This window comes from Rhipicephalus microplus, chromosome 2, assembly GCF_043290135.1.
Source record: "Rhipicephalus microplus isolate Deutch F79 chromosome 2, USDA_Rmic, whole genome shotgun sequence".
NCBI lineage: Eukaryota > Metazoa > Arthropoda > Arachnida > Ixodida > Ixodidae > Rhipicephalus > Rhipicephalus microplus.
In genome coordinates, this window is record NC_134701.1 from 84,375,468 (window position 1) to 84,447,556 (window position 72,089).

General features: G+C 46.6%; 1 protein-coding gene across 1 annotated transcript; it reads right to left on the minus strand.

Moving 5' to 3' along the window:
• Positions 1-7,721: 7,721 nt before the first annotated feature.
• On the minus strand, positions 7,722-23,829 carry LOC119169453 (uncharacterized). Its single transcript, XM_037420517.2, has 2 exons — positions 23,516-23,829; positions 7,722-9,674 (listed from the first exon to the last, which is right to left on the minus strand). The coding sequence occupies exons 1-2, from the start codon at positions 23,595-23,597 to the stop codon at positions 7,858-7,860; spliced, it is 1,899 nt and encodes a 632-aa protein (XP_037276414.2). The 5' UTR covers positions 23,598-23,829; the 3' UTR covers positions 7,722-7,857.
• Positions 23,830-72,089: the final 48,260 nt, after the last annotated feature.

Genomic DNA, 72,089 nt, shown 5'->3' on the forward strand with positions numbered 1-72,089 from the left:
CTGTGATGGGCGAAACTGTCCGCATTGAAAGGGGTACACCCATGGGCGTGCTTACCGTTCAGGGGAGGGGGGAAGCAAATGTTTATTTCAAGGTGTCTACTTTATATTAAATCAGTGTATGAGGCAGATTTTACGCCACCCATCTAGATAGAACAGATTTAGCGCCGCCGTCCCAGGTGGCCAGCCCCCTTTGCCTCCGTCGTGTGGACGCCTATGGGGAGGACTTTCGGAGAAGCTCTTCGCATTTGTAGACGCCTTTGAAATCACTTTTTCAAAGTGCTTTAGCTACAACGAGCTTCACAGTGACAGCTTAGAAGAGCTTGTTTCCTGCTTGAAAAAAAAAATATGTCACACTGGGCTGCACACAACATTGTCCGAGCTTCACCAATCAAGTAAACAAGTTTTTTTCTGCTCACCCATTTGCGTTTTTACACTAAGGTACTCCACAAAAAGCGAGCATCTTCCCGTGAAAAGAGGAAGTGCCTGAAGCTCAGGCACACAACCTAGGCTTGCAGCCCAATGTTCTGTTGGGCGGGCGCTTGTGAACTAATAAACTTTTTCTTGGGGATAAAAAAGGACGTGCAACAAATTATTAAGAATGCATGATGAAGAACGTACAGCGCGAACACAAGACGGGAATACTAAAGAAGGGACACAGACAGCGCTTGTCTGTGTCCCTTCTTTAGTATTCCCGTCTTGTGTTCGCGCTGTACGTTCTTCATCATGCAATACCAACTAGCCCAAAGTTTCACTCTTCTAAGAATGCATGTTGTAAACAGTCACTACTCGGAAATGTGTTCTATCACCTGTGCGCAGAAATTAAAGGATTTCATTCAGACACCGCTCGTAAATCTCGCCTCATGATTATGACGCTTTGATTGATGGGGCTTTATTTACAGGTTTCAGATTTTGGCGCACGTTGAAAAAACCCAGTTGGTCGGAATTTCCGGAGCCCTCCACTACGGTGTCTCTCATAATTATATGGTGGTTTTGGGACGTTAAACCCCACATATCAAATCATCAATTAATTATTTACAGATTAGTGCTTGAGAAAATGGTGGTTCGCCGCGAAAAGTGTTGCAAGCAATGGCTCACAACTGAGCTCATCGTTCCACTCTTCTACCACTTCTCATCGATAAAATGTTTCAGTACCGTTACGCGCTTACTTTCGGCATCCTGTCGACCTGACGATATTTCAGATCAGTCGTGCACCCGCGTAGGCATCCTGTTTTTCAGAAGCTAATTAACATATTTTCTCGTCACCATTTGAGGCCATTCACGAGCAAAAAAAGTATATTTTAAATGTTTCATTGCCCCCGCGCGTGGTTGATTGCCGTCTCCGCGCAGCGCAGCGCCGCCTTGGGTGACGTGCAAACGTGTGCCAGTACCATCTGGCGGTTTCCTCCCAAGGCGTTACGCGCTAGCCGGCGCGTTCATCACACTTCCCTATTCTAGCCATTGTACCTCCACGTAACGTAAACTACCCACCGGGTAGGATTTACAGTTGTGGTGCTATTTGGCAAATTCACTTTTATTCGTAGAAGCTCGCAATATCCGCATTGCGGAGACTCGAGACATCGTGTCGAAATAAGCCGTAGTGCAAGCGCCAGTAGCGATCACATTATTTGAGCTGGATTACCAAATCTAGAATTGCCGGAACACCGAAGCCGCAAACAGGTGAGCCCCCGACAGACGGGATAGGTGGCGTCATTTAGAAGGGTAAAAATAAAGCAGACAATCACAAAAATGCTATTGTAGAAACATTGTACACCACGCGATTGCTATCAAAACCGCGCTGCGCCATTACTACGAATGAGTTACTTTTTAAAATCATTTTTACTGCTGGAGCACCGTCCTCGTCCATCGGCGGCTCAAAAGGCAGTCAAAGGTGTCTTGCGCTTTTTGAGCACTACAGGCCTATGTGAACGCCTTTCGCTTTCGTGTAGTGCCACCGCTGCATACGCGTCAGCCCATTGACTGACATTTTTTTTGTCTTTCTCTTCTTTTTCCTTTCTATCTCATCTTTATACTCCCCCTTCCCATTCCCCCAGTGTAGGGTAGCAAACCGGGCAAATGCCTGGTTAACTTCTCTGCCTTCTGTTTTGTTGTACTTGTCCTTCCTTCCCTCCTTTTTTCCCGGTGTTTTGAATAAATATGCGGTATTTTGTTTCTACTGCCTCTTCCTTTCGTAACGACTTCTGGCATTGAAGGTAATAACATATGTATAACGTTGAAAATAAAGAAAGAGTCGTTTTTTTAAAGGCGCACCGTCATTTTTGGTATGTGTGAAACTTCAAGTATTGAGCGTGTAATGATGAATGTAGTGGGTCATGCAAATTTCGGCAAACACATTGTCAGTGCTAAGTACGAGATGCTCGGCGCGGACGGTCGCTGATTTCGCTAGCTAGGCCTACGCTCCTACCTGGCCTCGAATAACAGTTTTGACTGTCTCAGTTCTTTAATATAATTGGTGGAGGTGCGGGGTCTCCTTGCAATGCTGGAGTTGTGAAGCCGGACTCTACCTGCTGTCATGACCACTGCATCTGCCACAAGCCCTCCTCCTATGGCTTCCCAGGCCATCGTGTGCTCCGGCGCGGTCCGTCAGCGGGATCCTCCCATATTCAGCGGCACTGACGATCACGACGTCGACGACTGGCTGGCTACTTACGAACTCGTGAGTGTCTTGAACAAATGGGACGAAGCCACGAGACTGGCCACTGTCGGCATTTACCTCAGTGGCATTGCCCACTTATGGCTTCGGAACCATGAGACTGACGTTCCCACCTAGACAGCATTCAAGGCAAAGTTCAGCGAAGTCTTCGGTCGTCCTTCTGTCCGCAAACTTCGTGCGGAGCAGCGCCTTCAGTCGAGATCTCAACTGCCTGGTGAGAACTTTACAAGTTACATAGAATACGTCATTGACTTGTGCAAACACGTCGATGTGAACATGACAGAGGTGGACCGCATCAAGCATATTTTTAAGGGTATTGACGAGGATGCCTTCCAGATGCTTACTTCAAAAAGCCCTGCTACTGTCGCCCAAGTTACCGAGCTCTGCCAAAGCTATGATGAGCTCCGCCGGCAACGTCTCGTCACCCGCCGTGCTGTCCCACATCAGGAATCAATTTCCGGTTTAACTCCCTCGCAAGACCCCGTCCTCCTCTCGCAGATCAAAGATTTCGTGCGCGAAGAAGTTGCCCGCCAACTCTCGCTCATCTATGGCCTACCGGAGCGCAGTGCGCCGCTTAGCCCTACTCTACGGACTATTATACGAGATCAAGTGTCTGAGGTCCTTCCTCCGCAGCTGGTGCCACCAGTCAATGCATTATTGACGTACGCCGAAGCAGCAGCACGATTACCACCACAGACGTTCAAAGCGCCGCCTCCACTGCCGGCTCCTGTTTTTGCTGCCCAGCCGCCACGACCTCCAGTTCGCCGAGTCCCTCTATGGCGCACTGCCGACAACCGACTGATCTGCTTTTCGTGTGGTCTACCTTGGCACGTCACACGTCTGTGCCGCCGCCACCCACTCCACTCACGTGAAAACCCACGTCGATGTGAGAACGATTACACGTACACTCAATACACTCCAGACCCCGAATTGTACGCTCCTCGACCAAGCCACCGACCAGCTCCTGATCGCCGATTTCCTTCTCCACGTTGACGCTCGCCCTCTCCGATGCGCCGACGCCCCCTAATATCGACGCGGAAAACTAAATGACGCAGTTCCCGAGGCAAGAACTGCGTCCTCGTCGCAAAGCACAAGACCTCTTCGTTCGCTGCCGAATGTAATTAATGCCGTTCTTGAAGGTGTACCCGTACTTGCCCTTATTGATACTGGTGCCGCAATTTCTGTCATCGCCGAAAAAGTTTGGAGTTCAATTTGAAAAGTGACAATGCCTTACTTGGGTTCATGTCTTTACACTGCCACTGCACAGCCTGTGCATCCTGTGGCCGCGTGTACTGCCAGACTTGTAATTCAAGGAGTGCCCTACACAGTGCAGTTCGTAGTACTCCCGCACTGTTCTCATGACATCATTTTAGGTCGGGATTTTCTCTCCCATCACCAAGCCGTCATTAATTGCGCCCGTGCCGAAGTCGCCTTTTGTCCCCTTGGTGATGCGCTACCAGTGCACGATCGCCCTTCCGACGCGAAGTTGGTCATTAGTGACGACACCCAAATCCCTCCACGCGCTACTGTCTTCGCACCTGTGTCGTGTTCCACCGTCGTCGACGCTACCACATTCTTCACGCCTTCCGCTGCTTTCGTTCATCGCCACTTATCACCGCTCCCAACCGCTCTCCTTACTCTTCAAGGTGGTGCGACCAACGTGCCTGTGGAGAATCCGTTCCCATTCACGAATACGCTGCTTCGAGGCGAATGTATTGGTTCGATAGAATCACTCGAAACCATCGCTACACTTGACGTTTCTGATGAATCATCGGAAGTCAGTGCCCTCTCGTGTAGTTCCGTGAATGACCCTTCCACTACTGACATTTTCAACCGTGTCATCGACGAAGGCCTAAACCCACAACAGAGGTGTGAGCTTTTGAGCCTCCTTGACAATTTTCGGCCATCTTTTGACAGTCACATCGCTACTTTAGGTCGAACATCTACCGTATGCCACCAGATCGACACAGGTAATCCCCCACCACTACGGCAGCGACCATACCGTGTTTCACCGACTGAACGCCGTGTCATCGATGAACAAGTAGGTGACATGCTAAAGCGAGGCGTCGTTCTACCATCAAACAGTCCTTGGGCGTCGCCAGTTGTTTTAGTTAAAAAGAAGGATGGCAAGATACGCTTTTGCGTAGATTATCGTCGCCGAAACAAAATAACATGAAAGGATGTTTATCCTTTGCCTCAAATCGATGACGCCCTCGACTCTTTACAAGGCGAAGAGTTCTTTTCCTCCCTTGATCAACGCTCTGGGTACTGGCAAGTGCCCATGAATCCGGATGATAGGCGAAAAACTGCCTTTGTTACACCAGACGGCTTATACGAATTTAATGTGATGCCATTCGGCCTATGTAATGCGCCGGCACTATTTGAGCGCATGATGGACACTATCCTATGAGACCTCAAATGAAACACGTGTTTGTGCTACTTAGTCGATGTAGTGGTATTCTCGCCCGATTTTCCCACGCACCTTCGTCGCTTGGAACAGGTTCTACGCTGCCTCTCTGCAGCAGGCCTCCAACTCAACTTGAAGAAGTGTCACTTTGGAGCGCGCAAGCTGACCATTTTCGGACACGTCGTGTCGAAGGATGGCGTTCTTCCTGACCCCGCTAAGCTACGCGCTGTTCACGAGTTCCCGAGGCCCGCGTCTCTCAATCAGCTGCGTAGTTTCAATGGGCTTTGCTCATACTTCCGCCGCTTCGTCCAGGATTTCACCTCGATCATGGCGCCTCTGACAGACCTACTTCAGGGAGACCACAATCTATCTGCGTGGTCTCAAGCCTGCGACAGTGCCTTTGCGAAGCTCCATGAACTGCTTACAAACATCACCCATACTGCGTCATTTCGATATAAGCGCTCCCACAGAAATCCACACAGGTGCTAGTGGTGTCGGTCTTGGCGCTGTACTCGCCCAACGAAAGCCTGGTTACCATGAATATGTTGTTGTGTACGCGAGCCGCACTCTTACAAGAACAGAAGCAAATTATTTGGTAACTCAGAAAGAAAGCCTAGCGATTATCTGGGCCATTACAAAATTTCGGCCTTATCTGTATGGCCGCCCTTTAGATGTTGTTACTGACCACCATGCGCTCTGCTGGTTATCCTCCCTCAAAGATCCCTCAGGACGCTTGGCACGATGGGCTTTACGGCTCCAAGAGTACGACATCCGTGTCATTTATCGCTCAGGCCAGAAGCACGCCAATGTCGACGCTCTTTCGCGTTCGTCTGTTTCTACTGATATCGCGAGTGTCTCCATCCAAGACAACTTCCTTCCACTATCAGGACCCATCAACGTGGCTGCGGAGCAGCGCAAAGATTCGTGGATTGCGTCTCTGATGGATTACCTATCTGAAACACTTGCCCACCCGCCATCTCGAGCGCTACACCGACAAGCCTCTCCCTTCGCCATCCGTGATTGAATACTTTATCGCCGCAACTACCACCCTGACGGTCGAAAATGGCTACTCGTCATACCCAGGCATCTCCGTGCGAGCATATGTGCTGCTTTCCATGCCGATCCGCAGTGTGCGCACGCCGGTTTGTTTGAAACCTACGACAGGCTACGTTTTCGGTTTTATTGGCACGACATGTACGCATTCGTTCAAAAGTACATTCAATCTTGCACAGAGTGCCAACGCCGCAAGCACAATCCTAGCCGTCCTACTGCACCAATGCAGCCGTTACCATGCCCAGTGCGACCATTCGACCGGGTTGGAATAGACCTTTATGGTCCTCTACCATATACATCAGCTGGGAATTGCTGGATTATTGTAGCGATCAACCATCTCACGAGATATGCAGAAACGGCCGCTCTACCAGCCACGACGGCACGTGACGTTGCGTCTTTCCTGCTGCAACGTTTTGCTCTGCGTCACGGCGCTCCACGTGAACTTTTGAGCGACCGAAGCCACGTCTTTCTCGCGGATGTTATTCAAGAACTTCTTGCAGAATGCCATGTGATTCACCACTGTACTACCGCATATCGCCCACAAACAAATGGCTTGACCGAGCGTTTCAACCGTACTCTTGGCGACATGCTTTCTATGTATGTCGCCTCCGACCACACCAACTGGGATCTTATCCTTCCCAACGTAACATACGCTTACAACACGGCACCTCAAGCGACGACTGGCTTTTCTCCCTTCTTTTTACTTTATGGTCGAGAACCATCATCTCCAATCGACACCATTCTCCCCTACCGACCCGACTCATCCGAAGGCACACCAGTTTCCGAAGCGGCGCGGTATGAGGAAGAATGTCGACAATTAGCTCGCACCCTTACAACACAAGAACAAGGGCTACAGAAATTTCGTCACGACGATGAACGGTCCAACTACCAATTTTAGCCCAACTCTCTTGTTTGGCTGTGGGTGCCCCCCAGTACTGCTCCTGGTACCTCTACAAAGTTTGTCAGCAGGTACCATGGACCTTATTGCGTCATAGAACAAACTTCCACTGTTAACTACCTCATCGAACCCCTCACGGCAACTGTGGACCTGCGTCGCCGAGGCCGCGAAATCGTACATGTGGATCGCCTCAAACCATATCACGAACCACTTGTCCTCACGACACCTTAGAACACTTACTTGGCACCATCTTCAGCGAGGGGGAAATATATAATGATGAATGTAGTGGGTCATGCAGATCTCGGCAAACACATTGTCAGTGCTAAGCATGAGACGCTCAGCCCGGACTGTCGCTGATTTCAATAGCTAGGCCTACGCTCCTACCTGGTCTCAAATAACAGTTTTGACTGTCTCAGTTCTTTATTATGAGCGGAATTCCTTTCGTTACACGTGTGATTGGAGGGCTATTGTGAAAGCCTGTGTGAATTTTCTACAATACGTGAATTGTTTACCTGCACCAGTCTTTGTAGTGGAGTACCACATGTCGGTGTAATAGTAAAATGACGAGAATAAGTATGTTAATGTAAATCTGCTAATTCAATGTCATGTGAGGGTGCCTGTCTCTCTTCAGGAGCATGATGCGTTAGTCGTATTGACTGCAGATGCAGTAAGAAAAAAAAATTTCGCTGCGCTGAAATTGAAAAAGCCCCTTTATTGAAATTATATATTGGTGAATAACTATGTTACGGTTGATGGCTTGCTATTCTAGAGTTGGTAAGTTAAAAATCACTCCATGCAATGTCACCTTGTCAGTACTTTATCCCCTACCTAGGACCGCCTTTGCTGCTGCACTAGCTGCTGCTGCTGCTGTTGCTGGAGGAGTCCTTTCACGGACTTCTGTTGTGAGTCTGAACTCACGGATCCGAGTGCGAAAGATCTCTTCATTGCAGCTTGGTTCGACTGCATCAATCGCTGAGATTTCCGATACGAATTCGTATCAGAGCTCGAGTCTTTACCCAGCCCAGATTCTAGAATTTGTTCATTCCCCAGACCCGCTCTCTTTTGATTGAAACTTGATGCCGACAAGCTTTTTTGGTCGACCGCTTGCTGTGTTGCTACATTACCCTTGCGTATTCCGCTGAGGAATGCACTTTGGCTAGACTGACCGACGCGCTGTTGCTGGTCTTTGGAAGAAGTGCTAAAGCCGGACAAACCGACGGACTGCCTTAGTACCATTTGTCCTTGGCCGCCAAGCTGGTTGCCTGTCAGCTCATTGCTTCCTCGTTGGAGTGACCCGATGCTCTTCACACTTTGACTCGTCTGCTTTTGAGATTGCTGCAGCAGATTGTTCTTGCCTTGTTGCTGGAACGCAGCTCCCTTGTTTGACCACTGCTGTTGCTGCTGACCACCGAATGGCAGTCCGGAATGACGTCGCTGGCTGTTGGATGAGTGCTTCGAAGCACTGAAGCCACCATGTCCGCTGACCCACCGATGCGAACTGAAACTCTGCTGTGACTGGCGCCTCAGTTGACCGGAAGGTTCCTGAAAATGCACGCTTCGTAGAATCCCGCTCGACCCGACAGAGCTGAAGCGCGAATGCTGCGCGTGGTGTCCGAAACGCTCGATACTAGACAGCTGAGTTTTCCGCGTTTCAGAAGATGCACTGCCGAAGCTAGATGTGTGCCGCTTGAACCCAACAGCTGCACCTTTCAGGGAACCTTTCGGTTGAGAAGACTGCTGAAAGTCGCCACCGTTCAGACCAAAGGCACCATCATTCAGCAACCGTCGTGACTTCTGGCTTGTTTGTTGTTCCAGCATTGAGCTGCTACTGCCGCCTTTGAAACCTTTCGTTCCGCCGGACAACCGTCCACCCTGGAAGCCACCGAAAGACTCCCGTTCAGGAAAACGCCCTTTGAGGCTTCCCTTCAGACCATCAGTACCTTTGATGCCACCAAAGCGACTTTGTTTCTGGCTCTGCGCGAAGTCGCCCTTAGAAAACCCTTTCATTCCAAACTGGCTTCCGAAAGTACCCGTTATGCCACCGCTTCCTTTCACACCTTTCACTTGTCTGGACTGCTGACTTTGCAGCACGCTGCTCAAGGAACCTCCTTTGGTTGAGCCTTTAGCGAAGAGAGCTTGACCTGTTTTGATGCTCCCTAAGCCAAATGACTGCTGACTCTGCTTGGAATCACCCATTAAAGCACCTTTGACAATTCCTTTGGCCGACTGGCCTCTTAAACCACCTTTGATGCCTTTTATCTGGCTGGACTCTTCACTTATCATCGAACCCTGCAGGGACCCACCTTTCAGCGCGCTACTTCCTTTTACACTTTTTATACCAGCAGACTCCTGTTTATTCTGGAGGCTGCTCGTACCAAAGCCACCCTTGGCGAAATTTGAAAAACTATTGCTGCTCAGAGACGATGATCCAAAGCCGCCTTTGGAGCCGAAGGAAGACATGCCACCATTTGTAATTACAGATCCTCCCTTTGTGCCACCGAGCGAGCCCTTCACTGAAGAGAACCCCTTGGTGCCACCACTCCCGGAGTATCCGGGACCAAGTCCATTCTTTAAAGACCGAAAGTTCCCGCTTTCAACTTCTTTGACGGATCCTTTGACGCCTCCTCCTTTGATGAACTGGGCCCCTGCGGTCAAAGAACGCAGTAACAGGAAGTGAGAAAATCAGTTATTTCAGCCAAGCTTGATGCTCATGGATGAGATACATCAAGGTATTTTTCATGACTCGCAAGCAACACACACGACCAAAGACCGTTCTTAAGTTCAACGCGGACAAATAAGACGGACCATAGACCACTTCGTACAGTTAGAAAATTGTTACAGCTACTACGATTTTGGGGACACATGAGGAAAAGGACTGTCACCCAGCTGCCATTATTATTTTTAAAGAGTTCGTTTCACAGAAACACCGGTGGGCGTCATTGGCTTTGAGCGAAAAATCAACATCTTATACGTGACCGAAAAATTAGGAATGATGTTAGGAAAATAAATGTTAAGACCCTGGCGCAGAGTAGGCAGCAAACCAAGGTTGTTTGGATCTCAGTGGGTATCGAACACGGACTGTTTGCGTGGTAAGCGGATGTTCTACCGCATGGCCACGCCGCTTCCAGGGCAAACAGGGTAATGAACTTCCTCTGATCAGAAATGAAGTGAAAGTAGCTTTCATGCTTCACAAACACACGCGTCCTGTATACATGCTTCACAATGCAACATTGCTTATTGCAGTGGTACAAGCCTCAGTTGCCAACAAGCGTCAGAATATGCGATTATCATAATGGCTTCGTCATTGAAAGAAGGTGCCCCACTACAAAAGGCACATACGCAAACGCGTTCATTCCTTTAAGGCCACGCATAGGGGGTGCATAGCGAATTCGGAAAGGTTTCATGCACTAGGTGTTTGAAGTACGCACTAAGAACAGGATGTCGCTATCGTGTTCAACTCCTAAAATAGAAGTTTTTATGTGTAACTTTATAAAGAAAATGGACGAGAAGTCGGTGTAAGATTTACTTTGTGGTCGGAGGTGCTGCTTTTGCTCAGCCAAAGACGAGCTCCTTTTCAAAGAAAGGCCTCATCTAATCACTGAAGCGATCGCATGCATTATACGCAAGTCGGCATTCTCGCTTATGAGTTTACTCACTCAAGCTCACACTGCACTAACATAACCGTGAGCTTGAGTCGGAGTAAGTCACACTCAGCATATGTATTGCGAATCTGTGTCCGAATGAGCCCTAGGCAGAAGGTATATTTTCTGAATGAATGTAAGTTTAACTTGCCCACTTTACAGTAAACCGTTGTAGTGTTGTGGCTCGGTGCCAATGAATACGACGCGCTGCGTTCAATGCACGAGTTCCACATAATCAACTGCTTGGACCCAATAAGCTTTTTTTTCATTCTTGCCAATATGGGTTCCGTAAAGGTTATTCTTGCGAAATGCAGGTGGCAGTTTTTCTGCGCGACTTATTGTAAACGTGGAGGCAACATTCGGAGTGAGCCTCTTTTCCTGGATTTTACAAAAACATTTCGGACAGTCGCTCACCAAGGCTTACTTCTGAAATTATATTTAATAAATGCAGATTCTAACGCACTTGAATAAATAACACCAATTCTGACTAATCGCTCCAAATTGATATTTGTTAACAATCCCTTTTCTAACCTACTATTTAGCGGTCCCGCAAGAGTTTTTCTTGGGACCTCTCTTTTTTAATTCATGTTAACAATTTACCTATAAAAGTAACTTGTAACTTTTCCATGTTCTGCAGATGACTGTAATATACCACTTCGCAACCCCCTTTAATGACCAAAAATATATGCAGTATAACCTTAACAATGCACAAAGTTGTGTAACCGTTAAGAAACAAACCTAAATTGCGATAACTGGAAGCTTTTTTTTTTCCTTTCCCGCCGTCGTAACCCTTTCATGTTTACCAACTCAATCATTCATGTTCCTCTGCAGTGAGTTCAATAATTCCGACACATCGGCATCACTCTGTCTCATGACCAATCCTGACGTCATCTCAATGATAACATCATTTTGACTACTAATTAGGATTCCTTAGATGACACTTACGCCATACACTAAAACAAGGTAAAATGATTTGTTTTATAAATAACTTTTCAGGCCAAAGCTTGAGTATGCATTTTCAATCTGGAGGCCTCACCAAACGTGTCATGAATGAACTCGAGTTACTTCAAAATCGGGCTATCAAGGTAAATATTTCTGCATATTCGCACGATATCAGCAACACGTCTTGAAAAACAGAATTGGATTTGGAAACACTTGCCTTCCGTTGACAGGTTGCAATCCTCTTTTTCATACGTTTTATTTGAGTTAACTGAGTGATACAGACTTCACGTACATTTCACACATGCCTAATCACTCTGGTCATTCCCTTCAAGTTACTCTACCACAAACGCAGTTCACTAGATTTCAAGTATAATTTTTTATATGAGTAGAAAAAAATTGGAACAGCTATTCTCAAGCCACTTCTGCCATCATTAATCCATCTGTTTCCTGAAGTTGTGTTCAAAACATTCGCGTGTAAATTTGTTAAACATTACTCCTTGTCTAATACCCTTAAAAGAAGACTTTAAAGAAATAAACTGCAGTGAAGACGCATATAGACCCTTTTGCTGTGTCCGCCGCGATGATGTAGCGATTACGGGGCTCGGATGCCGACCCGAAGGTCACATTTCAATGGAGGCGAAATTGTACAGGCCCGTGTACTGTGCGATGTGAGTGCACTATAAAAATACCCCAGATGACCGAAATTTCCGAAGCCCTCCACCACGGTGTCTCTCGTAATCGTATCGTGGTTCTGTGACGTAAAACCCTAGATATTACTATATCCTTTCGCTGTTTAGAAACCTATACAGTATGCGTCTTGAAAGGTTCCCTGTGTTATCCACGACGTAGAGCGGTTGGCTTGGCTCAGAAAACTGGCTTAAACCATTCGATGCTCGGTAAAAGCGCTATTTTTCAATCCTGTTTTAATAACTCCCTTGAAAAGTCTTGTAATTGGAAGGTTTAGTGTAGTTTACTGAACTGGACCAAGTGATTCGCATAGTCAGCTTACCCAGTATGTGCGCTGAGCTCGGTCGCAGAAAGCTTGAGCAGAAAGCTAAAACACCGATTTAAAGGCAATAGCGGTCGTACAGCAAAAAGCAATTGGCCGCCGTGCCTATACTTGCATGGTGCTTCGCACAACTTCAGAAGGATCGCGGGAAAGTCAGGGCTGAATTTGGTCTTTTCAGCTCCCAAACATCTACAATAGTTTTGTTGACGGGTCAATTTTCATTGTAACAGTGTAAACGCTTGCCTCGTTAGTCATAGAACACCTTTTGTAAACTGTACTCGCGACGTTGTTCATGCTATTCTGCTTTTCTGTGGAAGCACCTATGTTGGTAAGACCGGCCAAGGTATCAATGAGAGATTGAAAGAGCATTATTATATTGTCATGAAAGCAATATCAGGTCATCTGGGCATTTCTTGCCAAAATTGTAAAGAAAGCGGCAATCTTATTTAAGACACCTGGCAAGATGGCAAGGGAGAATATAAAGGCGTATGAAATTCCCACATTATAAGACATGTGCCTTAGCCAACTCTCAGTATCGTTTTCTCGAAAAGAGCTTTATTACCGTGATTCAACACAGTTACATGGCACTTTTCGCTAAGTCGTGACACTGCATTGTACACGTGCTCGGCTCAACAATGCATCACAGTAAAAATTTTTACACCCAGAAGGGTGTAAATGAGCTTGTCCCGTGGACGACACCATAAGGGTGTTAATTCAGCACCTTCCAAAAAGGGTGCTTTACCATGCACCCTTAGAATAGGGTGTACATGTAAAAAACTGTAGCGTGTTACAAAAACACCCTTAAGGAAGGGTGCCTTCGATGTCCATCACTTTTTTAGCAGCCTCTGAGGAGGGTGCGAGAAGGGTGCACAAGGGTGTTGAGTGCCCATGGCAGGGGTGGCAGTATTCTTTTAGACTGCACTAATAGATATCAGCATGCACTGATTACACACTACTTGAAGAAAGTGGTCCTGATTATCGATGGTGCGCCACCTGTCGAGCTCCGTTCATTGCGTGTGGGCAAAAATATAAACGCGTACAATCGTGTATGAACTTGTGCTGGATCTATATATACTTCACAGTATATGCATAATGTGCGTTACAGAAAATGAAGCCTTGCTGCCCTTGCATATTGTGTTTATTTAATAGGCAAATAAAACATAAACTTTTCTTCTGCCACACAACTTTTTCACCAGATATACGTTCACGTATACGTACACTACACATGCAACACCTCAATTGTTCAGTATATTTTTTCAGTTTCACTTTATTTACAATTCTTTGCAACATACAAATACACTGGTTTCAGTTTAGTATACTGCTTCAAGTACATAGAGACTACAAATGAAATACACGCTAATATATCCCTATAATTCTTTCAAGTATCTACAATCCCAGTGGTTTCCAGTTTAATACTCCTTCATGTACACAATCGGTTAATAGGAATGAAATACAGGCAAATATATACTTATGATTCTTTCAAATATATACAATCACCATAATTTCACTATATATGCCTTCATGTACACAATCGTTCCCAAGAAGTGATGCACACAAAAATATATTTGGATAGTGTTTTCAAATGTATACAATCACAGTGGTTTAAGCTTTGTATTCCTGGATGTATAACAATTGCTTATGAGAAATGATGTACATGCAAACATATACGGGTTTTCGCACATATAACTTTAGCGAATACTTAAGAAACCAATACAATGATCAGAAACACAATGAGCTCAAAACGAACACAAAACTGAGTCAGGACACACAAAAAACAAAAGAGCTAGGTAATGCATTATTATGGCTAATGACACAGTTGGGTCACTTTATGCCAAATGTCCCAGACATTTTGGCAACCATCTCAAATGTATTCGAAAAACTCGTGCTGCATTGAAAATAGTGAACTTCTGGAATATTTAGGAGAGGAAAAATGTTTGGTCACGTGGCTGCCTTCTGAACTTCCTGGAATGCCGTCTAGGTGTTGTATGTGAAAAATTTTATTTTAAAAGTACCGCTCCTTCTTTACATACGAAACTCGGTCTACGTGTTACGTAACAAGAGCTTAATTTGGGAGAGTTGGCTCATCGTGGTTGTGTGCTAGTCACAGCGCGACAACTTTAGGAAGAGACAGAAAGGACAGGAAAGAGCACAGACTGTCAACTGAATTTAATGAATGTGCTACAAGCGCTTTTATAAGGAGTACAAGAACCATGTTCATGCACGACGACACGTGTGAGCACTATAAAATAATCTTAACTGTGAAAAGAATACTCCCTCTTGGAAAGGATAAGTGAACGTGTAGTGATGCACTGATCATTGGTTTACCTGATAAAAAATACTTCTACAAACGTTAAATTGGCATTAAGTAAACCTATTCTCATGACGAATGGGGCAAGATTGACTATTCCTGTTGCTGTTTAGTACACACACTTTTGAAAGCTTGCAAGGGGTGGAAAACAACACGCTAATATCATATCTGCTGGCTAATTTTTTACTTGTGAGACACGTGATGTGGTATAACATGCAAAGGTTTTGGTCATTGTTTTTTGTTGGTCCTGTCTTCTTTAACTTTACTTTCTGCAGGAGGGTTTTGCAAAAAGGTGTGATGATTCTGTTGGGATACCCAGCATCTTTTAGTCTTTTAATCTGGTTTTTAAGCCTGACCTCACCCTTGTGCTAACATGACTTCTGAAGGGTGGCCTGAATACATGTGGTATCAATTCCTCTTTCTACTAATTTTGAATGCCCACTATCAAAAGGCAGAACATTCTTAGCATTCCTGGGCTGATAGCACCAGACACTACCCAAAAGCATCATCACACTTGTTTGCGAAACCCTCCTGCAGAAAGTAAAGTTAAAGGAAACAGGACCAAAAGAAAAAGAGAATGACCAATCACCTTTGCATGTCACACGGTACTACGTACATAAGGTGTCTCACAATTTTAGGAAAAGAGCCAGCAGATATGACATTTCTGTTTTCCACCCCTTGCAAGCTTTCAAAAGTGCATGTACTTACAGCAACAGGAATAGTCAATCTTGCACCATTCGTCACTAGAATAGGTTTACTGAATGCCAATCTAATGTGTATGAGATACTGCTAACACGTGGAAAAGTAAACATAGGAGAAACTGGGCAATGCTTCAATGATCAAGCAAGACAGCATGCTTTAATTGTTAAGAAGGGCTATAATAGTCTCATGGCCGGACACCGTAAAGAATGTAAGTGTAGTCCTAGGTTTCATAAAACACGGTTTTTGAAAAAAAAAATCAAGCAGAAAATGAGATTTTAGAACACTTTATCAGGAAGGCCAAGGATCAATGCATCAGTACACCTTCACTTGACTTTTCCGAAAAAGAGTATTCTTTTCTCGGTTAAAATTATTTTGTCATGGTCACACATGTGTTGTTGCAGATGAGCCCTGGTCTTGTGCTCCGTATAAAAACGCTCCTAGCACCTTCAATAAAATTCAGTTGACAGCGCTCTTTCCTGTCCTTTTTGCGATAAGATTTTTATTACAGAAAGAATTTTATTTTCTTACAGTTTAGGTATAATGATGAGTTTTAATTGTATCACAACATGGAGCAAATTGCATCTCAATACGGACAAAAATCACGACTTTGTGAAATTCGTGATATTTTCTCGTATATTTCAGCAGCTTTAGAGGTATAAAGATATTTTTTCCTCAAAATATACCTTCTGTGGAGTAAGTATTCACTGCTCAGATATTCATACAAAGTGCATTATTGCAATAACAAAGGCAAACATAACACATTTTGGCTTTATTCTTGGAAGCGAATGTGGCAAAAAAAATTGCACTATTATTTTTGAGCTTCAAATACCTTACAGAAGCACATTTACTTAACAGGTAGACCGAATTTGCTTAAGAAAAAATAAGCGGTAGTTTTAAAACAAAATTTTCCACAAACAGCACACAGACGGCATTATGCCAGGAAGTTATAAGCCAGCCACATAAACAAAACATTTTTCTCGCTGAAATATTCTAGCAGTTCACTGTTTTCAACGCAGTAAGTCAGCACATTTTTTTTTTCAAATACAATTCAGATGGTCGCCAAAGTGGCTGGGACGTTTGGCATGGAATGGTCCAGCTATATTTAAGCAAAATAACTTACACAAATAACAATATTTGTTCATCTACCATGACCACACTAGAAAAAGTTGTTCAGGCATTGTGACACTAAAATTTTCAGCGTCGTACTGCCTGAACAACTTTTTTGATAAACTCCAAACTCACGCTGAGAACAAGCCGCTCAATCACGGTGGTTGTTAACGGCCTTGCGGCCGTAGACAATGTTGAAAATAAAAAAAATCAACTCATCAGTGCTGTCACTCCTTCTTCGTCATTACTGACACGGAAGATTTTTCGGTTATCCATGCGGAGGTTCAGGAAGTAGGCTTGCTCTAGGCTGGGGCCGGGGTAGACTACGCAGGACGTCAGCGGCACCCTCTCATCCTGTAATAAGAGCAAATATGACTTCTCATAAAAGGATGTTCGTGCTGTTCTGGCAGCACCATATATAAAGAATGTGTAGTGTGTATCCTTCGAAATGGCATGTAATTGACATTACACTGAACTCGAAGCATACAACTCATACATTCCAATAATTTCGTATGATAAAGATAAGAGTTTTCCAGCATACAGCAAATTCCCGAAATGAGGTGAAGTGTAAGACTACAGCTCAAAAATGGCAGTTACGAAAGCCTGAACTCACAAGAATCAAATTCCTTCTAGGGTAGTGAGCCAGTGTGAAAAACAATTCTTAAAGTACAACGTTCAGAACATGTAGCAATAATCAAAACGCACAAGAAACTTACCTCTTCATGTACAAACAGTGAAGACATCTCTGCTTTCTCTTTTACATGAGAACAAATGATCTTGGGCGTGGCACTAGCGAAGAGGTCTGCAAAAAAGTAAAAGATTTACTGACTTTAATCACGCCTCTAACAATCTGAGGAATTGTTACAAGACACCAATCAGTGCAATTCGGACTGCCTCTATAAGGGCATCAAAAATGAACAATTTTCTCGTTCTTTCTACCCTCACAAGACGCTCCGTCAATGAAATCTAATCCAAATTTGACGCTGTGCTTCCTATTTGCCTGCTTTCTAGACGTAGGGCTGCGAACATGTGTTTTGTGCACCTAATCTAGCACAGAAATTCGTCATCTATAATTCAATCATCTTAATTCATTGTAATTTGATAAAAGATGTGATAACTCGTTCAGTTTTTAAAGAGTTGTGGGCCTGCAATTGGTACTGCCTAGCACGTATGAAAGTATTTCTTTTTTAAGAAAAATTCTTCAAAGCTTGCTTTCAGAAAAATCGTCTGGAATATTTCAACAACCAAGCCCATCCTCTGATGGCAATCAGGGGCACGCTATTAGCGATTATTGACCACGGGATCTACAAACGTAGCCCGTGCCTAAATACTCAGTTAAACACAATCAAGCAAGTAGGAGCGCTCGAACGACACCAACGCGCGCGGACGCCGTCTACGTTGCAGCAGCCATGGCTTATGCTAGAGCTACCGCACATAGCTCCCACAGTCACGTATACTCTCTCGATTCTGTTATAACGCCGAACGTTATCGCAGATGAAGGCAAAGCACGAAAACAGCAAACAGAAACGAGGGAAAACAACGCACGGCGATGGCCACAACAACGCGCCTTTGGAAGTCTGCTAGATCTTTCCCTGTTGCTGGTGACACTTTTCCTAAATAGCTTAAAAGACCGAGGCGCACGTCCTGGGAGCATCGCGGCATATCATCACCTCCAACTATACCGTCTTTAAGCAAAAAAAAAGCAATTTCGTACAGTGCGCCTCTGTACATAATTTTTTCTTTTTTTTCTTTTTTTTACGCTTACACCTACAGAAGCACGTTGCACATTTGAGTATTAATAGAAATGTTATTACGATGTAGCCCAAAGCACATCTTAAAACAATATCAATCACTTTGTGCAGTGTAGAGACAATGTGCGATCAGCAACTAATCCCGCCCTTGTTAAGTGATCACATCGCTCACTGTATGAGTGATGCAGGCACTTACACAACATCGCGCATAGCAGTGCGAACTCGTTAAGTCACACGTTTAATCGGGCATCTGCAACAGGCCCGCGAACGCATGCTGTTGTAAATGGCTGGCAGCCTACTTCGGCAGAGCTGCTGCAGGCGCCCAGCTAGCGCTGTATGATTACTACCTACAAAAACAGTACACTCACCGTTAACAGGCCCACGTTGTCCGTGTCCGCCACTCCATGAATATTCCTTAATCCGAGCGTCACTTCAAACACGGTGTCATGCATGACCACCATTGAATATGCGCCTGTTCGCTAGAACACACACAGCGACCAAGACCCCAGACCAACGCAACGCATTTGAAAGACGATGAGACAGAGAGAGCAACGTTGAGAGAGAGAAGAAGGAGGCACTGGTGGCAGCACCGCAGCTGTCGACGCAGGTGTTCGGTGACGCAACTATTCGCTTATCTACGCCGCCGTTGTGGGAGCAACGCTGGCCGGGGTGAGCGGGGGGGGGGGGAGGGGAGGAGCGGGAACCCGCTTAGACGGCGCCGAAAGGCAAACGCTATGGCGCATAGGGCGGACGGCCGTTCGACGCGGAATGACTCCTTGTAAACGGCAACACTCCTTCCAGCCAGTCGCACAGCGACGCAGGTTATTTACCAGCCTCGGGTTCTTTGAGTGTTTTGACGGAATGCGATTGCAGTGGGCTAAAGATAGTGAAGCAAAACTTGCGGAAAACAAAGTGCACCATGGAATGGCTAGAAACAATAATTATTTCGTCCTCGGTGGCATTAGCGGGAAAGCATCGCTACACTTTTTTACAGAGGAATTTCTTTTCGCATTGTCTGTGTCTGGCAATTCCGCGTATGGTGCCGCAAACACTGAATGCGTAGTCGAAGCAGGAACAAATTAATTCACAGTCGCGGATGTTTAGAAGGCTTGTCACGCACCACGAAACGTGCCGAGGTTGTTCTAACAAACTTTTTGCTGACCACATGATCAGCACATATTTTCATATGGTTGCCCAATGAGCTAGCTAAGCACCTGTAGCAAAGGCAGGGCACGTTGTTGTTAAACGTTGTTAATATAAACAATGCTTGTGCATAAGTGCAGTGACAGCTTTTCGTGTGAATTGGTCATAACCCACGTTTTCGAGCGTAGAAGCGCCTCAGCGGACCTAATCAGCTACCACAGCAAGTTCGTAAGCAATGATGAGGTACGAAAATGAGCAGCTGTTTTCCATGTACTGAATAGTCCGTGTACAGTACGTTGACCCCCGCCATTTCTTAAGCCACCTCCCATATAGACTCCCAGTCTGAACAGGTGTGAGACCTTAAACACTAAGTAGTGCCCCCCCCCCCCCGCACACACACAAGAAATTTGAGGGCGCACGGGCTGATACACACGCATACTTATTCACAGGCGCACACATATAAACGTATACACGCATACGGCAACACACACACGCGACCGTAAACGCAAGCATGCATGGGCGTACACATGTGCCCAGGCACGCTTAACACAAGCACGGACTCGCACATACACGCGGACGCACACATGCACGGGTGTACACACAATCGCGCTTACACGCGAACACATGCGCAGGCTCACGCACACACACCCATACTCGGGCAAACATTATGTTCCTGTATATAATCCACAGCAAACATGTAGCTTATAACCAACGCTAAGGTGAGCTTTCGTAACGTGGATTGCAGTTAATTGTCATTATAGATGAAACGCGATTTGCTTCTGCTGGCATTCTGCTGTATTCGGAGAGCACCTTGACACATTCTAAGTCTAGGCCGTCATTTACCGCAAGGTCCACATATTCGTGCAGTAGCTACGCTGCTCGGCCGCCAATCCGAAGGTCGCGGGTTCGATGCCGCCCGTGGCAGTTGAATTCAGATGGAGGCGGAAAGGTAGAAGCCTGTGCACTGTGCGATATCAGCGCCCATTAAAGAACACCAAATGGTCAAAATCTCTAGAGCTTTCCACTACGACGACCCTCATAATCATATCGAGGTTTTTGAGACGTAAAATCCCAAATATTATAATTATGTGTTCTTCTTATGCTGCATATTCCATCTGATGAATCGTCACCTACACCCTTCTCAGGCAAAAAATCACCCTTAGAGCCTATTTTAGAGTGTTATCGAGGCAAGCACCCAAACACATGGGTGCTTTTTTTTCAATCGGCCATTTATGGGTGTTAAAGGGTGTTGCAAAGGGTGCTTTCTCGTAAAAGCACCCTTTTTACACCCTTTTAGGTGTAAAATTTCTTACTGGGTGTGAATCCACGAAATGTGCATGTTATGTACTTATCGCTTGGTATGTATTTATCGATTCGCGCAAATATAAAAGATTAATTGAAAGTATAACGCTTTGTCCGTGTCAATACTCTTTTATGTTCTTCTCTGTTCGCGCTTACTTACATATCATAGATATCCAATGCATTTTCAAACAGATAAGCCGAGTGTATATCAAAATACCTGTGTCTGCTTTTTAACCTATCACTGCAGTTGCATACCGTACCAAAGGAGCAGAAAAAAGCCAAAATGATTCCGATACATGAGTCCGAAAATAAAAACGAACCTTGTAATTATCGGCCCATCTCATTAGCATGTACGGTTGGTAAACTGATGGAACACATTATTTTAAAGTACATAACGGAAAACCTTGACGAACACAAAATACTGTCTCCTGTTCAACAAGGCTTCCGCCAGGGCCTTGTTGAAAAGTTGTTTACTACTTCCGCCAGATAATGTCCCCAGTAACTTAACTTATTAAAGTGGTCCATGAAGTCTCGTTAGGCATCGATCATCAAATTCAAATAGAACTCATTCTACTCGATTTCTTGAAAACGTTCGATTGGGCGTAGCATAGCAAATTTATATTTTATGTGCTCTGTCCTATCTGTCTTTTTTCTGAAACTTTCCGTGCGCACTAAAAAAAGTATACTTATCTTCAAGCAACAACTTACTCTTGCAAAAGACAGATTTTTTACTGTGCAACAATCTTTCTTACAGATAGGTTGCAGTTCGTGAAAATAAACTATACCCGATCTTTAGTCATACCGTTGACTTCTGGCATACCGCAAGGTACCATAATGGCACCGGTATTATTCTTACTTTTTCTTAACAATCTGCCTTCTTCTGTCAATGTTGGATGCAGGTTATTTGCAGATGACTGCATACTGTACAAAAACTGAACTCTCACGGTGACCATAGCCCTTTAAATATGTCCTTAGAAGCAGTTCAGCTTGGTACAAGGCTTGGCAAATGCACATAAACAAAAAAAGTCCATGCTCTTGTCCATAACTAGGAAAAAGTGTTCATCCGATCTCAATTACGTCAATAATTCAGCCCCCCCCCTTACCCCCTCTATCCAATGTCACCAAATCTAAGTATTTAGGTGTACTTTTATCACATGATCTACGATGGACGCTTATATTTATTGCATCACATCATCTGCACTTAAAAGATTGTTATTTATAAAGAGGCGATTACAGCAAACACCACCAAACACAAAGTTACTGGCCTATAATAATTTTATCCACTCCATCCTCGAATACGCAAACATAGCCTGGTGCCTGGTTCCCCTACACACACACACACACGCACGCACGCAGACACACACACACACACACACACACACACACACACACACACACACACACACACACACGCCGACACACACACACACACACACACACACACACACACACACACACACACACACACACACACACAAACAAAAAACTTACCAGCAAGCTCGAAGGCGTTCAACGAAAAGCGCTTAGGGTAACTTTGAACAAATTTAACAGAACAGATTCACCTACAGAATTGCTAAAGAAGGCTGCAATATTAACCATGAAAAACCGAGCGATATGGGCACGTTTATAGCTCATGTATCAAATGCTACGCAGTCATCTAAGCATAGCCAAGTCTCGCTGCTTAAGGCTATCTGCAGCTAGAACTACCCACCATAATCCCTCTCATGCCCTTGATTCTTACAAATTTCACACAGATGCTTTCAAGTTCCTGTTCTTTCCACTTGCTATCAGAGAATGGAAAAACCTGTCCCCTTCCATTACGAGTATCACATCCTTAGCTACTTTCTGAAAACGAGTAGAAAGCGACTTGTTATCCTCGCAAACTTACTGTGTTTGTGGTTTGAAAAAATGTGCTCATGTGTTCTGGTTTTCTATTTGTTGTTGCATTTGTTGTATTTTCCCCCTTTTGACTGTACTAAACCACTGTCTTGGATTGTTCACTTGTTGCTATCACTCTGGGATTGACGGTAGGTATAAATAAAAGTAAATACATTATTACAAAGTTATACTGCATAGAAAATGCAAGATGCATCCTGCGTAGTCTTATTAAAGTAAGTTTCTGACATTTGGGATGAATACAGGGTTGTAAAAACACTAAGAGCTGTTGGCAGCTTCATGCGTACTCGTTTCTTCGATTCACAAAGCAATGTTCATTATGCATGTGTTTAGGCAAGTTTCTGTATGAAGCCTGCTTGCAGAGTGATGCAAAAGGCGCCTGAACAGCGCCGACACCTTCTCTCTCATGAAGGGCATACAGTCTAAAGAATGCCGCGTTGCGTAGAGTATCTGGAGCCCTCCTGTATAGCGTTTTTTAAAGCCTGAGTCGCTTTATAGGACATTAAACTCTACAACCAATCAATCTCGGCTAGGCGTCTGAAGATAAATGGAAAAGCTTATTCTGATGATTTGAAACCTTCACCTGCAAAAACAACCGAAAACTTGTAATTCAACTCCGTTCCCTATTATTTCCATGCGTACAGGACAACTGACGTACTCACACCCGTGTTTCGCGTATACTCACTGGCGCACAGCTGGTTGTTCCAACTGATGCACATCATCAGTGCAGCAAGCACCACCAAGGGACATGCCGACTTAGCTGCCATGTCGGGAAGACGTCCGGGAGAGATCACTCGAAAGAAAAGAGGAAGGTGTGGTCGACAGGAAGCGACCGCGACCCTGTAACCCAGATGGTTGCCTTTGGATAGTACGGAACGACTTCGCTCTGGACCTCTCTTCTCAGCGTCCGGCAGCTCCAAGACCTTTGCTCACTGTGTGTCCGGTCGACGAGGCATCGATTGCGATGTACAGAGCTCGCACAGTGCGGCCTTGCCTGCCAAGCTCAATCAGTGACCGCGCTAGGCCAGCGCGGCGTTCGTTCGCAACGGCTGTCCGGTCGGCACCGCCTTGTTTTTGAGGCGACGGCTCGATTTACGAGCCGGAACGTTAAGCAGCTTGGCGATCGTGGGCTGCTGGAGGGATGACGTGAGGGGTGACACGAAAAGCCCAGGTAAGCTGACAGCGAAAGCGTGGTGGCTGCGGTTCGAAAATACGCTGATGGGAGAGGGTACAGGTGATCTCTGAGGAGGGCAAAATGCCGGATGTATCTCTGCATAGTTCTGTACAGCAGGTGAAAGTGAAAGAAAGTTCTGCGTTTCTATACTACTCGTCCAAGTACACGTAAATTCGCATCGCTCATATCATAATGAGAAGGTTTTCTCCATAATGATCGTACGTATATACCTACATTAGAATGATACCTAATACGCCTTCACGTCACATACACGGGTACAAATAAACTGCCCCATTACGACTTTTATCTGCTGGTCACCCCATGATAAACATATAAGTCAAAAGTGATTGAGAGACCAACCGATTGATGATCATTGATGATTGACTGATCATTGGTAAATAGATCACATCACATACGCTCACTCAACTTTAAGTGGACTCCTTCTTTCGCGTCATGCACGGTTGATAGGCTCAGTACTGCTCTACATGGCATTACTGGAGCATTGCCCTAACACACCTTTTTCTTCATTTTTTAAAACCATGGAACAGCCGAACAAAGTCACTGATAGGACTGACACGCTACGTTTTAGTCAAGAGACGACTAAGACCCAGAAAGCATGACCTATCTTGGATTTGTCGACGTCTATGGTTTTACCCCGGAAAAGATTACTGAGAATACTGACTCTTACGTGCGCTTAACAGTTTTTGGCCTAACGATGACCAGGTAAGACAGAAAAGTGCTCAAATATCACTGAGTTTGTTTCCCTTGCTAAAATGTTCTCATCGCTTTTCGTTAGAGTATCTTGTATGGTCTTGACGCCACCTCACAAGCCATCTCGAGATAGTGATACGTAAGGCTGTTTGTTGACGAATATAAAAGACGTTGTTGAAGGTATTCGAGAACAGCCATTGTTTCCACGTAAAACAAAGCACGGGAAGCACTCTGATGAACAGGAACAAGAGCAGATATGTTTTTAATAACACCGTGATGAACCACAATTTTGTTTTTCCATGTTCCTTAAAAGTGAATTACTCGCACCAACGTACCAGTATTTATCACACTATAAACGTGGCAACATTCACACAGCTGCAAGCTTGATTTGTGATTGGTCGCGCGTACGAGCCAGCCAACCACAAATCAGTGTCAGGATCGATGCTTATTTCAGGCTTTCCAACTTAACACAGCATCGGCGGCGGTGGTGGCCAACTATAGTTGTCTTGCGTTGTAATTGTCACCTACAGTTGTCTCTCAATTTAATTTTTCATTTGTTTTTAGAGAACATGCTACCTGTCATAAAGGAAAGGAGCCTGAACTTAAGAGCTTGTTTTCTTTGTTAGACATAATAATAATGATACATGACAGACCATTATACTATGTAAAGTACAGGGTTTGTTATTCGAAGTAACTGTAAATTAAATGTAAAGAAAGCAGACTGGACGGAAAGATAACCTGCCGTGGGCAGCGACCGAACCTATGATCTTCAAATGATGCATCCGGTAATCTACCAGCTGATTTACCAAAGCGTCTATCCTTTTATCCACTTTGTAGAGTACGTATGTGCATTTAAACGTGGAAGCGTCAGTCAGCGCCTCCTGTCGCCATTGCAGCGAGTGTGGGACACTCATTTTTTCTTGTCTGTTGGCGTCACGTAGTGCGTGATTTATCACGAGCTGGCAGCTGACCAATAATCCCTCGCATACCACCTTGAAAGTAATAAGCCTGCCAGAATGAGAACCTCGCAATAGATGAAGGACAGAAGGAAACATCGCGTGATACGTGGTGCTAACAGGCATAAAAAAAGTGTCCCACACTCACTGCAATGGCAACAGGCGACGCTTACTGGTGCCATACATAATGTACATACATACCCTATAAAGTGGATAAAGGGATAGCAGCCGTGGTAAGTAAGTTGGTAGATCATCGGATTCTTTATTCGAAGGTCGTAGATTCAGTCCCTGCCCACGGGAAGTCATCTTTCCGTCCACTTTGGTTTCTTCACAATTACACAACAATTAATTCTAATCAAATCCTCCATACTATTCATGGCATAATTGTCTGCCAGCTCTCTTTATTATATTACCTGTAGAGTAATTCCAAGAGTGACTTCATTGTTGTCGCAACTCATACAAACGTAACTTCCCGCAATACTGTGTTTATATTGCTAGTGCTTCGCCATGTATGCAGAATCATACCTTATTAGTCCAAATAAACTCGACCCTGTCTCGCTGAGTGCTCGTGTAATGAAAGGCAGGAAGTGTTTCCCAGCTGGCTTTATTTTTTCGCAGACAATACACTTGTACGTTGCTCTTGCTCCAGCTCTGAAGGACTAGCGGGACCCTATCGTAGACAGTAACTTGAGGTGGTTACGAGAGTGATAAGTACTATGTTAAGGGCGAAGCTCCTTAAGGCATAGGTTTGTCCACCGTTGTTGTCTGTCGTGTACGCTAGGTGGCACTCGCATCGCTAGTACTCAAGTCAATCCCTAGGGGTGCGGACACGTGCGCTGCGTCTGAGATGTTTCGACAGACAGGCAGAGAGACAGACTGACAGTCGAACAGACAGACAGACGGATGGATGGACCAAACTCTTTCGTCATCATTCTCTTCGTGGATATGGCGTATCGGCTGGGCGAAATTCATGGCGGTTTCACGGTTTTACGATGTATCGCCGAAGCTTCGCCCACTCATCCTCATTAACTCCGTCCCCGCAGGGGCGTCTGTGAGAGCAGGCGTTTGGTGCCTAGCGCCTCCAAGGACCCGAGCTTACGGGGGAGTTTCGACTCCCTCCCACGCATAGCCGTGCGTGGCTGAGCAGTGTCCGGGAAAAAGGGATCCTGGGGGCTGAGCCGACGCCGAGTGTTTGAATCTTAAGCCCCCACCCCCCCTTCCCTGGCAGAGGCAACACACCCCTTTGGCCCTGTCTTCACGCAGACGGCGCACCAGGACTGACCCACCCAGGGGAAATCGGCAGTCGCCTTTTCCTCTCTCTCTCTCTACATTTTCGTCTTTGCCATCACTTTTTATCTTTCCCGTGTTCTTGTTTCTTCCTTTTACTTCCAATTTTCCTGGCTGTGAGGGTTAACCCTGTTCAAATATCCTACCTCTGTGTAGGTGAATTGGGTTATAGTGGCGTTGTACGGCTCACGTTGGCAAGTTTTTAGTATTTACAAACTTGTAGCGTCCCCTCGTTGGGCTCCATAGTGGGTGGTCGCCAACGCTGCTGAATAAAAATAAAGCCGGCATGCATAGAGCATTCACCTTGCTTACCGATCGTACCAGTTTGAAGCGGGTACGTGCCGATGACAAACTTTTTTAACCAGGCAACAGAAACATTTCCTCACTCTCACGTCATACATTCTGAAAAAAATGGAAAGCAAGCCAGGACCGTATCTTCTTTCGTAGTTGCCAGGTGTCTTACTGAAACTCTTGGCGCTGGAAACAAGGTAACCAAAATGGCTAGCGGAGTCCTCCTCATCGAAATTCGGGACAAAGAACAATTTGAAAAACTAGACTGTCTCTCAGTCTTCTGTGGCATACCGATGACCATAACACCACACAGATCAATGAACACGACTCGGGGAGTGGTATCTGGCATGGACTTACTTGACCTGACCGAGACTAAACTTTCGGACGGGTGGAAGAGCCAAATGGTGACCAATGTACAGAGAATTATCATCAGAAGAGTATGACCATGGCTCTAATAGCTGCCGTGGTCGCCAAACCTGGGGCACGTGTCTGAGAACTGCAACAAGCAGCCGCACTGTGTAAACTGTGACGGAAACAATGCTGCATATTGACGTTCCTGTCCATACTGGAAGAAAGAAAATGAGATAATAACGCTGGAGGTGAAAGAAAATATTTCTTTTAAGGAAGCAAGGAAAAGGGTCTCGCCATTCTATGGCTCAACATATGCTGATGCTGTGCGTCAGGGAGCATCGCCACACCATCCCTACCTTCGGCCCGCGCATACCGAGCCGGTAGATGTGGCACTTGTCCCTAAGGCGGCTGTAGTCCAGACTTCTTTGCCTACTTCAGAACAGAAACTGGAGACTCCAGGGTCCTCAGATCTCAAAGCCTCGCCTCCTCAGATAAGGCCCAGAATTGGAACTATACTAGCCCGCACGTGCGGGCATTCAGTGCCTCTGAAGACGGAGTGGATTCGTCGGTACCCTTGGTGCCGTAAGAGTGGCGTGGCTTCTTAGAGCGCGTCAAGAAAACAAAAAAAAGCAGATAGTGGGGCCTGGTGATGGCGCTGTTTATTGAATTCAAACATCCCACCTGAACAGCCACTCGCCCTTCGTACAAACAAAACTACTTTAATTTCACCTTGAACACCAAAATAATGCTATGGAACGTCAGTTGCCTCCTCAGGAACCTTGACGACGCCCAAGAACGTTTACACGAACACTCACCGAAATTGCTGTATGTACAAGAAACACACTTAAATCCAAAACACCTACTTTCTACTTAAACACGCTATTTTCCTAAAGGACCGCGATGAAGCCGTGACATCATCCGGAGGGGCTGCCATCATAATGAATCAAGAAATTACATGCACACATTTTTAACTCCAAACATCCTTTGAGGCAGTGGCCGTTCGAGCTGTGCTTTTCGACAAACTGATCACAATTTGCACTCTTTACGTACCTCCGAGCTATCACCTACAAAAACATTACTTCCAGACTTTAATCGATGAACTTCCGGAACCTTTTGCTCTCCTTGAAGACTTGAATGCGCATAGCAGCTTATGGTGTGACTCACGTTGTGACGCCCGAAGTTTAGTGATTGAACAGTTTCTTTTTCTGTTCCAGCGCGTGTCTCCTGGATCAAAAAAAAACCAACTTATTATAACCTCGCTAACAATACCTATTCCTCCATAGACCTAGGCATAGTATCTCCATTGCTTGTACCTATACTTCACTGGAAAGTCATCACTAATCCCTACTGAAGTGACCATTTTCCGTAGTTTTTTTTGGCGCGACATATGCACTTTGATTACTGATGCTGCTGTGAACTACTTCACAGCGCTTTTGATTTATGCAGCAACAAAATGCATCCCACAAACCAATGGACACCCCGGAAAACGACCTGTGCCATGGTAAAGCTCTGAGTTCTGATTGATTGATTGATTGGTTGATTGATATGTGGGGTTTAACATCCCAAAACCACCATATGATTATGAGAGACGCCGTAGTGGAGGGCTCCCGAAATTTCTACCACCTGGGGTTCTTTAACGTGCGACCAAATCTGAGCACACGGGCCTACAACATTTCCGCCTCCATCGGAAATGCAGCCGCCGCAGCCGGGATTTGATACCGCGACCTGCTGGTCAGCAGCCGAGTACCTTAGCCACTAGACCACCGCGGCGGGGCAAAAACTCTGAGTGCCGAAATGCGTGCAAGAATCAAAACAAAGCACGGAGGTTGCTTCGGAACTCACCAACAGCGAAAAATCTTGACAGCTTTAAGTAAATAAATTCTCAGGCAGGAGAACGCGTGGCCAGGCCAGAAGAGAAAGTTGGCAGAAGTTTTTATCAGGGATCCATTCATATGCACAAAAGGCTAAAGTCTGGAACATGGTTGGTAGAGTACACACACTCCCACTCGTCAACGCATGTACACAGAGTGACACCATGGAAGATCAGGCGAACTTCCTCGGCACACACTTCGAACAGGTGTCCATCTCGTCACACTATACTGATGCTTTCCAAAATACATAACAAAAATAGAATAGCAAAAACTCGAACACAAATGTAAGGGATACGAGGCGCACAATCAAGCTTTCAGCTTAGCTGAGCTCCAAACATCACTGAATTCCTGCAGTGGTTCCGCCCCAGGTTCTGACCATGTGTTGTATGAAACGTTAAAAAAATGTACCAATCAAAACGCAAAAAACCTTACTTTGTTTGTACAATGATATATCTGGTTCTCTGGCGCTATCCCTACTTCTTGGAAAGAGGCTATTATTCTCATTTTGAAACACGGCAAGTACCCTTCTTCAGTTCCGAGCTATACGCCTATCGCACTTACAAGCTACTTGTGCAAACTTTGCGAAACATTGATAAACTGCCGACTTGTACCTTTCCTTCAAACAAACAATTTGCTCGACCCATTTCAGTGCAGGTTTCCACCGACCACCTTGTTCATATCGAGGCACTGATCAGGCACGATTTCGTCCACAAACAACATTTTCTCTCTGTGTTTCTTGATATTGAAAAGGCTTACGATATAACATAGTGCTTGGAAATATTAAGAGACCTGTCTAACCTTGGCGTGCGTGGCAGAATGTTGACCATAATTGAAAGTTACTTGTCAAATCGGGCATTTAGGGTCCGAGTGGGCAGCGTTTTTTCCCAAACATTTGCCAAAAAAACAGGATATTGCGCAAGGTGGTGCGCTTAGCTGCACAATTTTTGTTAGCAAAATGAATTCTTCGCGCTTGTCCATCCCTTGCAATATGTTTTACTGTACATATGTCGACAACGTCGAGCTTGGTTTTAAGTCTTGTAATCTGGCCATGTGTGAGCGGCAGGTTCAGCTTGGTTTGAACAAAGTCTCTAATTGGGCAGAAGAAGATGGGTTCCGAGTGACTGCACAGAAAGGCAAGTGTGTTTTGTTTTTCAGAAAGAGAGGCATTCATTCGGAACAAGATATTCAACTGCATGGGCAACGTCTTTGTGCTAATACTAACCACAAATTCTGAAACCTAATCTTGAACGCCAAGCTAACTTTCATACCACACATCTAGTATGAAGCCGTGAATGTTAATCAAACCATGAATGTTCATCAAGCCATGAATGTTCTAACAGTGTTGTCACGCACTACGTGGGGAAGTGACAAAAAGTGTCTGATCAGTTTGTATACAAGCCTCATACATGCTCGCCTAGACTATGGGGCTATAGCATATCAGTCTGCGACACCTACTGCCCTTAAAATGCTTGACCCTGTTCATCGACTAGGCATCCGCCTCTCTACGGGTACTTTCGCACCAGCCCAGTGGCAAGACTATACGTGGAGTCGAACGAATGGTCGCTCCACCTACAGAGATGTTACATGTCTTTTAAATATTATCTTACAGTGAATGCAGACAAGGAGCATCCTTCACATTCTTCAAGTAATGACATGTCAAGCTTTGCTGTGTTTGAGAAACGGCCTTTTATGAGTCAGCGTACTCACTCCGCCTGAGGGGTCTACCGAAGGAAACAGGTATGCCACTTGAACACCGCTTGGTGGTTCCCGCAGTATGCCTGCCACCATGGCAGTGGCAGGAGATTTATTGCGAGGTGTCTTTTTTGGAGGTTACGAAGCACGCACCAATTACACATGTTCAGATATAGTTCCTAGAACTACAATAAAAATACACGTCCTCAGTTCTTTACAGATGTTTTAAAGTCCAACACTTCTGTCTCGTACGCAGCCATCACCCCATTCTTTTCGGAAACCGGCGTTCTGCACTCTGATACAAGCATTTTCACCGGCGAAGCTTATGCGATACCTGTGGCTGTTAAACACTATAAACAAATAAAACTACACAAGACATTAATATACACAGATTACCTAAGCGTAGTAAAAGCTCTGAAAACTCTTAAAAGGCACAAAGACCCTGTCCTTGTCTTGATTTATTCGCTTTTGAGCACAGTCTACTCATTCAAACAGCATGTTATAGCCTGTTGGGTGCCAGGACACCGCTAAATTCAAGCAACGCTCTGGGGAACCAGCAAGCTGGATCCACCAACAAAGCCGCTACGAATACATCGATATCGATTCCTGCACTCGACTTGAAACCTTTTATAAAACGAAAGCTCAGGGGTTATTGGCAGAGCACATGAGATACATACACAGGTCATAAATTGCATGTCATCAAGCCGCAACTTGGTCATTGGCCGCCAGTAGCAAAATCACGCCACACAGAAGTAATACTTACAACGTTAAGAACAGGACATACATACACGACACATTCATTGCTTTGGTCTGGTGGCGATCCACCTTTGTGTGATAGATGTGGAGAAGCACTCACCGTACTTCACATTCTCATTCAGTGTAAAGAATTAGACACGCTAAGAAGACAACACTTCCCATTACCGTATTCCTTCAACAGATACCACTTCATCCTGCAATGTTCGTCGATTGGGAACTACTTTTCACACATAAATTGTTGTTGGCTTTTTTGAGAGAACTCCGTGCCATTCACGTGATATACTCGGGCATTCTGTAGCACGACCGCTCCAGAGAGGTCTCCGCTGCGGTGGCTACATTTAACAAAGCACTTTCCTCACGGCCCTTGAACATAAGGGTGTGAACGATCGAGGTACCTGTGCTAATGCCTTACATGTCAACCATGGTTTTTATTATCACAACCTTTCATCATACATTGATTGATATGGGGGGTTTAACGTCCTAAAACCACCACATGATTATGAGAGACGCCGTAGCGAAGGGCTCCGGAAATTTCGAAGACCTGGGGTTCTTTAGCGTGCACCCAAATCTGAGCACACGGGCCTACAACATTTTTACCTCCATCGGAGACACAGCCACCGCAGCCGGGATTCGATCCAGAGACAGCAGCCGAGTACCTTAGCCACTAGACCACCGCGGCGGGGCTTTCGTACTACATTAACGCCACACAATTTTCACAACACGTCATAATTTTATTACTTCTATGTTTTTACTCGCCTTAGCGGAAGGAATTTTTGGCCCTTATACAGCCGCTAATCCAATTCATTGTCCACAACTTTTGTCCCATGAACTAGTGCTCCTTGGCCATCAAATAGCCCTTGCGCCACAAAGCACAAAAAATCATCACCATTTACTCCGTAGCTATACTGTGTTTTTTTTCTACTTTACTATAGTCTTCTTGGTTGTCATTGCGCTGTTCAATATTTTACAGCCACATATAGTTAAGAAATGCAGTTAATTTATCAGATGAATACGTGTACTGTCTGCGTTAACGCTCATGAACATACTTCATTTAGACTATTTTCTGTACTGTCCACGTCCCTTAATCATTTGTGCCTTTTTACTTGTTTATCAACTTTGGAGAGTACACACCTCATAAAGTAAAGTTTTTCTACCCCTACTACGCAACCATCCCTTCATCCGATCACCTGACCAACTTGGCTAACACTGCGTGGAAGTCGTGAAGCGAAGCTTCGCGAGAGCGGCCGAGGAGCCAAAAGCCTATGCTGATTGAAATACAACGAACACCGCCTCAGTGGTCCCGGCTGTGGGCTCTCTCGGCCGCGGCTCACGAATGCGTGCAGATAGAGGGTGCGGCCAGACGTGGCTGTCAATCCATAACGATCTCAACTGCCGCCACCGGCATCAGACCTTCAATGGCCGGCCTCGAGACCTTGGCCTCGTCACGGTTCAGTGTGAGAAGAGTGGCACTCACTCGGACAAGCCTATAAGCCAGGCAAAGCTAGTTGTTATTAGCATCGAAGCTAAGCGCGAGCATGACCGTTGGCCCTAAGGTGTCTTTAGCCGCCGGCGAAGCGTCAACATCGAGCTGGGAGTCGCTAGCGACGCAGCTGCGCACGCGCTGTCACTAGTTCAAGCAGTCGTCATTTACTATGGGGTCTTGTCTGAGCCACTTACACGACGCGGGTATTTGCAATGCGAGTACGGTGGTCCGGTGATCAACCGCTTTCCGGGAACCGGGGCAGCGTCGTGCAACAGCCGACGACGTGTCGTCATGGAGGCGCGAGTCTCGTGCAGCTGCCCCCTCTGCACTCCTTCCTTCCGCACTCGCCTTTGGCTGCCCCACTGCCTTCTCCTGTATTGCATTTTGAATGGATCGCTTGCTCGAGCTGTCGAATTAATGCTACGAAGTCAGAGCGGTGAATACCAATGGTGACTCGTTTACCAGCAACAAATCATCGAACTTCGGGGGATTTGTGGAATTAATGCACTCTATATAATGCATGCAGTGAACGGAACTTATTGGCTATGAAGACTCATTACACTCTAATCTTGCACCCCTGTAAAGGTAGTGCGAAATACTCAGCTTAGAAATAGTAGTAGGAACTGAAGTCACTTTAAAAGTGGTGTAATAAAATACTGTACATGCAAAGTCCACATTAGGCTTAAGTGCTGCACAGCTTTTAAGGGGACACTGAAGTGAAAGAATTTGTTGAGGTAAACTGATAAATTGTACTCTGAAGACACTAGCGTGGACACTTCTGTCATCATAACATTACTGATTCTTATTTTGCTGACATTGGCTCAACGAAATATCCTGCAACTTGGTACGCTAAATCTATGAGCTCCTCGGAGGACAATGTGCTTCATATTTACAGATTATAGAGCACTCAAGTCTTGGTAGATGCCGTCAAAATATATCGTCGTGTTGATTGGTGCGAGAACTTTAAGGTGGCATCGCCACACGCATTTAATTTTTGAGCGTTTTTTTTTGTGGCAAGTATGATCATTTTGTTACTGTGAAATAGTGATTCACAAATAACTAAAAGTCATGGTTTAACCACAATGGCGATGCAATGAATGCGATAGCGAGGAACTGGCATGTCAGTCGAAGAACCAAAAGCAGCTCAATTTCTCCCTTAGCACGCCCTAACCTATACAAATCTCTTACCAATAAAATGACGCTCTTTCCTTTCGCCCTTTCTTCCCCGTTGGTTTGCGCCGCTTAATTTTTAGATGCGAAGCAGCTTTTTGATTAGCCTGTGTAACGTTGTGTGTCCATGTCTCCATGGCAACGCGCCGCACCGCGTTCCCTCAACACCCCTTAGATTCCTGAGGCCTTTCCGATGGTTGCGTGATGTCACGCAACCGGCGCTACGTTTCGGTATTCCGCAGCATCGCGGTTGCTTCTACTGGTGTTGTAGTAGTCTGTGATGAATGCGAAATACTACGTCACGTATTCGAGAAGCTTTCTCGAGCACAAGTGAACCATTCTGAATGTAGTCTCACTCTCGTAAGAAGAAACCATACTGCACAAGTTAAGCTTTATTCCGTTAAAACACCACTTTTTCTTCTGTGTTGCTTATTTACGTTCTGCAGCCTTCTTCCACCCATTGTCTTGGATGCTGTTATTTTTCCGCCTGCAGACGTTGTTGAAGACAACATTGGTTGCTGTGCGAACTACCAAGCGCAAGATAGTTTGTGGGGTGTGGCCATTTTCATATGTATCAATGTCAGTCCGTAGTTCCTACAAAAAAAAAAAAAACTGCCTGCGAAGCGACGATACCATGTTGGTCCCTGCATGAGAGTATGTTTTTGGTGTATTTTCCCAACGACAGTTTCTGCACAACTAGTTTCATTGCCAAAACCATGTCACAGCGCTACCCCAAGCATATCACTTCGCACAGCGCTCCACAAGGAAGCGATTAGAATTGCACTCTGTTCAAAACAACAGGAAGGGGAAAGCTCAATGAACATTTAACGTAAGGAGAAGGGTTGTTTTCGATAACCAGAAACCTTACGCACTCGTTACTGATAGGTACTGTCAAAAAATAATTATTGCAGATCCCTGACAGCTTCGTGTTGAAGCCCGTATATGAAGACACCCTGTTTCATTTTTGCTCAAAATTCTCTAGACTAAAGTGGCCTGTTTATAGCTTTATGCAAAGCAACAGTCTCCCTTCTTGCGATCTTCTTCGCTGGTGATCACGACGCATTAGCTTTGAGCACAAGTATTTCGGACAGTTTGGAAATATTGACTGATATGTGGGATTTAACGTCCCAAAACCACCACATGATTATGAGAGACGCTGTAGTAGAGAGCTCCGGAAATTTTGACCGGCACCTGGGGTTCTTTAACGTGCATCCAAATCCGATTTGAATCAGATTTGAATTAAGGTACTCGGCTACTGACCCGCAGCCGGGATTTGAGCCCGGAAACTGCGGGTCAGTCGCCGAGTACCTTAGCCACTAGACCACCGCGGCGGGGCAGTTTGGAAAGATCGAAGGTACAACATTGTGCTTCAGCTTGCATTTCTCCTCTTCTACTTCCAATATCCTTGCTGTTCGTTCATCTTCATGTGACAGCGTTGTTTTAAAACCCTCTGCTTGGAAGTGCAGCTCACAAATCTGCGAGCGCAATAAAAAGGCAGCTGTTATAAACTCGCTAAACATGAAACACACTACGCGTAGATATAACCTGCAGATAGCTGTTTCTTTATAATTATTAGTGTGATATAAGCACGAAGTCATTTTTAAAAGAAAAAAAATGGCACAGTGATACGCGTAGCATTGCAATACAACAGATTTTTTTTACGCAACATTTTGAATTTTGCTATCCATGGACCAGGCTGGTACCACGCCTCTACAATTCTCCTTTTAAAAAAATAAAGGAACCAAGAAAAGGAAAAATAAAACCACGTTCGAAGGCGTGTTTCTACATCTGCAATCAAGTAAAATTACACTTTTTAGTACTTTTGTTTTCTTTCTTGCATCGGAGGATGGTTGCACACATCAACATTCAGAAAACAAAACACGGAGACCAAACAAGGTGTGTTGTATGGCAGTAAGAGGGAAATAGAAGTTATTTTAACTATACTGTGAGAAGCATGTCCTTCTTAGCGCTGCTCATTTATAAACGCACCCCACTGATCACTGAATATTCATGAGAAATGCATGCTTCTTCATCGTTGTGTTGAAATATTCTCATCATGCGCGAAAAGAGTAATTCCTTTCGATAATTACAAATGTCGCAGCTAAGAACAATGATTCACAAACCCGATAAAGCAATGGGAGAATTTTTACCTTCAAATGCACTGTTGGCGTCAAATCCTTCCTTGCAATAGCTCAAAGCTATGCTTATTTCTGCGCGTCATCACATGGGGTTGAATACAGGCGCACTTTTTTTTTATTTGAATATACTGCAGGCTCACTCAGCCCTTGCCGGAGTGGTTACATAAGGCAACAAAAAAATCAGTCATTCCCCTTCACGGGTGCGTTCGTAGAAACAAAAATCAATGGCTTGTACTTTAGAAACAAAGGATGTCACGGTGCTACTTTCCGTACTCATAGTGAAGCAATGACAGTGAAAGCACAGCGAAACCTGCACCACGAGAAAAGAAGGGATGAGCATCGTCCTCTGGTCGGTGTCGCCAAGTCCACTGACCCATTGCCATAGTTTACGTGGCACCCAGGAACACAACACCGGCCCATGTTGCCCGAATTTGCAGTCGTTGCGATACTTGTACTACGCGCCAAACATTAAATTGGTCATTACCACGTTTGCGCCGAAAAAGAGAACGCTCACGTGGACACGAAGAACACTGAATAGAGCGCAAACACACGCCACGAAAAACAGAAATTGCTCAGCAGTTTGACCCTGACTTGCCCGGCAAGCGCGCTGAGAACCGACGTGGAGCCAGTGTAACCAGACGCCTTTACAGTTCTTCCGTTGGCCACTCTGCGTGACGTCGCATGTGGCTAGAGGAAGATGTGAAGAGGTCTGAAGAATTTTTAGAGGGTGTTGGTTCCCCCCCCCCCGCAGCAGTTGTTGGAACGATGCCAAGTAGGTCAAGTCGCAGCTGCGCGTTGACCTCACTTTCTCCCTCACCCACAGCAGGTGATGGCTCTTCCCAACACACCTATAGGTGGTGTTGCTCCTCCGCCCACTCACGATACTCTTCTCTCTCGTTTTGCTCTCTCCACCCGCAACGCTTGACCACACCTGGAGTGAAAGCACTCTTTCGGCTCGTTTATTTGCGATGAAACTTGCACGAAACCCTACTCGCCTGCCATGTCTTTGCGTTTCAAAGAAACGTTTACTCGACTAAAGGCTACGCGGAGTTCTGCTTCAAAGCGTTCTTCCAGCACGCGCGTCGACGCCCGTTTCAGCCAGGTCAATTGCATGCGCACCACTGCTTCTTCGCATCCCATCATGGTTCTCTTCGTGAAAATGGTCATAATTTTTCTGGTAACATGCATTGACTAGCTCAACAACAAGTTTTACCACTCGAAACTTGCAGCGCGCCGCTAATGCGCAAATAAAGTCGGTCGAAAAGAACGCACAGGCATGCACAACACAAGCACCAACAACTGCAGCGTTCTGCAAGTGTCGAGTATGCAGAACCCTACGCTGTAAGATATTAACGTAATAACCTTAAGAAGCAGGAGTCGCAGCGTTGGCGTTGGTGTCAGCGTCATAGGTTGTGAGCGAAGGATGATCATCTTATGCGGGACTGAAAAATCAAGAACGATGCAAAATAAACGATAAAAAACTGCGGTCAGAGTGGGGACCGAATCAAAGTTGATTGGTTCCGAGTGGGGATCGAACCCGGGTCGTTTGCGTAGCGAGCGGATGTTCTACCACACGGCCTCGCGTCTGCTTGTTAATGCAGTGAAAAGAACTTCCTCTGCTTCGAAATACAATGAAAGTAGCTTTCATGCTTTACAAACACACGCGCCCTACACATGCTTCACAATACAACATGAAATATGACCTTTATGATTCGTGCTACAAGCTTACATTGCCACCGGGTGTCAGAACACGAGATTGAAATTGTGACTTTATAGTTTAAAGGTAGTCACCTACTGATGATGATGATATATGGTGTTTTTTGGCGCAAGGGCCATTTGATGGCCAAAGAGCGCCAGTTCAAGGGACAACGAATGTGGACAATGATTGTGATTAGCGGCTGTATAAGGGCCATAAAATTCCTTGCGGTAAGGCGGGTAAAAACATATAAGCAATAAAATCATGACCATGCCGTGAAATGTGTGTGTGGTGTGAATAGATGACAAAAGTTGGTGATAATGTAAAACGATAGTGGACATGTATGGCATTAGCACAAGTACCTCACTCGTTCATACCCTTGCGTCCAAGGGCCGTGAGGCAAGTGCTTTCCTGTGTAGCCACCGCAGCCAAAACCTCCCTGGAGAGGTAGTGCTACGGGATGCCCGGGTATATGATATGAAAATTATGAATTTCTTTTAAAAACGCTAACAATGATTTATGACTAAAAAGCGGTTTTCTACCAACGAACATTGCAGGGTGTAAAGGTGTATGTTGTCGGTAGGGTAATGGAAAATGCTGTTTTCTTCGAGTTTCTAATTGTTTACGTTGGATTAAAACGTGAAGGACTGTTGATGCCTCACCACATTTGTCACACAATGGTGGATCGCCACCGGACAAAAGATATGTGTGTGTCGTGTATGTGTGTCCTATTCTGAGTCTCGTTAGTATTACCTCTGTGTGACGTGATTTTGATACTGGCAGCCAAAGACCAAGGTGAGGCTTAATAATGTGTAGTTTGTTTTGTGTGTGTGTATCCCACTTGCTCTGCCAGTAGTCCCTGGGGTTTCGTTTGAGAGACGGCTTAAGATCAAGGGCCGGGATTAATATGGGTGCAGGGGCAGCGCTTTTGTGGACGGATGCAGCGAGCTCATCCGCCCTCACGTTGCCTTGGATCTCACGGTGCCCTGGCACCCAGCACACCACAACATGTTGTTTGACCGTGTAGAGTGTGCACAAAATGGAGTAAAGTGAGACAAGAACCGGGTTTGTTTGTTTTTTAAGACTGTGCAGAGCCGTTACCACACTGAGGGAGTCTGTATAAATTACTGTTTTTTGTATTTGTAATTGTTTGATGTGTTTAGCTGCCACAAGTATCGCGTAAGCTTCCGCTGTGAAGATACTTGTGCCTGGATGTAGAGGGCCAGCATCCGAAAAGGATGGGCCGACAGCAGCGTAGGACACAGAGGAGTTAGACTTGGAAGCATCTGTAAAAAATTCAGGACGTGTGTATTTGTGTTGAAGTTCCAGGAAGTATGTTCGGATATGGGCAATAGGTGCATGTTTTGTTACTTCTAGGAAAGACACATCGCAGTCTATAGTCTGCCATTGCCACGGTAGCGGGTATGCTACAGGAGCCATTAAACTGTGTTCAAGTGACACTCCAGTTTCTTCAACTAGACCCTTCAGGCGAACTGAGAGGGGCTGCCTCATCGAAGGCCTGTTTTGAAACAGAATGTAGCTCGACAGATCATTAATAGTAGAGTATGAGGGGTGCTTCTTGTCTGCTTTCACCTTAAGAAAATATACAAAGGACATCTAAGTTCTCTGTAGATGAAGCGACCATTCATTTGACTCAACGTAAAGGCTGTCTACAGGGCTGGTGCGAAAAGCACCCGTGGAAAGGCGGATGCCCAAATGATGCACAGGATCAAGCATCTTCAAAGCACTTTGAGTTGCAGACTGATAAACAACAGCCCCATAATCTAAGCGGGTGCGAATGAGGCTTCGATACAGATTCATGAGGCATTGCCTATCACTACCCCAAGTAGTACGTGACAATACTTTTAAAACATTCATGGCTTTTAACATTTTGTTTTTAAATACTTGATGTGCGGTACGAAGGTCAACTTGTTGTCCAAGATTAAGCCTAAGAATTTATGCTCGGCTTTGACAGACAGACGTGCCCATTCAGTCGAAGGTCAGGTTCCGAGTGCATGCCTATCTTTCGAGAGAACAAGACACACGTGCTTTTTTGTGGGTTAAGTTGAAATCCGTTTTTATCTGCCCATTTGGAGACCTTGTTTAAACCCAGCTGAACCTGCCGCTCACACATTGCCAAGTTGCATGACTTGAAGCCAAGCTGGACGTCGTCGACATATGTACAATAGAACATATTGCGGGGGATGGACAAGTGCAAGGAATTCATTTTGATGAGAAAAAGTGTGCAGCTAAGTACACCACCTTGTGGCACGCCTGTTTCCTGGACAAATGTTTGGGAAAGAACCGTGTCCACTCGGACACGGAATGTCCGGTTTGACAGGTAACTTTCGATTATGTGAAACATTCTTCCGCGCACGCCAAGGTGGGACAGGTCTCTTAGAATTCCAAAACGCCATGTTGTATCATAAGCCTTTTCGATATCGAGGAACACAGAGAGAAAATATTGTATATGGATGAAGGCGTCTCTGATCTGTGCCTCGATACGAACAAGGTGGTCTGTGGTGGATCTACTTTCTCGAAACCCACACTGAAATTGGTCGAGCAAATTGTTTGTTTCAAGGATATGTACAAGTCGGCAGTTTATCATTTTTTCGAAGACTTTGCACAAGCAGCTTGTAAGTGCAATAGGCCTATAACTTGAAGCTAAAGAAGGGTCCTTGCCCTCTTTCAAAATGGGAATAATAATAGCCTCTTTTTTCCAGGAGGTAGGGATAGTGCCAGAAAACCAGATAGCATTGTACAAAGAAAGTAAGGTTTTTCGTGTTTCTGCTGGTAGGTTTTTTAACATTTTATACACCACACGGTCAGAACCTGGGGCAGAAGTACTGCAGGAGTTTAGAGTTGTTCGGAGCTCAGCTAGACTGAAGGCTTGGTTATATGCCTCGTATCTAGTGGATTGGTGTTCGGGTTTCTGCTTTTCTATTCTTGCTCTGTATTTTTGGAAAGTGTCAGTATAGTGGGACGAGCTGGATACCCGTTCAAAGTGTGCACCGAGGAAGTTTGCCTGATCTTCCAAGGTATCACCCTGAGTGTTTACGAGTGGGAGTGAGTGTACTTTTCTTCCTGCTACCCTACGAACCATGTTCCAGACTTTAGCCTCCTGTGTGTATGAATTGATCCCTGACAAAGACTTGTGCCAGCTTTCTCTTCTGGCCTGCCGACGCGTTCTCTTGCCTCGGGATTTTATTTTCTTAAAGCTCTCAAGGTTTTCTGCTGTCGGCGAGTTCCGCAGCAGCCTCCATGCCCTGTTCTGTTCCTTTCGCGCATTCTGACACTCAGTGTTCCACCACGGGACGTGTCGTTTGGCGGGCAGTCCAGATGTTTGTGGAATGCACTTGGCTGCTGCGTCAGTAAGAAAAGCCGTGAAGTACTGCACAGCTTCATCTATGCCTAATCCGCATATGTCAGTCCAACTTAAGTGAGTAATCTTTTGAAATTGTTCCCAGTCGGCTTTGTTTACTAGCCATTTGGGAACATGTGGAGGACATTCATATATTATTGGTGTACTTTAATCTAAAGGAAAATGGTCACTTCCATATGGATTATTTATGACTTTCCACTGAAGTAATGGTACGAGTGAAGGAGATGCGATACTGAGGTCTATGGAAGAGTAAGTTTTGTTGGCAAGGTTATAGTATGTTGCCTTTTTCCTATTCAACAGGCAAGCACCTGATGAAATGAGGAATTGTTCAATGAGACGACCGCTTGCATCACAGCGAGAGTCACCCCACAGACCATTATGTGCGTTCAGGTCCCCAAGGACCAGATAAGGTTCGGGTAGTTCGTCTATTAAAGACTGGAATTGAAGTTTTTCAAGACGGTGGTGCGGAGGTATGTACAAAGAGCAGACAGTGACAGGTTTGTTTAGAATAACTGCTCGGACAGCCACCGCCTCGAGGGAAGTTTGAAGGGGTAATTGTGTGCACGCTATACCTTGACTAACTATAACCGCTACACCACCGGATGGTGGCATGGCATCATCTCTATCCTTTCGGAAGATTACATAGTTACGTAAAAAGTTTGTGTTTGTTCGTTTTAAGTGTGTCTCTTGTACACACAGCACTCTTGGATTGTGTTCATGGAGGAGTTCTTGTAAGTCATCGAGGTTTCGAAGAAGGTCTCGGATGTTCCACTGTAATATTTCTGTCTGCATATTTAAACAAGAGAGATGCTGCTGTGTGTACAAAGAGTATCCTGTGTTGGAGTGAGCTCGTTAATTCAGGTGGCAGGGCGGTCGTCCGGCCCCGTTATTGGTTTTTCATTTTTCTTGGCGCACTGCAAGGAGCCACGCCGCAGTTTTGGTACCAAGGGTACCGTTGTGTCCATTGCCTCCTCAGAGGCACTGGGTGCCCGCACATGCGAGCTGGTGGATCGGATTTTAGGCCTCGCCTGGTGAGGGGAGGCCTCGAGACCAGAAGACCCTGGAGTCTCCGGCCTCAATTCGCTAGGAGGCGGAGTAGACTGAACTACTGCCGCCTTGGGGGCAGGCGCCACAGCCGACGGCTCGCTCTGCGCTGGCCGAAGGAGTGGCGAGGGCTGGTGCGACGTTGCCCCCTGACGCGCCGCATCAGCATATGTAGCGCCATAAAATGGCGACACTCTTCGTCTTGCTTCCTTGAATGTGATATTTTCTTTAATTTTCAATGTGATGCTTTCTTTTTCTTTTTTCCAAAATGAGCAAGACCGTGAGTATGCGGCATGGTTTCCGCCACAGTTCACACAGTGTTATGGTTCTTCGCAATTGTCAGAATTGTGGCCTCACACTTCACATTGTGCACAAGTTTGGTGACCACGACAGCTTTGTGAGCCGTGGCCATACTTCTGGCATTAAAACAACGACGCGGGTTAGGTATGTATAGTCTGATTGACGTCTTTGTGTACCCTATTTGAATACTTTCTGGCAGATTACTGGAAGCGAACGTGAGTATCAGGTGTTTCGTTGGTGTTACCTTGTTGTCTCTTCTAATGGTGATCCTTTGTACATTGGTCACATTCTGACTCTTCCACCTCTCCAGAAGTTCCTCTTCAGTCAAGCCGAGCAAATCAGCATCAGATACTACTCCACGGGTTGTGTTCATCGATCTGTGTGGCGTTACAGTGATGGGAGTGTCACCAAAACTTGAAAGATTCGGTAGTTTTTCAGACTGTTCTTTTTCTCGAACTTCAAGGAGGAGGTCTCCGCTGGCCATTTTGGTAACTTTGTACCCGGCTCCAAGAGTTTCTGTGAGACATCTGGCTACTACAAAGGGGGATACAGTTCTGGCTTGCTTGCTGCTTATCTCACTATGTATAACATAAAAATGGGGGAAGTTTTCACTTGATCGGTTGAAAAAGCCTAAGTCTTCGGTGCGCACACGCTTTAAGGCGGTACGATCACTTAATAAGGGAAATGCTCTATGCATGCCAGTTTAAATTTCTTCAGAAGCGTTGGCGGCCACCCACCACGGAGCCCAACGAGGGGACGCTACAAGTTTGTGGATGCTAAAACCTGCAGACGCCAGCCGTACAACGCAACTATAACCCAATGCGCCTAGACCAAGGTAGGCTATTTACACAGGGTTAAGCCTAGCCGCCAGGAAGTTTGGAAGTAAACGGAAGAGAGTAGAAGACCGGACAGATAAATAGTAAGAGATAAAAACGAAGATGTAGGGAGAGAGAGAAGGGAAAAGGCGACTGCCGATTTCCCCTGGGTGGGTCAGCCCAGGGGTGCCGTCTACGTGAAGCCGGGGCCAAAGGGGTGTGTTGCCTCTGCCGGGGGGCCTTAACGGTCCAATCACCCAGCATCGGCTCAACCCCCAAGATCCCCTTTTCCCCGGACACGGCAAAGCCACGCACGGCTAGGCGTGGGAGGGAGTAGAAACTCCCCCGTAAGCTCGGGTCCGTGGTGACGCTACACACCAAACGCCTGATTTCACAGGCGCCCCTGCGGGGGGTAGTCACCTACTACAAAAGGCACACATGCTACTGCTTCCTTGAGGTCATGTAGTGGGTTCATAGCAAGTTCGAAAACATTTCATACATTGAATGTATGAAGTGTGCACTAGGAACAGAATAATCAGACCTATCGAGTTCAACTCTTAAATGCAAAACTTAAGGGTCCCCTATTAGTTTCCTTTAGGGGTGAAGCTCCTTAGGCCGCAGGTTGTTTCCTCCTCCTCTTCCTCCTCCTCTGCAGTAGTAGTAGTAGTAGTAGTAAAAATAGTTGTAGGAGTAGTAGTAGTAGTAGTAGTAGTAGTAGTATTAATAGTAGAAGTAGTAGTATGTAGCCACCTCTAGTTTTTGAGTTCCTCAAGAAATGACGTTGTGCGTATATGTCCTTGGGAATAATATAACTAGATGGCGTTAGTGGTTTTCACAGCATGTCCACGGAGTGAATGATGAGTGGGGCGAAGTGTCCATCCATTCGTCCGGTTTTTCATCCATCCGTTCACCCGTCCGTTCCTGCTTCTGTCCGTCCATCCATCCGTAATTCCGTCCATGCTTCCGTCCATTCGTGAGTCTGTCCGTGCTTCCATTCATCTGTCCATCCGTCCATGCTTCTGTCCTTTTGTCCGCCCATGCTTCCGTCCATCCGTCTGTCCATGCAGCCATCCATTCGTGCTTCTGTTCGTCCGGACGCACGAACACACGGACAGATGGATGGACACTTCGTCCCACTCATCATCATTACCTCTGTGAATATGCTGCAATTTCTTTCTTTTAAAATGTGGCACGTGGGGTGACCCCCCTGCGTCTGTTCGCAGGCGGTGGTGTCTGATGCAAAGGGTTTTTCTAAAGACGACATTCATCCTTCGGATAACTCCACGCTGAAATTTGGTTTGTCTGTCTCTCCATCACCCGAAACAATTTAGTCACCCGACGAAAGCTGAGGCACTTCCTCAAAGCCTGGCCGTCTTGATTGATGGCTGTGTTCCTCTATATTTGGAAACATAGTTAATCAAAAAGCACCTATTACGGATGTGTGAGGCACAACATCAATACGTAAGTAATAGGTGGTGTGTTCCTTTACAAAATATACATAGGTACGTAAGTCTAAAGCTTCTATATAATTCGGCACCCTCCAAGAATTACGTGTTTCATACGCTGTGGTGAAAAACGATACTATGCGCGAAAAAGTGCTCTGTAGACTAAGGCTTTACTGCCGTCGACATTGCGCTGCCATCTGCCAGTGGTGCCGGGTTTCGTGCAAGCTACTGTTTTCCGACATCACTGCCAGATGGCGTTCACATCTTATGCAGCGCCTTCAGACAAAAGACTAACGTTTTCCGACGACATTTGCAGTGAAGCACGCAGACACGTGGACATTTTTTTAGACGCGAGGCATCTTATGAGCGAGCTTGATCCTCTGGCCTTTGCGCTCCACTGCGCTCACGCCTAAAGCCCCTAGAAATTCGCAAAATAGCGACATACGTGGTTAACCGCGCGCCTTCTCTATTCTCTCTCTCCCCTGACCTCTCGAAGGCTGCCGCCGCGTCGGCATTGGCCAACTGATGTCACGTTGGACCACTAGGAGATTTTCTCTGTTCACCATCACTTGAGGCGATGGTCAACAGAGAAACAGGGAACATCTTTGCTCTGGGGTGCGGGAGCGTGAACGTACTGGCGCGCAGCGCCTGTGCTTTTACCTGTGCTTCATGGATGCGTGCGTGCCATTAAATTTGCGTTGTATTCGGAGATACTTAGTGCACAAAGCGAACCTCAGTGTCGCTTGCCATGGGCAGCTGCTGCGCCTTCGCTTGTTACAACAATTCATGCGAAGGCAAAAAGTTGTTAAAAGATTCCGCCCGGCCAGCGCAAAGGTTTGAGAAGAAAGGCTTGGATACACTGAATAGAAATTTTGCCAAATAGTGGGTGATAAATTGTATACTTCCAGTTTTTGTATTCAATCAGGAATGACATGACGTGTATTATTCCTTTCGGCTCCATCACGAGAAGGGAACGCAGTACGGGTGTCAGGTCGTATTGTGTGCTAACCTGGTCGCAGACTGAAGGTAATGTTCTCAGCCGGAGTTTAACGTAAACTAGCATGAGCGAAATGATGTCGCAGTTTTAGCTTATCGAACGAAGTTCAAAAACTTTGACTGCATTTAGCGGGAAAACCGAAGTCTCCACTCTTAAACTAGCATAATACCGCCAACACCTATTGCCAATGCGTTTCTTGCACTCCAAAAAACATTTGGCACCCTTCGTGTTGTCTTATTTGCTTCTCATGAATGACAGTCATCTCCCTAGATGGCGTTTCCTTTCGTGATGGCTCGGTACTCACCACTTTCCCACCCACAATGTCTTTTTCAAGCTAATAGCACGCATCCAATTTACGACTTGCTAGTACCACGCGCCCGGCGACAATGGAGGAAAGGACACGTGATATTAATCGATGTTTTGTGTCGGGATAGAAACACACCCCCAAATACGCTTTTTTGTTTTGCAAGATTCTTAGAGACCACACACAAAAAAAGCGAGCGCAGAGATCTCTTGATAAAAAAAGCCGATTTAGTGAGCCAGATGCCCGTCATTGCTTTATGGGGAAAGGATGCCCCAGATACGTCTGTTGTCTTGTGGTATACAGTACGACTCATGAAGTGGCCTTACTTCTACTATGCCCAACCGATCCTTCAGAGCGGGTACTTCTTCTGCGGGTACTGGTAACTCCAGTGCGTCATCACCTCGCGAGGATGACGTGTACAATGCATCAGTTTCAGAAGGTCTCTTGCAAGGTGGAACGTTGACTTCATGCATCATAGATGTTTTTTCTTTTGCAATAAGTCGCTGCAAGACCAGCAGAAACAAAATAGGCAAAGGTTGCGTAAATAATTGTATACCACATGTGGCACTGCAGCGGCGTCATGAACCAGCGTTACGCTCGTGTATATAGCTGTAGGAGTAGTTATCAAAACAGCAAATAATGCAGCTAACAAATTTTTATAAGGTCTGTTCTACAAAAAGATACATGAACACTCCCTTTGAGCTTTTTCATGTATTCCTTTAATTGCTGGGATGTTCACAAGTTCTGTCTGCGAAGACGATTATGTGGTGCTACATAAAAGCGCTAACATATCTTGAACATCATATAACTAAAAAATTGGCCCCGTATCTGGACGTTACGCTGCAAATGTCGTCGAAAGACGATATCGTCTGAAGAGAATGAACAAAACGTTTATTTGATGTTCTCCGTAAGAAAATTGGTGAATGGTATTCTGGAGGCACTGCGTTAGAGTGCCTGCCCCACCGCGGTGGTCTAGTGGCTATGGTACTCGGCTGCTGACCCGCAGGTCGCGGGTTCAAATCCTGGCTGCGGCGGCTGCAATTTCGATGGAGGCGGAAATGTTGTAGGCCCGTGTGCTCAGATTTGGGTGCACGTTAAAGAACCCCAGGTGGTCGAAATTTCCGGAGCTACGGCGTCTCTCATAATCATATAGTGGTTTTGGGACGTTAAACCCCACATATCAATCAATGCGTTAGAGTGCCTTGAGCGTGCAGCGGAGGCGAACGATTGCATCACGTCACACGTGAGATATGAGCGCTATCTGGCAGTTATCCAGGAAAACGAAGCGCTCGGCGTGCGCGCCCGTCTTTGAGGTGATAAGGTGTTGAACACAAGGTGACAGGTAGGTGCCGCCACCGTGTAGTCTTAGCAAAGCGTTGGCAACACTGCCTTTTTGTGCAAGCGTTGCATGCTCAGCGCAGTGTGATAAACACAACGGTCCCTATAATTACTTATGTATGTCTTTTCTAGTAAAAAAACACACATACGGAATATTCACCTGTTGTTATGGTGCCGGCGTTATGCGCAATAATTGCTTTTTAATTGGCAGTCGCACGAGTATTAACGCGAAATTTTGAGCAATATTGGTGGACGCTGCGGATAGGGTCGGCCGTTTGGAGCATCGTTTGGTCACTTTGGTGTCATTTAGGGTAATGTTAAGGGCGGACAAACAGACAAAACAGGATTTTCATCGCTAGATTCCGCACCGCCAAAAACTCAGTGTGATGATGTGGATTGTGTGGCCCGTGACGGGGCGAAGAGGGAACGGCAGTTCTGCTCTGCGGTACGCCTTGGAGGCGAAGACAAGGAAAAGGAAGCGCCAGCGGGGCGTGCGGCTCGGGCAGTTGGAGCGTGACACAGTTCGAACGGCAGCTGCTGGTCGGCGGTTCGGGTCGCGACATCGCTTAACCAGGCGTCCGGCAGCCTTGCGGACCTGGTGAGCTGGCTTCCTGCTTCGGGCTGCGTCACTCAACCAGGTGTCCGGCAGCCTTGCGGACCTAGTGAGCTGGCTTCCCGCTCTGTGGCCGGCGCTGACACGGGGACCGGCAGCATAGTCTGTTCGTGGCCTGAGGTCCTGGGGCCCGAGTGGTGGCACGAGGTGGCCGCGGCTCATGTTGGCGACGGGCCATTAACCTGCACTGCAGTGGCCTGGTGATCTACCGGCCTGCAGCACCACCATCACCACCACCACCACCTCACCACGGTCAAGGCAGCGTGACTGCACAAGGAACACCGGTGACGACCGACCTCGCCGCAGCGGCAACAGTCATAACGGCGAGTAGGACAGTTCGTGTGCCGAGGCGCGTAGGACGTTTGGCATGTAAATAAGGAACGCTATAGTGTGTTGTGTGTGAATTGTAAGAGTTATCGGTTGTGTTAAAGTCTGTGTTGTGTATACAGAGTCATCTGACTGCCGGTTGATTTATTCCGGATCCTGGGCCCACATTACACCATAACACTCAGGTCCCCCAAGCAAGTGCCCGCGCGAGGGCGGCACGCGGGTAGTCACCATGCCACCACCCAAGGGACATGTCTTTAATGTTCGCACTCCGCCGGGGACGTCGGTGGACGAGGTAATCGATGCAATGGAAGCACTCGTCGGCATCCAAGAAATCTACAGTGTTGAGCACCACGGAGGATTCTACTTCCAGGTCGGCATCAATTCGACGCGAGCAGTTGAAGTCCTTTTGGTAACTGACGGTCTCCACCTTGGAACCAGAACAGTCCCCCTTGTCCCGGTGGCACGACAGGTAGCTAGTGTCACGTGCCTGTACCTGCCTTGTTATGTGCCCGACAACGAGGTCGCAATCAGCCTGACATCCTACGGAACCATGTTAAGAATTGAAGAGGCGTGGTATAAAGATTGCTCAAGTATCCGCACGGGAACCAGGTATCTCAAGATGAACATGTGGCTGGAGAACACGCTCCCAAACTGCGGGAGTGAGAGGCCATAAAGCTACCTTCGAGTACCGCGGCGTGAAGCGCCTCTGCCGCCGTTGTAACCGAGGTCCAATGTGACACCCCGCATTGCGCCAGTGCAGAGCCTTCAGGCACCACACGGACAGCTGCACCGAACCATGCCGACGTTCTGGCGGAGCTCACGCCAGCGTCAACTGCACCACGAGGAAATTGTATAGTATGGCAGCAGCGATGCATATCGACGATTTCCTGATACTTGGCACGGCACCCGACACTGAACAGACGCAAAGGCGAATGACTACCTTGCACCCGGTGGAGCGACTGAAGTCGAGCGACGTCGATAAAAGGCCGGAACCACCCGTTGTCCCGGAGTAAACGCCACCGCAGGCCACTACGGCACTGCAGACGGCAATGCACTACGGCACTGCAGCCAGGCAGACGTACAGACGCCGGTGAGCATGCGCTGCGACGAGAGGATGAAGGAGGAAGGCAGCCATGCTGAACCTAGCCAAGCTACGGCCGCCGAGTTAGAGAAGTTTGCAGGCAGCGGCGAGGGAGGGAAGCACGGTGAAAACGGCGAAGGAGAATGACGCCGCTTGCGCAGTGAGTTGGGTGACTGTGAAAGACACGGTCGCTGTGGAGAGCCGCGCCGAAGGAGTGTCAGGCGTAAAGCCCCTTTAGTCCGACGACTGGAAGGATGATCGCTCCACGGCGTGCAAAGGGTCGCAAGCAGAGCATGATCCCAGCCTCAAGGACAAGTCCACGCTGGGAACTAGCACCGCCGTGCGAGGAATAATGTGGGACAAGAAGGGAGACGATGGGCTGCACGGTCGCGACATCGTGCAGACCACGTACGACTAGCACCTCAGCAGCTCAGACAAGCAAGGAAAGTTCGTGAAGGGGCCAAAAAGAAGACGCGCCGAAACACCCCGAACCGTTAATTTCCAGCCGGCAGCAACCGCTGCCTGATTCGGCGCAGCAACATGGCGACGCCTCGCAACAGGGCACCTGGGAGGGAGCTCAACATGACGACCAACATTGTGAAGCGGGAGGAAGGCCTAGCCGGGAAGACGAGATGGCGGCAGCTGTTGTGGAAACCCAGAAATCAACAACACCATCGTCAGACGAGCGTGAGCTCGGTGAGCTTGTTATCATTAGACTTCCCGACATCATCAGACATCATCAAACTTCCAGAGAACACTCAGCAGCAAACGTTCTCAATGCCGGCAGGCGTTGGTCGAGGCCGAAACAGCTGGAGCCGCAACACCAAGGCGGCCCATGGTGGAACGCTCCCCAAGTCGCTCAGGCCCTCGGGCACAAGCGTGCAAAAGCCTGACGCGGGGTGCCCTCAACGCAGCGCCAGAAAGGTACTACGTGACGCCGCGGGGTACCCAAGAGGCCGCACGTCAGGGAGCGAACACGAAGAGGCGCCGTCAAAACATCCGGGCCGGAAGCCGGTAGCAGATGACATGGACACAGACAGCGACTTTTTTCATAGGTGGGTGCTTTCCATGCTTTCACGCCATCATGTGTTTCCCCGGCCACTCTTATCACCGAGGCGCCGCGGGCTCAACATTTAAGAACGGCGCTAGCACGCAAGCTCCAGTGACTCTGCAATAATTGTGACGCAGTTGTTTGCGTGGTCAAGAACGCTCAGTCATGCGACAATGAAGTGTGAATAATTTGAAGAACTATTCGAAAAACGAGCCCAAACAGTTTAGTGCTTTTGAAGAGCCATGCATGCATGGCAGTGTGTGAAAGTGTCGGACCCCCGCACCCTTCTTTTTCTTTTTTTTCTTCTTTGCCTTTTCGCTGTTTTTTTTTACCGTCGTACAAATCTACCTTAATAATCATGCCGTGAGTGTGTCGTTTGTTCGTTGGTTAAATACCAGCAAAGATTTACTGCACGTGGTACGTTTTTTCTTTTCTTTTTTTTCTCTTCACTTGGCTCAAACTGTGCAACGTATTTATTGCACTCTGGTACTTATTGTCATTGGATATGGTCATACCTAGTCATCTGAAAGCATGAAGAGCTTCATGCGCCCACCCTTCCAAAAAAATGTGTGCTGTGCATGCACCGCTGAGCGACGCCGCCACAAAGTTATCTGCCAGAATTGGCATGGCAGCGCGTCCACAATACCAAGTATCATGACGCCCACACTATACGATGTTTTTTTTTTGACAATTTGTCCCAGACAGGTCATTGCTCAGCCGTGCAGTAGGAACAATTAAATAGGGAGTTTTATAATAGCGCACCGCGAGCCCTTGAAGTGCGGTCGCTCCCACTGCGCATGCGTCGTAACGCGAGTCGGCGTTCGCGTTCGCGGACCGCACACAAAAAATCCGAAATTGCATGTGGTAATGGCGGCCCGCTTGTGGCCGGTAAGCGCTGGTTTCGAGGCTACGGGCGGTTATGGCGGCCTGCATGTGGCCCGCAAGCGCTGGTTTCAAGGCTACGGTGTCGCTGCGATCGTGCGTTGCGGTTCGCAGCGGGGCAAACGCTATTCTAAATCTCATATGGCACCCGGTACGTCCGCAACGCCCGCAGCGCTTGCAAACGGTATTCTAAAACTCCCTAATGAGGTATTTGCGGTGTCGTGCGGAAGTGCTAACGTTATGTGTATCAGAAGTCCTATGCGTCGGAGTGGTCACCTGCTTTTTAGGGGGTGACGTGAGGCAGTTGGTTGAGTATGCTGCGCACAAGTTCAGTGTGCAGTTCCCAGGCAAAGCTTCATTTTGACTATTCCACTGCCCCATAAGATTAGCGTCATGGTGGCAGTGGTAGAGTGGATGAGTTCGCAATACTTATAAGCATGTGATGCAGGTTGAGCGCACTTTTGTCTTTATGTTCAAGGTCGGGCAGCCATGTAGTGCAGTGGCACACATGCCTATACGCACGCGTGCCCTATGTGTTATATCTTGACTGATAGATTGATATGTAGGGTTAACGTCCCAAAACGACGCTATGATTATGAGAGACGCCGTAGTGGAGGGCTCCGGAAACTTCGACCCCCTGGGGTTCTTTAACGGGCATCCAAATCTGAGCAGACGGGCCTACAACATTTCCGCCTCCATGGGAAATGCAGCCGCCGCCACCGGGATTCGAACCCGCGACCTGCGGGTCAGCAGCCGAGTATCTTAGCCACTATAGACCACCGCGTCGGGGCTATGTGTTGTGTCTTCCCTTTTTTCCTCTCCTTGAGTAGGATGTTCTCGCCAGTATATTGGTACGCTGCACGACGGCCCCTGAAGGAGCGTGTTCAGGTCCACCCTATGCAGTGTTGACGGGAGCCTACTGTAAACTGGGAGCGTGATACTTGCAGTTTTCAGCATTTCGCGTCTCTAAGTTCTACACATACTTCAGCCGTTTTAATTGTTCCTGTAGGGGTTAGTGCAGGCGATTAACTAGGGGCTGCTATAGGGGAAACCGCAGTGCTTTTTCCTCTTGATTAGCAATTGTAAATGTCTCCTAAAATATTTACATGGAATGTCAGGTACCTAAGTACCCTACAGAAACAAAAGCTAGTCTCTAGTAGAGCCAGAAAACACCAGTGCGACATTTTATGCCTACAGGAAACAAACATAAATTCGTTGGACAAAGCTAGGGGACTGGTAAAGCAGTTCTATGCTCGTGTATTTCTCTTATTCCCCACACAACATTTGTGTTACACAGCCATAATTGTGTTTAACTGGTCTGTTCTTAACGGAGACCACCTCACGTTCTACCCAGATGGTCGAATGGTATTTCAAGAGTAGCAATTTAGGCTAATCAGCATAGACAAGCCAGTAAAAAGTCAAGCAATGACAAGCTTTCACAGTCAATTAAACCCGATGCTGTTGGAAAGGAGGCGCCTAATTTTAACAGGTGACTTTAAGTGCGTTTTGAATAGTTTGAAAGATATAATAGGCCCGGACAGGGAGAAAAACGACATTTACAATTCAGAATTAAAGAGAATTGTAGAACAATTCAATCTGTTAGACGCGTAGAGATTGTGTCATGGAAAAAGTTTTCAACACACCTGGTCGCGTAACAACTTTCATGCTCGCTTAGACCGAGTGTGTGTGACTCCATCTCTGCAGTCAGCGAATGTAGACTGTCAGGGGGTTGGCCATCGCTCGTACGCTTTGGGATCGTGGTAGTGTCCTTTGAGGTTAACTACAGGTTGTCTCACCGCAACTCTTGGCGAGTAGACAATAGACTCTTGAACAATGAGATGGCAAGGGCCAGTTGGCGCAACCATTTGACAGCCTCCATAGTAAACCATAGTTAGGACGCTCTCAAGCAGACGTGGTGGGAAATCTGTACCGACGAGGGTAAAAAGTTGAAACAACGGTATTCTGGTACGGTGAGTGCAACGCTTCAGCGTATCCGGATAGTGGAAAGAGGGGAACCCACCTCTCTTCTTATGAATACCTATGCTAATGACTTGAAATTAAGATTAGCACGACTAAGAATGCCGACTTCCACTACGGCTAGCTCCTACCAGGCCAGCTGCCTTCCTAGTTTCCATCTGGAGGTCCTGAATTACATCAACAGCACCCGACTCGGGCAAATGGAAAACCGTGGTAACTTGAGCCGGCCGGACATCGTTATGTTTTGCACGCATTTAGAAAGCATGGACACACATGAACTACAGCTTGACTTGGAATCGCTTCTCAATCAGCCGTTGCTAAGCAATCTCCCACAACTCTTCGGCGAGGTATATTGCAGTTTAGTAGCTCCCATAACCCTAGAGGAGCTCACGATGGCAATGCGTCACTTCCATAGAGGTTCTGCACCGGGAAGCGATGGCTTCACTGTCGAATTTTACAATGCATTCTGGGACGTCATAGGGCCTATCTTATGCGAGGTGCTAAACGTATTTACGGGCAGACACACGCTCTTACCGTCGTTTAAGAACGGCAGGGTCATCCTGCTTCCGAAGTCGCAAGAGCACTATGAGGACCCACATAATTGGCGCCCGACTACGTTATTGGGAACCGACTACAAAATCTTAAGCACTGTCCTAACCTTGCGTCTACAGGGAGTCATGCCCTCGCTTATCAACTTTCGGCAGTCATGTTCAGTGGTGGGCGGTAACGTCCAAACCCTGAATATGCCTTAACAGGGATAATATAGAACACACGAGACAGAGACAAGCGAGGGGATGGCTCACCTCCCTGGACCAGGCACAAGCGTTCGACGGAGCAGAGCATAAGTACATTTTTGCCACTCTGCTGGCGTTTGGTTTCTCCAGAAAGTTTGTGTACCCATTCATGGAAATATAAAACGAGAATAACAGCAACCTCAGCATAAACAGTGAAATTGTAGCTTCTTTTCCAGTAACAAGAGCCGTCTGACAGGGATGTCCTCTTTCCCCTCTGTTATTCGCGTGACCAATAGGACCTTTCCTGATTCAGATTGAAAAACACCAGAGTGTACTCAGGTTGCGAAACCCCGGTAGGGTACCGTTTAAGTAGTTGCTTACGCATATGACATAACAATATATCATAGGGACGAGGACAGCCTAGCGGCTGTTCTCAAGGTTTTTTCAGTATACGTTGAGCTCTCCGGAGCGAAACCTAATCTAAACAAGTGTAAATCTTTATGTTTTCACGTGTCACCGCTAACTTGCCAGCACGACATTTCCGTCGTAGATAATGTTTGCATTCTAGGAGTGAGCTATAAGGCCAGCGGAGCGACAAGAGAGAACTGGGAGGAGGAGGTGAAGGCGCTGAAACACCAGACCAACAGGGACCTAGAGTTTAAATTCACACATTGTGGTTATAAAAGGGAAAATAAGAGAGAAGCGAGCCCCGTAACTGTCTGCATCAGCGTGCGACACCTCAACAGTAGCTCACAAGGAATGGGGGTGAGGAGGGAGTAAAATGATAGGATTAAAGATATATAGGGAAAGAGAGATGCGCTAGGACAGCGAGTGACGACATATGAGAAATAGGAGAGATAGGAACGATGGAAACACGGTCACAGGAGTCCGAGGAAGGTGCACCCCTTGCGAGAGCTCTTGTCGGCGACAGAAGATGGCATAGGGCTAATGGAGTCGGCCAGAGCTGCGTTGACGTCGTCGTAGGAGACTGGCGGCAGGAGGTGGCGTAGCACCAACCCAGTCGGCCAGAGCTGCGCTGTCGTCAGAGATCGCGAGGGCACAACCGGTCGCCACGGAATCCAGCGAGCGAGTCTTCGATTTTTGTAAATTCCCGTACTATGTACGCCAATATTTACTCATGAGCGTCTTTACTGGTCACCTCTGGTTTTTGACCAATTTCCTAGTGATGCCCTATAAGGTTGCACGCAAGGTCATTTCACCGCTTATTAGATTTTTTCGGAGCGCTAAAGCCTTACTTGTCAATTATTAGCAGTTAGGCCTGCCTCGCGCGAAGGGCGGCTGGAACTTCCCTTCGACCATCGTTTTGGCAGATACTATTGCATTGAAGACGTCCCTCAGGGTGTTACAGCAATCATTACCACACCCTGCCAGAAAACGGGCGACGTATTTTCTAGGGGCGCAAAGTCGCCTGTTTTTGCAGACGCAGCCCCCGGGGCCCAAGGCGCTGAATCCGAAGCTCTGCTATAGGCATATCATTGGTATCTATAGGAGAATAGCCACGCTAAACTTAGATACTCCGCTTCTGGAGATCGGCAACACAAATTTGGCGCCAGAGTTACTGGTGAATTCTGGCTGCGAGGCTAAGAACCCCGGGTTTCCATGGGTCCTGCTGATCCCTTGCTGGCTACCGGGCAGTATTCCGGATGTGGTGTGGCGCTTTGGGTGGCCCCTCTTGCCTACGGCGGACCGGATATACAGATGGTATCTCGTCCACTCGAAGCAGTGCGTGCACTGCAGGGAGCACGAGGATAATGAACAGGCATTGCTAAGTTGCCGTGTGGCCAATACATTCTGGTCCCTCGTGGGCGGTCGTACCGCTCGTTAGGTATAGAGCGGTTCATAAAAAGGGGGAGGTGCCCGAATGATGCACTGGCACGTCTAGTGCTGTAGGCCGGAATGTTTTCCTTGTGGGAAAAAAGAAGTATAGAAGTAAGCCAGAGACGGGCCCGCAAGAGCCAATGGCCTATGATAGTGCGAATGTACAACATTGTAACCGATCATTTGGAAACTGAATTGTTCCTCCTAGGCGAGGAAGAATTGCTCAAGCGTTTGTTTTGTGCCGTTATTAAAATAATCAACAACAGGGTTGTGCTTGCCTGTTGTTCAATACAGTGATTACGAACCACATAAAACCCACCCCAATGATTTGCTGTGTGTTTTCGCAAAATTCTGCTGTTAATAATGTGAAATATTTGTGTGGCTCGGCTGTGGTGGCTGTGTCATTGTAATTGAAGGCCATTTGAACACGGAACCGTATTGTGCGTGGGACCTGTGCCATGTAAATTTGGTAAACAAGAAATTCCTTTTAAAACCAGACAAATGTACAGACAGACAGACAGACAGACCAAAATTTTTGCTTAGAAGGTCCCCAAGAAAGCATGCTGCTTGGAGCGCGCCGTTAACTTTTCGAAAGGTTGTCGCCTAGGCAAGAGCAACGTAGGTGGCGCCATGTTTGAAAAGAGGGTGTGAAGGAGAGGAACCTGAGGGTGAACAAGAGCGGAGGAGGAAAGTGTCGCTACTTTACGAAGTTCTAGGGCCTTTATATACGCCTACTCTACCACTCTCCTCACCTACGCTTTTCCCTCTCTCGCCTCGCAACGCCTACGCAACCGAGCGTCTGCTAGCATATGCTCGCTCCCCCTCCCTCCTCTCTCCTCTTGGCATTCCACCTCATGGCGTTGTCATCCTCGTTGGGCAATCGCGCCCCTTCTCCCTTCTCTCCTATGCTGTCCCCTTTCTCGCCTCGCAATGCCGATGCGGCAGTGTCTGCTAGCGAGTTGCATTTAGAGAAATGGATTCTGACAAACAAGGGACATCGATGACATTGCAACAGAACATCGTAACGAAAGAAAACACGCACAGACACCAAAATTTGTTACAAAAAGATGTTCTTACATGTGTGAATAAGGAAACCGACTGCTCGCGCTCCACAACTGTTCATTGACCATTCCGTATATATAGGCATGGCTCTTGACCTCTACAGACACTGGCTAACCTCCCTGTCCTTTCTTCTCCTCTTTGACTTCCAAGGTAGTGCCGGTGAGATATTTCACTTGTGAATTGTTGAACAATAAAAATTCACAGCGTGCGCGTTAACTAAACGTGGACTGCGGGTCTCGGTGTCCAATCATAGCCTTCTGTCTCTCATTGCCCATTAGCAGCGAATGGCATGTTCAAGAAAGACACACTAGTCAATCACTGTGTGCTTTGTTTCTCCCCTGGCTTCTCTCCTGCACAAGGCCGTGATGAGCGCCAGCGTCAAAACCACCACCATTGTAAGCGTTAGCGCCCACTGCCTCGTATCTACACATGGTTCCCTTTAGGGGGAGAGTGCGTAATTATAATTATAAATGCCAAGCATTTCTTAGCAAACTCCGCCGACTTTAAGCGTACCTGTCTGTCTGTCTGTCTGTCTGTCTGTCTGTCTGTCTGTCTGTCTGTCTGTCTGTCTGTCTGTCTGTCTGTCAGTCAGTCTGTCTGTCTGTCTATCTATCTATCTATCTATCTATCTATCTATCTATCTATCTATCTATCTATCTATCTATCTATCTATCTATCTATCTATCTATCTATCTATCTATCTATCTATCTATCTATCTATCTATCTATCTATCTATCTATCTATCTATCTATCTATCTATCTATCTATCTATCTATCCGCCCAAGACGTTTAGCTCTCCTCGCCGTTTCGATGATGAGATCTATTAGAATATCGGTATATCAGAACATGACTGTATTGCGAGCATGAATGCCTTGTCATGACATGAAAATCACGACGTGTATGTTATGAATGTAAAGATTTACATCTCATGGTTTTGCTGCTCTTGTGGTGATTTCTTATAAATGACATATTGCAAGACTGGTATGATAGGACATGACTGCATGACGAACACAAGTTACAAGCCCTAACGTGAAAATCAGGACATGCTTTTCATGTAACTCATGAATACACACCAAAAGCTCATAGCGCGCTCGTGACTTTTTCACTGGCTACTCATATACCAAATTTGGTAATGCGTGAATGGATTGCGAAGGTAATCGATTCACGCTTATCACGCGCTCGCGGCCGTTCGCTATGGCTTCATGTATACCAAATTTGGTATTATGTGACGCGAACAGATGACGAAAGTAAGTGACACGTCCAAACATGATAATCATAACATGCATGCCATGTAAAACATTACTTGCTACACTCATAGTGCGCTCGTGGCCGTTACACTAGCTTCACATATACCGAATTTGGTGTTACGTGACCTGAATGAATGACGAAGGTATATGACTAGTGCAAGCATGATAATCATGAGATGCGTGTCATGCAAAAACACGACTGCATACCATGCTCATGATGCGCTCGCGGCCGTTTCGCTAGCTTCACATACACCAAATTTGATATTACGTGACATTATTGGACTACGAAGGTAACTGACACGTCCAAACATTATAATCATGACGTGTGTTATGTAAAACATGACCTCGTGCTACACTCATAGTGCACTTACGGCCGTTTCGCTTGCTCTATTCATACCAAATTTGGTATTACGTGCCGTGAATGAACGATGAACACAAATGCCAGGCGCAAACATGATCATGATGACGTGGAACTCATGTGCAGTATAATTTACATGTTTACCATCACTGGTGCTTGTATTGGAAACTTTAGTGTAGTCGTTGTTACGCTACTTTAAACAACACGCTTGCATTTTATCTAGATACCTGAGCGTCTATAACATTTCCTCTAGTGTTTACTGTGTACTACTTCCGTGATCCTCGTTACGCTATGCTAATTTTAAAGTGACTTAGGAAACTTCTTCATTCGTGCTTCGCATATCATAGATTCCCACTGGGCGAGGGGCCCCGCCGCGGTGTTCTAGTGGCTAAGGTACTCGGCTGCTGATCCGCAGGTCACGGGATGGAATCCCGGCTGCGGTAGGTGCATTTCCGATGGAGGCGGAAATGCTGTAGGTTCGTGTGCTCAGATTTGGGTGCATGTTAAAGAACCCCAGGTGGTCGAAATTTCCGGAGCTCTCCACTATGGCGTCTCTCGTAAACATATCGTGGTTGTGGGACGTTAAGCCCCATATATCAGTCAAACCACTTAAAGTGGGATCTGCCCTTTTTTTTTCCACATCACGCGAGGGTACAGAATAGGGCCACTTTTTCGTGCGCGTCTGAAGGGCAGTTTTGAAAATAAAAAAAAAATGTAGGAGCGTTGTGTGACAGACAACGCTCTCAAGTTCTTCCGAGATCATTGTACTGCCAGCCGTAAATGTCGTATATAAATAGCTCGCATAGATAGGGCTCGCGCATGCGTGGTGCGTGGTAGAGTGAAGCCCCTATACCTTCGGAAAAGTACAGCATTCTCTTGATCTGCGCCGCTTCCTCCTCTCACCAGCTTGAAAGTAAAGCAGACTGCAAGGTCATGGCGCGTTACAGGGCCATTACTGCCACAAGCGAAAGTAAAAAAAAAAAGTAACGTGCTGGAGAGGAGGTGGTGAGGGCGAGCGCTGATGGCGGTACCTGAAAAGTACAGCGTTCTTTTTGTCTACGCCGCTTCCTCCTCTCACTAGCTAGAAAGCAAACTGCAAGCTCGTAATGCGTTACAAGGGGCGCTATTGTCGCAAGCGAAAGAAAAAAAAAACAACGCGCCGGAGATGAGGCAGCGAGAAGGAGAGCAGATGGCGGTACATTTACAAAGTATGGAGGTTTTATAGTAGAGTATTATAAGGCGGTGTGCTGAGGAGCAAAGGGTCACTGGTTTGAATCCTCGGTCGGCTGCTCTGGAATATTTATTCGGATATATTTGTTTCTTCGCCCCTTTTACAACACACTAAAATTGAGTATATTGGGAGTGTTTCTGTTACACAACAATCATTGCCATGTACTTCGGGTGCTTTCCTCGCTCTATTTCCAAGGTTTCGATAGTTCGCGGTCATGAACGGCGCACGCGTTACGAGTGTGACATACCATTCCCGACAGGAAAGTGGTCAGCGTCGGGTTTTCAAGAAAGGAAAAGCGGGAAAGTCAGATGGCGGATTATTGTTGTGTTGCAGAACTACTCCCCAAACTTTCATTTTTTTAGAGTGTTTATACATACATATACATAAACTTGACGTAACTGCGATGGCGAAAATTTGCTGAAAGTGAACAGACAGTGGCTATCGAATAAAAATCACTTTTTTTGTGTTTCTTCAAGGCGGTCATACAATGTGAAAGTTAAGTAGCAGATATGCAAAAAGAAAACAAAATAGCAGGACACGAAGAGCTGTTGGCCCTCTTTCTATTATTCGATTGGTCTTTCTTTTGGCTTATTTACAAGATGGTATCCAGGTGCTTCTGCGAACTGCAGAGGTTACAACCACGCGCATGGCTTGCTGCCCTTATCTGTTAGATATGATAGGGAAGTCTTACAAGTTAGCGGCATACTCATTCCATACTGACTTGACTTTGCGACGTCTCATTAAGTACAAACGTTCAACAGCGTTCACAGAGAAATGCTCATTTCTTCTTATGGTGGCTTTATTACATATTATTGCAAATTATATTAATACAGAAGCAGGTTCCGACGCAGGAACTGTCAGAGGGATTGCTTGTTGCTAGATGCGCGAAAAGGAAGTAGAAGTTCATTTCATGCGCAGAACGTGAAGAACCTTACCGATAAGAGTTGACAATCCAGCAGAATATACGAATTGTCGTAATATATATAATGCAAATCAGCAAGGAGCTGCCTGCTACATAATTTTTTGCTTTGAGTCAAGTCATGTGAATGATGGAATCGCACATGCCAGCATTCACTATGCGTGCATATTTTTCGTGGAAGTGTGTGTATTCATGTACATACCATGCTAACGAAATGATCATTATGGCTTCACTAGGTATGCATCATGTAACTAATATTTTTTTACTGTGGTACAAATGACATGCATCATATGGACGTTCATGCCATAACCTATTTTACTTGTTCGTTACACGCTCGTGAAATCAAACTTATTTAGTGTTAAATGAGGGGGTAATTGAACGATCACCGTGACATCGCGATAGTGCCTTGCCATGTAAGTGATGAAGTACGCGACATTAATGGGAGATGAACTAGTCATAATCTACAATGCATATTGTTGTATAAAGTGACGTCATGCCAGCCTTGGTAAACCAAGTTGACGAAACAACTACGAGGGTACTAAGACTACTTCATGCACGTCACTGCGTTTGTGTCGTGCATGGCATGATAATATTGTAATGATTGGCCATTTACGTTCATCGTTGGGTCGTACTGTCAATAATCAGAGACCTATTCGATATTGGCCTTGTCGGAATGTTCTAATTATACAATAACTCACATAGAAAAGCCTTTATATATCTTATACTCTAATTGTAAATAGTTTTATGCGGTTCACTTGGTCGCAACATTTTTTTTTCTTTTTAATTTCTCTGTACTGAAATTTTTCAGTCCCTTTCCCCATCTCTATACAGAGTAGCACTCCAGCCATATTAAAACACCCGCAAAAATTAATAAAGGGTGTCTCTCTTTCTCTATGTTCATTGTACACTGATATCATGCAATGCCAACATTAAAATATAGTGGCATTAATGAAACTGCGCGGATACCACTAAGGCCGTGTCACGTAATCATGACATCCATAGCATGCTTGAGATTATATTCATATGGTCCCCTGTCGTGTACATTCGTGTATACGGAACTATGAACAGCATCCTAGTGGTGCGAACGGAAGGGCTCAGGCATGTCATTTGGCGTAGAAAATTCCAGGTGACGCTACTGCATCCAGCCCTAGTGGCGCCGATGCTCCCACCGCTGTTGCTGCATGAACTCGTGCACGTTAGATCACGTCGGCAGGGGACAGTTTTAGTTGAGCGACCGCTAAAGCTACGCGGACGCAGCCTGCCGTGAAGATTGCTTGCAGACTACGTGCGCTGAGTTGCAGCGGATGGCCAACACGCATTTATTATAATAGAGAACGTGCATGCCCTTCGTTTCGACTATCTTTAAGAGCACCTGCACGGGAGAACACACGCGGAGTGATTTTCTCTGCAGCTTCTCTGAGAACCATGCAAAAATGCGGGAGTTAGTAAACCGAAGAGCCTTTTTGACTACACTGTGTCGCGGTGACGGGCACTACTAAACTCAGCCTTGTGGATGCGCGCTTTATTTAGGCAAAGCTCTTTAATCTCGATGTATGTGGTAGATAGCCACCTCTCGTTTAGTTCTGTCCGCTGGATGACGCTACTTATACATAATGATATAGTATGAAAAGGCGCGAGATGATATTTGGAGTGTTCACTATATTGACGGACGGACGGATGGACGATTCACGGTTTACCAATGAAAACCTCCGAACCTTCACCCCACTATTCATCATTCAGTCCTTGGATGTGCTGTGATTGTTTCCAATTTGAGATCAGGATTTACATCTGCAGGGGCGTCCCAATGGTGTCAGTAGTGAAGTAGATTTTTTATTATGCTTTTTTAGATCAGTATAGCGGCGTCTAGTACGGCGCTGCTGCCATATACTTCAAGACGCAATGGAGACGCCCAAAGACACCGACTCACGTCGTCTCACCACTCCAGCGTTGAATGCCCCCCCCCCCCTCTTCTCTTAAAAGAAATCGCAGCATATCCACGGAGTGAATGATGATCAATGGGGCGAAGCTTCGAAGGGTTTGACCAGCAAACCGTGAATCATTCGCTGGCCGCGTACGTTTCTCGGTCTCTCTGTTTGTCAGTCTGTCTGTATATATGTCCATACGTCCGTCCATCCGTCCGTTCGTCTGTCCATCCGTCCGTCCGCCTGCCTGCCTGTCTGTCTGTCTGTCTGTCTGTCTGTCTGTCTGTCTGTCTGTCTGTCTGTCTGTCTGTCTGTCTGTCTGTCTGTCTGTCTGGCCGTCCATCCGTCCGTCCATCCATCTAGTAAACACTGCGAGTATTGCCATCTCGCATCTTTTCATCCTATATTCATCATATACAAGTACCACTGTCCAGCGGACATTTCAACGACTAAAACGAGAAGTGGCTACTACATACGGGAGATGCACGACCCACGCCTTAAGGAGCTTCACCCCTAAAGAAAAACGAGAAAAAGAAAGTGGAGCGCTAGGGAAAGGCGCGTCCACGATCCTTGCGGCGAGGAAACGCATTCTGCCTCAGCCGCAGCGTTGCAAGGCTCATCCGTTCGCACCACAAGGATGCTGGTTCTAGTTCACTATACATTCGTCATACAATAGCATCTAATTCAACGATAATTTCGTTATACTATAATATATGTGGTGCAACATCGATACGACGCTAGCAGATAGATAGATAGATAGATAGATAGATAGATAGATAGATAGATAGATAGGTAGATAGATAGATAGATAGATAGATAGATAGATAGATAGATAGATAGATAGATAGATAGATAGATAGATAGATAGATAGATAGATAGAGAAAGTTCTTTTCTGTCCGTTTGTTTGACCACTTTTGCCATGAATTGATGGCTAGGCGTGATGTATCTTGAAACTCGCTATGTATTCGCGACTTCGACTAAGCTCTCGCCACCCAGCGGCTGCGCCTGAAAACGGCGCCAACAGTGTCAACCGCCAAAGGAAACATGTACTTGTTCTTGTTCACCTATTGATCATGGCGCATACCTACGATGGGGGATTGGCCAAAAATCGAGTGGTTTGAAAATTATTGTAAGAGTGTTGTAACAACGCTGCGCGCGTTTAGAGGCGGCTGTATACTTTTTTTTTTACTTTCGCCATGCCGCAAGCGCGAGCCCGAAAAAGAGGAAAACGATGTCCAAAGACCATTGCAGTGTACCGGAATGTGTGGTATCACGGTGGAAAGATGGAAACGTATCGTTCTACCACTTTTCAAAGGTGCGGATGACGCGCGACGAAGAACAGTGCAAAACAGAAACTTACGCATTTGAAAGACGGTAGTTTGTTCTAATCGATTCGCTCGTGACGACGTAATTCTTCTTGTTCTAGTGCACCAATATGTTTTCATCAATACCACCACCACCACCACCATCGTCGTCATCATCATCATCATCATCATCATCATCATCATCAATAACAACAACAACAACAACAACAACAACAGCATCCTGACTCCTCTCCCATGTTGTGCCAATCAACTCGGTCTTATGCTTGCTGCTGCCACTTTATATTCGCAAACTTCCTAATCTCATCGGCCGACCTAACTTTCTCTCTCCCCCTAACCCTCTTGCCTTCTCTGGGAATTCTGCCCCGCCGCGGTGGTCTAGTGGCTAAGGTACTCGGCTACTGACCCGCAGGTCGCGGGTTCAAATCCCGGCTGCGGCGGCTGCATTTCCGATGGAGGCGGAAATGTTGTAGGCCCGTGTGCTCAGATTTGGGCGCACGTTAAAGAACCCCAGGTGGTCGAAATTTCCGGAGCCCTCCACTACGGCGTCTCTCATAATCATATGGTGGTTTTGGGACGTTAAACCCCACATATCAATCAATCAATCAATCAATCATCTCTGGGAATTCATCCTTAACGACCAGCGGTTATCCTGCCTACGCGCTACATGCCCGGCCCATGTCTGTTTGTTCTTCTTGATTTGAACTAGCATTATTTAGCACGTGTTCATTTTTATCAAAAATCAAGCTTCTGTGAACACGGAGTATATATAGTTTTTTCTGTATAAGCAAGCGCTTTAGGAAACATGTTGCGTTACGTGTGTGACTATTTTTCGCATAAGCTTGCTTTCTGGACAAGTTGTGCTAGTCATTCTGAAATAACGCAGCTGTAATCCTTCTCACCGAACATTTTTTTATTTCGCATGTGCGTATATACACGCGCAAAAACGCGCGTGCTTAGCATGCGTATAAGTATGTTCGTGCGTAGATATATATCATGTCCGTGCATTCGTAGCGTGCGTAGTGTACGTGCATGAGTCTGTTTTGAGTATCATTTACTGTCAACACGAACAAGCGACTGCTCAAAAGCACACGACCCATATTCAGTATAAACCTAATGCGGTTACATAGATTGGCGAGTTGTGAGAAAAGGAAGGAGCACTCCTATCACAATCGAAACTGCGATCTGCCTTGTCTCAAGATGCACTGGCCCAGGCAAAGCTCCGTTCTGTCATCAAGTTGCAGTCTTCCATCTCGGGCTCACTAGACAGGTTCTTCTATTTGAAGCATAGACTAAATTTGTGGGGGTTTACCGAAGAGGGCCACACAGCGCAACCATTCCCCTTGCTTGTAAGTGAAACTATTTTTTCCGATGAGAATGAGGGGATCTGCGGCCAGCGCTTATTCGCCTTCGACGAAGCAATGTGATCCGACGCCACAATCAATAAAGCACCAAGCGAAAGTGGCACGTTCATTCTGTTAAGTGCAGTCATCTTGTTTTTTTTTTTTCGCAATGTTGCCAGCATACGGAGCGTTTCATGGAGTTGCGAACAGGCATCCTGTTTTCACCGAATTTGCTGGTATTCCTTTTTTTATTATTATGTTTCACTTCCTGCTGGCCGTTAATATAACATTAAAGACCAATGATGTCTTACGCAGAAAGCGTGATTCACGTGGACAGGTAAAATCGTGAGTGCACCACAGCCAGTAAGTAAATCACAGTGATGAGTTTGGACGGTACCAGAATGAAAAAGTCTAGACGCATCCTAATGCAGCATATGGGAGCGGATGCATGCATTCAATTTCCGAGCATGCAAGGAAGGAAGCCGCGATTGAATAGCAGAAAAAGAACAGAAGGTAGTGAAATGGCCACTGACCGACGGTAACAAAATAAGATACAAACGGACAGATGCAATCATGCGAAGGTGAATGACGCAGTAGCCGCTACTCTCATCGCTTCCTTATCATTTGAACGGGGCAGTGATAGGCAAGCGATTGGACAGCCGCTAACACGCTGATGATGCATCGCGGAAGGATTGGTATTACATGCATCTTGTAGCTCACACCTCAAACGCATTTCCAGACTATGTCGCAATCGCTCCGTCATTAACAAGCTGTCTTGGGTTGATTGACGAATTGCGCATGGTCATCATTTCACAATCCGTAGGCGCAGGCTATTCCGCGAAAGCCGCTTGCGTTGCTTTGACGACGAAGGAAACATAATTCTTCAATGCGCGCGCGCCACCGACAGGTGATCAACCGTATAGGAGTGCGAGGAACCTAAAGAATAGTTTGTCGGCTTTGGTTTGCTGGTTTCGTGGCCTGCTCGCGTTATTTTACTCACAATTGGACCTAGGAGGTACAATGAATATCCCCCGCAGTAGCATCTTAACCCACTCCTATTACAAGACAAAAATTTGTACAAACTCATAGTCATGTGGAGCTAGTTTGATGCGATGCACCCTATGCATCTCTTGCCTGTGAGATACGAACTGTGGAGGCACTACCTCCAGACTTCGCGTTCACCACCTGCTCCACCTGCTCCGCTCCGCCTGCTCTGCTTCAACAAAACTATGATTCTTCGGTACCCAGTCTGAGGCATTTTTAGAGAGTGTTTGCTGCTTAATTAACATATATTATGTCTAGCCCTGTTTTATTTGCTCATGCAATTTTCGCAGCGCAAATAGACGGGACCCATATAGAGCGTAACATAAACAAGCGCCCACTCTTTCTGTGCCTGGGTTGTTGTGCTGCCGAAATCGCACAATGAATTCATGCCAACTTGCCTGCCCATTAACGATTCTGCAATTGAATCGCTCGGCCTGAACAAGACTGACCGCTCCAGGTGTTTCATCCCAAATCAATATTTTTGTTTTTGTTCTCGTTATTGTTTGTACCGTGGTCCTCTTTCTCTGAAATATCGTAACTATGATGCGGATGGTGCCTCTGCTAAAAATAGATTGACACGAAAAGAAGCGCCTTTTTTGGCCATGCCTCGATTTTTCGAAACCACAAACCGTGAAGTTAAAATGAGACGAAAGCCCTGCAAACATACAAGTGGAGAGAGTTGTGTGTGTTGGTACGTAATTGCGAAACACCGCGCCATAGACGCACGGAAGTAACAAAAAAAGGCAAAAAGGGATGTTTGAGCTTGTAACAACTTTTACTCAAAAAAGTTGTTGGAACACACACACACACACACACACACACACACACACACATATATATATATATATATATATATATATATATATATATATATATATATATATATATATATATATATATATATATATATATATATATATATATATATATATATATATATATATATATATATATATGAGATATGGCACAACGGGAGCGTTGTCAACTAGGATAGATATATTTATTTCCCAACAGTTTCGGGAGGGGTCCTCCCTTCATCAGGGGATGAGTTATACTGACATGAAGTTTGGACATGAAGTTTGGAAGTGACATGAAGTTTGGAGAAAGTGCCGGGATCCCGGCACTTTCTCCGGTGATGGTACGATTGATCTCGACACTTGGCTGAAGCGGTACGAGTGCACCAGTGCTACTCACCGCTGGGATCCCACGCTCATGCTCGCCAACGTGCTTTTCTACCTGGACGGCACTTCCCGAGCATAGTTTGAAAGCCACGAAGCCGACATAACGAGCTGGGATCTCTTCAAAGAAAAGATACGTGACCTGTTTAGCGATTCATCTGGTCGTCAGCTCTTGCCACACGGCCCCAGTCTTCTACCGAATCACACGTCTCTTACATTCTTGACGGCTTGGCCCTTTGTTCCAAGGCCGACCAGTCCATGTCGGAAGACGAAAAGGTTAACCACGTCTTGAAAGGCATTGCTGATGATGCTTTCAATCTGCTGGTTTTTAACAACGTCTCGAGCATCGACACAATCCTTAAAGAATGCCGACGTCTCGAACAAGCTAAAGCCCGCCTCGTAGCCCAAAGCATCGTGCGCCTTCCGAACACAGCGGCCACTTCTTCGTGTGACGACGCCTTCCACCAGGCCCCTCAATGTGACAACCTTACACGCATCATTCGTCGAGAGGTCGAGGCAGCACAACCGGTAGCCACGCCATTACCGACGCCTGCGCCTTCCCCGACCACGATCTCTTTAATACAAGCGGTCGTTCGTCAAGAGCTATCGAATGTCGGCATACATCCTGTTCCTACCGTATACTCTGCTGAGCCTTTTTATCGTACCCCTTCTGAACCTCGCATACAACGCAATCCGTCCGAATGGCGTACTCTTGATGACAGGCCCATATGTTTTAACTGTCGACGCGTTGGTCATATCGCTCGTCACTGCCGCAGCCGCTGGGCTCCACCGTCCCATTATGCACCTCACTATCACACCACTTCTGCTCGCCAGTCGTCCCCACCACTTTCTCCATCAACGCCGACCACATTATTTTCTGCTCCTAGAGCACCTCTGAGCAGACCTCGCTACGACTGGTCACCATCCCCTGCTCGTCGTCAGTCCCGGTCGCCCCAACAACGCCGTGCTGCCTCCCCGACCTATTCGCAGCATCTCCGACCGGAAAACTAGGCCGTGCAGCTTCTGGAGGTGGAGCTGCGTTGACGACCTTCGTAGGAAATCCTCGATTAACGTTAACAACGAAACGGAACCTTTTGGACGTTACTGTCGACAATGTTCGTGTCAGTGCATTGATAGATACTGGCGCGCATGTGTCCATTATGAGTGCTAACCTTCGCCGCCGACTTAGAAAAGTTGTCACGCCCGCCCTCAACCGAGCTGTACGAGTCGCCGATGGAGGAACTGCCGCAATTCTTGGCATGTGCTCTGCGCGAGTGTCTATTGGGGAGAGAAGCACTGTCGTTCTTTTCGCCGTTATCGAACATTGCCCTCATGAACTCATTCTCGGTATGGATTTTCTAGCCACGCACTCTGCCCTCATAGACTGTTCAGCTGGCTCTCTCCATCTCGATTTACCCCTCTTTTCCGACCCGACCAGCCCACCGCAAACCAGTCTCTGCTGCATTGATTTCACGCGCCTCCCTCCTAACTCTGTCACACATGTCGAATTATCCTCCACGCCGCCAGTATCTGATGGTGATTACATGGTGGCCCCGATTCCTGCAGTGATGCTTACGCATGGGGTTGCTGTGCGCATATGATTCTGACGATTAAGAGAAACCGCACGCCCCGATTCCTGCAGTGATGCTTACGCATGGGGTTGCTGTGCCGCATATGATTCTGACGATTAAGAGAAACCGCACCTTCCTTCCACTGATCAACTTTTCACTCACCACCCAAGTTCTGCCACAAGGTATCTCCCTGGCCAAAATTACTGCTCTCCAAGATGACCATGTCGAGCCCTTCAGAGTTGACGATTGCTGCAGCTCAGTCAGTGGTTCCACTCCATCACGTTCTTGGGGCGCCGACATCGAGCGAATGGTGTGATCGGACCTCACGTCTGAGCAAGCTGCAGCGCTTTACCACGTTCTTGAGGGCTATCGTAGCATTTTCGACTTTGCCAGCAACTCTTTGGGCCAAACGACCATTGTCACCCATCGCATAAATACTGGCCATGCAACCCCCATTCACCGACGCCCCTACCGTGTGTCGGCGTCGGAGCGTGCAGTATTACAGCATGAAGTCGGCAAAATGCTTGCGAAAAACATTATCGAGCCTTCATGCAGCCCCTGGGCTTCTCCAGTCGTCCTTGTTAAAAAGAAAGATGGAACATGGCGCTTTTGTGTCGATTACCGTCACCTTAACAAAATTACCAAAAAAGACGTTTATCCTTTACCTCGCATCGACGACGCCCTCGACTGCCTGTACGGTGCCACTTATTTTTCAACTATTGACCTTCGGTCAGGGTACTGGCACATAGCCGTCGACGAGATGGACCTCGAGAAGACCGCATTCATCACTCCTGATGGTCTTTATCAGTTTAAGGTGATGCCCTTTGGACTCTGCAATGCACCAGCCACATTTGAGAGAACGATGGACTCATTGCTCCAAGGGCTGAAATGGTCCACCTGCTTGTGTTACCTTGACGATGTTATTGTCTTTTCGCCCACATTCGACTCGACTCTTGATCGTTTGTCAGCTATTCTGGACGTTTTTCGTCGAGCCGGACTCCAGCTTAACGCCTCCAAGTGCCGCTTCACTCGTCGTCAAATTTCCGTGCTCGGTCACCTTGTCGATGCTCAAGGCGTGTGTCCAGACTTAGAGAAAATTCGCGCAGTCACGAACTTTCCCGTTTCGAAGACCACAAACGATGTCCGCAGTTTTGTGGGATTGTGCTCATATTTCAGACGCTTTGTTAAGGACTTTGCGACCATTGCACGCCCACTCACAGACCTCTTGAAGAAAGACGCCTCGTTTACCTGGGGCCATGACCAAGCGTCATCGTTTTCGCAACTTACGACATTGCTTACAACGCCACCAATCTTGGCTCACTTTGATCCATTAGCCCCAACCGAGGTTCACACGGACGCCAGTGGACACAGCATAGGAGCTGTGCTATTGCAGCAACAACGCGGACACGACCGTGTTATAGCCTACGCAAGTCGACTGCTATCTCCAGCCGAGCGCAACTATTCCATCACGGAGCACGAGTGCCTCGCCCTTGTATGGGCAGTCGCCAAGTTTCGCCCATACCTGTACGGGCGCTCATTCCGTGTTGCCACGGATCATCACGCGCTCTGCTGGCTAGCCTCCCTGAAGGACCCCACGGGACGTCTCGCTCGTTGGGCTCTACGCCTTCAAGAGTACACGTTCTCTGTAATGTGCAAAACAGGGCGATTACATCAGGATGCGGATTGTTTATACCGCGACCCTGTTCACGAAGCAACTGACACCGACGCTATCATGGACGTTTTTTCCGTGTCGCAGCTGTTAAACAATGGCGAAGAGCAACGTCGGGATGCTTCTTTACGAGCCATCATTGACAAACTGGAGTCAATGCCTCGCGACCCGTCCCTACGAATGTTTTTGGTGAAAGACGGGATCCTATATCGCCGCAACCTTGATTCCTTCGGATCAGACTTACTTCCTGTCATCCCAGCGCACCTGCGTTCCACTGTCCTGCATCAACTTCATGACGCTCCCATGACGGGCCATTTGGGCGTTTCTCGCACATACGATCGGGTACGACGTCGGTTTTTTTTGGCCTGGACTTGCCTGCTCTGTTCGACGCTATGTCGCCGCTTGTGAGCCCTGTCAGCGTCGCAAAACGCCGTCTGCCCTCCCAGCCGGCTACCTTCAGCCGATCGACGTTCCCAATGAGCCTTTCTTTCGAGTTGGTCTCGACCTGTTGGGCCCTTTTCCACTTTCCACAGCCGGAAATAAGTGGATTGCTGTTGCCACGGACTATGCGACGCGGTACGCAATCACACGAGCACTCCCGACCAGCTGCGCTACCGACGTTGTGGACTTTCTGCTGTACGACATAATATTAGTGCACGGTGCTCCCCGTCAACTTCTCACCG

What these genes read in the sequence shown, in the direction of transcription:
- LOC119169453 (XM_037420517.2), bottom strand. Translation starts at nt 23,597, where the DNA reads ATGGCAGCTAAGTCGGCATGTCCCTTGGTGGTGCTTGCTGCACTGATG. An exon ending in GAACAACCAGCTGTGCGCCA is followed by an intron (nt 9,675 to 23,515) that starts GTGAGTATACGC and finishes CTTTGACCGCAG; the next exon opens with GGGCCCAGTTCATCAAAGGA.